Here is a 72,089-nt window from a genome sequence, read left to right as displayed (position 1 = left end):
CCTGGGAGAGGACTCCCAGATATTGCTGTTCAGGAGGTCCTCACAGAAATGTCCCAGGCTTTCATCATATATCTGTCCTTAACCTGTCTTTTCCTGGCAGTCGGCACACCCAGTGCCTCAGTTTTCCTGTTTTATCTCTGGCTGGTGGCTGGGATGAAAACTCCAAATCTTAAAGTGCTCTGCCAAAACTCAGACCTGTTCCCCTCTTCTGGTGGAAAGACTTGCAGTGAGGCCAGCACTGTTATGTCACAGAAAAGCACTCACAGAACACATACACAGAGGCTGAGGTCTATTGTGGCACACAGCAAAAAGCTGCAACCAGGTTATCTGCCCTCTGTGCGAGCCTCTGTTTCCTACTGTTGAACAGCTAGCTGCTCAATTGTTCAAAGTGGGCCTTTTTTGTCCTTGGAAAGGCAAATATCCTCTTCAAAATGTACTCCAGGAAGGAGAGTGATCTCTTCCAGTACAACCCAGGGGATCCCCACACCACAGAGTCTTTCACAAACCCTAAACACCACTGTCCCCCATCCCGGTTCTCCCCCTCTCTTTCTGACCACTCTGTTTGAAGAGGGTTCCCCTCCTTCTTTGGCACTGCAGCTTTTCTCTCTCCCAATTTGTGCCTCTGAACATCACATCTGTCTGTTCTCTTCCTCCAATTGTGCACATTATTTTCTTAATCCTTAGATAGATTTCCTAGTTCAAAATTATTTAAGATTGATCTATCTGTGTTTGAGGACCAAGGCAAGCTCAGGGTCTCCCTACTACTCTGCCATCTTTACTCCTCCACTGTATGATATTTATTTATTTATTTATTTATTTAGAGCAAACTTCAGTTGGGGAGGGGCAGAGAGAGAGGGAGGGATAGAATCTTAAGCAGGTCCCATGCTTAGCACAGAGCCCATAGCAGAGTTCAATTTCATGATGATGAGATCATGACATGAGCTGAAATCATGAGTGGGATGCTTAACTGAGCCAGTCAGGCACCCTTCCACTGTATGTTCTAAAATATTATCTGTAGGAATGGAGCTATTTTCACCCAAGAATTATATTATATTTTCAACTAGTGTATTATCTATCTCATTTTTAAAATTATTTGGGGTTTTAGAAAAATAAAAGTCCCATAGATATTTTGAAAGAGTATTGACTAGAATAAATGTGAGTAGTACATTATACAAGAATGCTTTTTGTTTGTTTTTATTTGGTTTTAACACTTTTATTGTGAATTATAACATATATAAAGAAACTGTGTAAAATATTTGTATAGGTAACATTTTATTGCAAAGCAAATATCTTGTAACCTCACTCATGTCAAGAAATAAAGCACTTTCTTTGTGACAAACTTCTCTATGTCCCTTAGAGATAAACATGATTATAATTATTTGTGAAAACAAAAATAAATTCAAATGGATTAAAGACCTAACTGTGAGACCTGAAATCTGAAACCAATACTAGAGGAGAACACAGGCAATAACCTCTTTGATATTGGACATGTCCACTCACACCACTCATATTCAACATAGTATTGGTAGTCTTAGCCAACAAAAAGAAATTAAAAGTCATCAAAATTGGTAAGAAAAAAGTGAAATTTTAACTATTTGCAGGAGACATGATACTGCATATAGAAAGCCTGAAAGACTTTACCATAAAATGGCTAGAACTGACTAACAAATACAGTAATGTCACAAGATACAAAATCAATATACAGAACATTGTTGCATTTCTATACACAAATAATGAAGCAGCAGAAAGAAAAATTAAGGAATCAATTCCATTTATAACTGGACCAAAAATAATAAGATACCTAGGAATAAAAATAGCCATACAGGTGAAAAAACTGTACTCTGAAAACTTTCAAACACTGATGAAAAAAATGGAAGATGATGAAAAGAAATGGAAAAACATTCAATGCTCATGGATTGGAAAAACAAATATTATTAAAGTGTCTATACTACCCAAAGCAATATATGCTCTTAATGCAATCCTTATCAAAATAACACCAGCATTTTCAAACAATCCTAAAATTTGTATGGAACAACAAATACACTGAATAGCCAAAGGTATCTTGAAAAAGAAAAGCAAAGCTGGAAGCATCAAAATTCCAGAATTCAAGCTATATTACAAAACTGTAGTGATCAAAACAGTATGGTATTGGCACAAAAATAAACACATGGATCAATAGAACAAGATAGAAAACCCAGAAATAATATCCAATGGTAAAAAGTATCTTCAACAAATGGTATTGGGAAAACTGGACACCGATGTACAAAAGAAAGAAACTGGGCAACTTTCTTACACCATACAACAGAATAAATTCAAAATGGATTGACTATTTTTTTTAACTGGCATTGTTTATTTTTTTATTATTTCTAAGCTTTTGTTATATATTCTAAGTACTTATCCATTGTTAGTTATATGCACTTTGAATATCTACTACCACTCTGGCTTACATTTTAATGCTTCTTTGATGTTCTTTAATTAATGTTTTTGATTTTTAATATATTTTGTTTTATTTAATTTTCCTTTGTTGCTATAAAGATATTCTATGACATTGTTTTTTTTTTTAAAAGCTCTGCTGTTTTTCCTTACAAACATAGGTATTTTATTTACTTAGAATTGTTATTTGGGCATGGTGTATGTTGAGTATTTATTTTTCCACATGTATATTGTTCTAGCACCACTTGTTTAATAAACATAAATGATAAATAAATAGGTAAAAATATCTTATCATATCTTTGCACCAGTGCAACTTCTGTCCATAAATCAAGTGTCATTCCATCAGCGTATGAAACAAACTGTCTGGATGTTATAATCTGCTCTATTAATCTATTGGGTCCAATACTGAACTCACCATTTTAATTATCTCAACTTTATAATAGTCTTGTTTACAAGTGTATATAGTCTTGATATCTGAAAAATTTTATTTGTCCTACCATATTTTTTCAACATTATCCAGACTATTATTTTCCTTTGAATTTCCAAAATTTTTTGTTGCTATTAGTAGAATCTTTTTTATTCTGAGAAAGAACCCCAAAAACATATTTTTTTTTCTAACCACACATCAGGAGGGGGATGGGGAGGGGTACAACCATCCAGCCCCAACCCCAGTCCATGTGGTTTTGGCCACAATAGAGGGTGTGGGTTGATGGCTCCCAAAACAAAAATTGTGTGTATGTATAGGAAGAAGGGCACAAAGCAGTAGGGAGAGGTGGGGGAAAGGGAGAGATGAGGTCAGTAATGGGACCCCATACATGGGAGAAGTTTCAAAACATTATTTCTTTTTTTAATTTCAATTTTTTTCTAAATTCTAATAGTTAACATACATGGTAAAATTGGTTTCTGATATAGAATTTATTGACCCACCCCTTACATATAACACCTAGCTACAGTCATATCGTCAAGTGCCCTCCTTAATACCCATCACCCATGTAGCCCATTAAGCACCCATTCCCATCCATCAACTCTTAGGTTTTTCTTTATACTTAATAGTCTCTTATGGTTTGCTTCCTCCACCCTCTTTTTTGTATTTTGTCCCTTCACCTATATTCATTTGTTTTGTTTCTTAAATTTTAAACATGAGTGAAATAATATGGTATTTTTCTTTCTCTGAATCATTTTGCCTAGTATAATACACTTTATTTAGCTCCATCAACTTAAAAAAAGTGATATATATATATATATATATAAATTCATATATATATATATATATATATTAAAGAGAGGGGGCACAAGTGAATGAGGGGTAGAGAGAGAGGAGAGTGATGTTGAGAAGCAGGACTCACTGAAACAGAGCTCATGCTCACCTGAAGCAGGCCTTGAGCTCACCCAATGCAGGGCTTGAGCTCACTCAATGCAGGGCTGAACTCATGAACCATGAGATAATGATCTAAGCCGAAGTCAGATGCTTACCAGACTGAGCCACCCAGATGCCCCAATATATCACATTTATTTATCCATTTATCAATCGATGCACAACATTTGGGAACTTTCCATAATTTGGCTATTGGCTATTTGGCTAATGCTCCTATAAACGTTGGGGTGTCTGTATCTCTTAACACCATTTTTTTTTGTATCTTTGGGTAAAGTCCTAATAGTGCAATTGCTGGGTTATAGGGTAGTTCTATCTTTACCTTTTTGTGAAACCTCCATCCTGTTTTCCAGAGTGGCTGCACCAGTTTGCATTCCGACATGCAGTGTAACCAGGTTCCTCTTTCTCTGCCTCCTCGTCAACATTTGCAGTTTCCTGCCAGGTTAATGTTAGCCATTCTGACAGGTGTGAGGTGATATCTCACTGTAGTTTTGATTTGCATTTCCCTGATGTTGAGTGATATTGAGTATATTTTCATGTGTCTGTTAGCCATCTGTATGACTTCCTTGGAAAAATGTCTGTTCATATCTTCTGCCCATTTCTTCACTGGATTATTTGTTTTTGGGGTGTTGAGTTTGATCAGTTCTTTATGGATTTTGGATACTAACCATTTATCACATATATCATTTACAAATATCTTCTCCAATACTATAGGTTGTCTTTTGGTTTCATTGATTGTTTCCTTCACTGTGCAGAAAATATTTATCTTTATGGAGTCCCAATAGTTCAATTTTGATTTGGTTCCCTTGCATTCTGGAGACATTTCTAGTAATAAGTTGCAGCAGCCAAGGTCAAAGAGATGGTTTCTGGTGTTTTCCTCTAAGATTTGATGGTTTCCTTTATCACATTTAAGATTTTCATCCATTTAGAATGTATTTTTTTGTATGGTGTAAGAAAGTGGTCCAGTTCTATTATTCTACATGTCGCTGTTCGGTTTTCCCAGCACCATTTGTTGAAGAAACTGTATTTTTTTCCATTAGCTATTCTTTCCTGCTTTGCTGAAGATTAGTTGACCATATAGTTGTGGGTCCATTTATGGGTTTTCTATTTTGTTCCATTCATCTATGTGCCTGTTATTTTGCCAGTACCATACTGTTTTTATCTCTCCACCTTTGTAATATAACTGGAAGTCCAGAATTGTGATGCCTCCAGCTTTGCTTTTCTTTTTCAAGTTTCCTTTGTCTATTAAGGGTATTTGTTGTTCCATACAAATTTTAGGATTGTTTGTTCTAGCCCTGTAAAAAATACTGGTGGTACTTTGATAGGGATTGTATTAAATGTGTGGATTGCTTTGGGTAGTATAGATATTTTTAAAATATTTATTCTATCAATCCATGAGTATTAAATATTTTTCTTATTCTTTGTGTCACCTTCAAATACTTTCATAAGTATTCTATAGTTTTCAGAATACATATCTTTTACCTCTTTAGTTCTGTTTATTCCTAGTTATCTTATGAATTTTGATACAATTCTAAATGGGATTAATTCTTCGATTTCTCTTTCCACTGCTTCATTATTTGTATATAGAAATTCAACAGATTTCTGTACATTGATTTTATATACTGAAACTTTGCTGAATTCTTATATTAGTTTTAGTAATTTTTGGTGCAGTCTTTCAGGTTTTATACATAGAATTTCATGTTTTCTATGAATAGTGTAAGTTTCACTTCTTCCTTGCTGATTTAGATGCTTTTTTATTATTTTTTTGTTGTTTGATTGCTGAGGCTAGAGCTTCCAGTACTATATTAAATAAAAATGGTAAGAATCAATGTCCCTTTGTTGTTATCGACTGTAGAAGAAAATCTCTGTTATTCTCCATTGAGGATGATATCAGCTGTGGGTCTTTTGCACGTGGCCATTATGATGTTGAAGTATGCTCCTCCTATTCCTACTTTGTTAAGGGTTTTTACCAAGAATGGATGTTGTATTTTGTCAAATGCTTTTTCTGCATTTATTTACAGGATCATGTTTGTTATTCTTTTTTTTTTAATGTTGTATATCACCTTGATTTGTGAATATTGAACCAGCCCTGCAACACAGGAATAAATCTCAATTGCTCATGGTGAATACATTCTTTTAATGTACTGTTGGGTTCGATTTATTAGTACCTTGTTGATAATTTTTTTCATCAATGTTCATGAATGATGTTGGTCTTTAATTCTCCTTTTTAGTGGGGTCGTTTGTCTTAGCATCAACCTAATGCTGACCTCATAGAATGAGCTTAGAAACGTTTATTCCATTTTTATTTTTGGAACAGTTTGGAATGAATAGGTATTAACTCTTCTTTAAATGTCTGGTAAAACTCCCCTGTGAAACCCTATGGTGCTGGACTTGTATTTGTTGAGAGATTTTTGATTACTGATTCAATTTTTTGCTGGTTATGTGTCGGTTCCAGTTTTCTATTTATTCCTGTTTCAGTTTTGGTAGTTTGTATGTTTCTAAGAATTTATCCATTTATTCCAGATTGCCCAGTTTGTTGGCATATAATTTTGAATAATATTCTCTTATAATTGTTTTTATTTCTGTGGTGTAGGTCGTGATCATTCCTCTCCCATTAATGATTTTATTTACTCATCTCTCTCTCTCTCTCTCTCTCTCTCTCGAAAGATCTGTCTAGGGGTTTATCAATTTTGTTAATTTTTCAAAGAACCAGCTCTCAGTTTCATTGGTCTATTCTACTGTTTTTCTTTTTGTTTCTATATCATTTATTTCTGCTCTAACCTTTGTAATTTCCCTTCTGCTGGTTTGGGGCTTCATTTGCTGTTCCTGTTATAGTTACTTTGGTGTAAGGTTAGGTTTTGTATCTAAGACTTTTCTTGCTTCTTGAAGTAGTGTCGTATTGTTATATACTTCCCTCTTACGACTGCCCTTGCTGCATCCCAAACGTTTTGGACTCCCGTATTTTCATATTAATTTGCTTCCATGTATTTTTTTTTAATTTCTTCCTTAAGTTCTCGGTTGACTCATCCATTTTTTAGTATGATGTTCTTTAACTTCCATGTATTTGAGGGCTTTCCAAATTTTTCTTGTGGCTGACCTCACGTTTCATTAGCATTGTGGTATGAAAACTTACATGGCATGATCTCAATTTTTTATCCATTTTGAGGCCTGATATTTGGCACAATTTGTGATCTATTCTGCAGAATGTTCCATGTGCACTCTAAAAGAATGAATATTCTGCTGCTTTAAGATGAGGTGGTTTTATATGTCTGTTAAGTCCATCTGGTCACTGTGCCATTCAAAGCCATGGTTTCCCTATTGATTTTCTTCTTAGATGATCTGTCCTTTGATGTAAGTGGGGTTTTAAAAACCCCTACTATTACTGTATTATTATAAATAAGTTTTTTATGTTTGTGATTAATTGACATATATATTTGTGTGTTCTCAAGTTGGTGGGCATAAATATTTACAATTATTGGATTTTTTGTTGTTGCTGGATAGATCCCTTAATAATGATACAGTGCCCTTCTTCATCTCTTGTTACAGTTTTGGTTTCATGTTTATTTATTTCTGAAGAAAAAGAGAGAGAGAGAGAGAGACAGAGAGAGAGAGAGAGAGCTCACGAACAAGGGAGGGACAGAGATATAGGGAGACACAGGATCCGAAGCAGGCTCCAGTCTCCAAGCTGTCAACACAGAACCTGATGCGGGGCTCAAACTCACGAACCATGAGATCATGACCCGAGCTGAAGTCAGACACGCAACTGACTGAGCCACCCAGGCACCCCTACAGTTTTGGTTTAAAATCCAGTTTGTCTTATATAAGTATGGCTACTCTAGCTTTCTTTTGCTATGAATTAGCATATTAAAATTTTCCCCATCCCCTCACCTTCAATCTGCAGGTGTCTTTAGGTCTCAAATGAGTCTCTTATAGGCAGTATATAGATGGATTTTGTTTTTTTTTTTCTTTCAACCATTTTGATAACCCATGTCTTTTAATTGGAACATTTAGTCCATTTTTATTCAGAGTGATTATTGATAGATATGAATTTACTGTCATTGGAATACCTGTAAATTTAGTGTTTCTGGAGATGTTTCATATTCCTTTCCAATCTTTGTTGCTTTTGGTTTTTCTTTCCCAAAGTCTCTATTAATATTTCTTGCAAGGTTGGTTTAGTGTTCACGAAATCCTTTAGTGTTGTCTGGGAAACTCTTTATCTATCGTTCTATACTGGATAGAGTAATCTTGGCTGCATATTTTTCCCATTCAGCATGTTGAATATATCATGTAACTCCCTTCTGGCCTGCCTAGTCTATAGAAAGATCTGGTGTGGAACTTATTTGTTTCCCCTTGTAAGTTAAAGACTCCACCCCCCCCCCCCCCTGCTTCTCCCATGATTGTTTCTTTGTCTGTGTTTTTTTGCAAATTTTACTATGACATATCTTGGTGTTGGCCATATTTTGTTTATTTTGATGAGAGTTCTCCATGCATCCTTAATTTCCATTTCTGTTTCCTTTCCCAGATTAAGAAAATTTTCAGCCACAATTTATTCAAGTAAGCCTTCTGCCTTCTTTTCCATCTCTTCTTCTGGGACTCCTATGAGTAGAATGTTATTGCACTTTATGCAATAGCTCAGTTCCCTGAGTCTACATTCCTGATCCAATATTTTTCTTTCCCTCTTATTGACAGCTTCATTATTTTCATAATTTTCTTTTTATTATTATGTATATATTTCTCTGCTTCGTCCATCCTTGTGGTCATTAAAACAGTATTCTTTTCTTTCAATATATGAAGTTTATTGTCAAATTGATTCCCATACAACACCCAGTGCTCATCCCAAATGGTGCCCTCCTCAATACCCATCACCCCCCCCCCTCCATCCCACCCTCCATCAATCCTCAGTTTGTTCTCAGTTTTTAAGAGTCTCTTCTGCTTTGGCTCTCTCCCACTCTAACCTCCTTTTTCTTTTTTTCCTTCCCCTCACCTATGGGTTTCTGTTAAGTTTCTCAGGATCTGCATAAGAGTGAAAACATATGGTATCTGCCTTTCTCTGTATGGCTTATTTCACTTAGCATCACACTCTCCAGTTCCATCCATGTTGCTACAAAGGGCCATATTTCATTCCTTCTCATTGCCACGTAGTACTCCATTGTGTATATAAACCACAATTTCTTTATCCATTCATCAGTTGACGGACATTTAGGCTCTTTCCATAATTTGGCTATTGTTGAGAGTGCTGCTATAAACATTGGGGTACAAGTGCCCCTATGCATCAGTACTCCTGAATCCCTTGGGTAAATTCTTAGCAGTGCTATTGCTGGGTCAAGGGTAGGGCTATTTTTAATTTTCTGAGGAACCTCCACACACTGTTCCAGAGTGGCTACACCAATTTGCATTCCCACAAACAGTGCAAAAGGGTTCATATTTCTCCACATCCTCTCCAGCATCTATAGTCTCCTGATTTGTTCATTTTGGCCAGTGACTGGCGTGAGATGATATCTGAGTGTGGTTTTAATTTGTATTTCCCTGATGAGGAGCGACGTTGAGCATCTTTTCATGTGTCTGTTGGCCATCTGGATGTCTTCTTTAGAGAAGTGTCTATTCATGTTTTCTGCCCATTTCTTCACTGGGTTATTTGTTTTCCGGGTATGGAGTTTGGTGAGCTCTTTATGGATTTTTGATAATAGCCCTTTGTCCGATATGTCATTTGCAAATATCTTTTCCCATTCCATTGGTTGCCTTTTAGTTTTCTTGGTTGTTTCCTTTGCTGTGCAGAAACTTTTTATCTTCATAAGGTCCCAGTAATTCATTTTTGCTTTTAATTCCCTTGCCTTTGGGAATGTGTCGAATAAGAAATTGCTACGGCTGAGGTCAGAGAGGTATTTTCCTGTTTTCTCCTCTAAGGTTTTGATGGTTTCCTGTCTCCCATTCAGGTCCTTTATCCATTTTGAGTTTATTTTTGTGAATGGTGTGAGAAAGTGGTCTAGTTTCAACCTTCTGCATGTTGCTGTCCAGTTCTCCCAACACCATTTGTTAAAGAGACTGTCTTTTTTCCATTGGATGTTCTTTCCTGCTTTGTCAAAGATTAGTTGGTCATACGTTTGTGGGTCTAGTTCTGGGATTTCTATTCTATTCCATTGGTCTATGTGTCTGTTTTTGTGTCAATACCATGCTGTCTTGATGATGACAGCTTTGTAGTAGAGGCTAAAGTCTGGGATTGTGATGTCTCCTGCTTTGGTCTTCTTCTTCAAAATTCCTTTGGCTATTCAGGGCCTTTCGTGGTTCCATATGAATTTTAGGATTGCTTGTTCTAGTTTCGAGAAGAATGCTGGTGCAATTTTGATTGGGATTGCATTGAATATATAGATAGCTTTGGATAGTATTGACATTTTGACAATATTTATTCTTCCAATCCATGAGCAGGGAATGTCTTTCCATTTCTTTATATCTTCTTCAATTACCTTCATAAGCTTTCTATAGTTTTCAGCATACAGATCTTGTACATCTTTGGTTAGATTTATTCCTAGGTATTTTATGCTTTTTGGTGCAATTGTGAATGGGATCAGTTTCTTTATTTGTCTTTCTGTTGCTTCATTTTTAGTGTATAGGAATGCACCTGATTTCTGTACATTGATTTTGTATCCTGCAACTTTGCTAAATTCATGTATCAGTTCTAGCAGACTTTTGGTGGAGTCTATCGGATTTTCCATGTATAGTATCATGTCATCTGCAAAAAGTGAAAGCTTAACTTCATCTTTACCAATTTTGATGTCTCTTATTTCCTTCTGTTGTCTGATTGCTGATGCTACAACTTCCAACACTATGTTAAACAACAGCGGTGAGAGTGGACATCCCTGTCGTGTTCCTGACCTCATGGAAAAAGCTCTCAGTTTTTCCCCATTGAGGATGATGTTAGCTGTGGGCTTTTCATAAATGGCTTTGATGATCTTTAAGTATGTTCCTTCTATCCCGACTTTCTCGAGGGGTTTTATTAAGAAAAGATGCTGGATTTTTTCAAATGCCTTTTCTGCATGGATTGACAGGATCATATGGTTCTTATCTTTTCTTTGATTAATGTGATGTATCACATTGATTGATTTGCGAATGTTGAACCAGCCCTGCAGCCCAGGAATGAATCCCACTTGATCATGGTGAATAATTCTTTTTATATGCTGCTGAATTCGATTTGCTAGTATCTTATTGAGAATTTTTGCATCCATATTCATCAGGGATATTGGCCTGTAGTTCTCTGTCTTTACTGGGTCTCTGTCTAGTTTAGGAATCAAAGTAATACTGGCTTCATAGAATGAGTCTGGAAGTTTTCCTTCCCTTTCTATTTTTTGGAATCGCTTGAGAAGGATAGGTATTATCTCTGCTTTAAACGTCTGGTGGAACTCCCCTGGGAAGCCATCTGGTACTGGACTCTTATTTGTTGGGAGATTTTGGATGACTGATTCAATTTCTTCGCTGGTTATTTCTTCGCTTTCTCTTTCCTCCTGATTGAGTTTTGGAAGAGTGTGGGTGTTTAGGAATTTGTCCATTTCTTCCAGGTTGTCCAATTTGTTGGCATATAATTTTTCATAGTATTCCCTGATAATTGCTTATATCTCTGAGGGATTGGTTGCAATAATTCCATTTTCATTCATCATTGTATCTATTTGGGTCATCTCCCTTTTATTTTTGAGAAGCCTGGCTAGAGGTTTGTCAATTTTGTTCATTTTTTCAAAAAAACAACTCTTGGTTTCATTGATCTGCTGTACAGTTTTTTTAGATTCTATATTGTTTATTTCTGCTCTGTTCTTTATTATTTCTCTTCTTCTGCTGGGTTTAGGCTGCCTTTGCTGTTCTGCTTCTATTTCCTTTAGGTGTGCTGTTAGATTTTGTATTTGGGATTTTTCTTGTTTCTTGAGATAGGCCTGGATTGCAATGTACTTTCCTCTCAGGACTGCCATCACTGCATCCCAAAGCGGTTGGATTGTTGTATTTTCATTTTCGTTTGTTTCCATATATTTTTTAATTTCTTCTCTAGTTGCCTGGTTGACCCACTCATTCTTTAGTAGGGTGTTCGTTATCCTCCATGCTTTTGGAGGTTTTCTAGACTTTTTCCTGTGGTTGCTTTCAAGCTTCGTAGCATTGTGGTCTGAAAGTAAGCATGGTATAATTTCAATTCTTGTATAATTATGAAGGACTGTTTTGTGAAACAGTATATGATCTATCGTGGAGAATATTCCATGTGCACTCGAGAAGAAAGTATATTTTGTTGCTTTGGGATGCAGAGTTCTAAATATATCTGTCAAGTCCGTCTGATCCAATGTATCATTCAGGACCCTTGTTCTTTATTGACCGTGTGTCTAGATGATCTATCCATTTCTGTAAGTGGAGTGTTAAAGTCCCCTGCAATTACCACATTCTTATCAATAAGGTTGCTTATGTTTGTGAGTAATTGTTTTATATATTTGGGGGCTCCTGTATTCGGCGCATAGACATTTATATTTGTTAGCTCTTCCTGATGGATAGACCCTGTGATTATTATATAACGCCCTTCTTCATCTCTTGTTATAGCCTTTAATTCAAAGTCTAGTTTGTCCGATATATGTATGGCTACTCCAGCTTTCTTTTGGCTTCCAGTAACATGATAAACAGTTCTCCATCCCCTCATTCTCAATCTGAAGGTGTCATCAGGTTTAAATTGAGTCTCTTGTGGACAGCAAATAGATGGGTCTTGTCTTTTAATCCATTCTGATACCCTATGTCTTTGGGTTGGCGCATTTAGTCCATTTTCTTTCAGTGTTATTCTAGAAAGATATGGGTTTAGAGTCTTTGTGATGTCCGTAGGTTTCATGCTTGTAGCGATGTCTCTGGTACTTTGTTTCACAGGATCCCGCTTAGGATCTATTGTAGGGCTGGTTTAGTGGTGATGAATTCCTTCAGTTTTTGTTTGTTTCAGAAGACCTTTATCTCTCCTTTATTCTAAATGACAGACTTCCTGGGTAGAGGATTCTCGGCTGCATATTTTTTCTGTTCATCACATTGACAATTTCCTGCCATTCCTTTCTGGCCTGCCAAGTTTCAGTAGAGAGGTCGGTCACGAGTCTTATATGTCTCCCTTTATATGTTAGAGCACATTTATCTTTAGCTGCTTTCAGAATTTTCTCTTTATCCTTGTATTTTTCCAGTTTCACTATGATATGTCATGCAGAAGATCGATTCAAGTTCCGTCTGAAGGGAGTTCTCTGTGCCTTTTGGATTTCAATGCCTTTTTCCTTCTCCAGTTCAGGGAAGTTCTCAGCTATGACTTCTTCAAGTACACCTTCAGCACCTTTCCCTCTCTCTTCCTCCTCTGGAATACCAATTATGTGTAGATTATTTCTCTTTAGTGCATCTCTTAGTTCTCTAATTTTCCCCTCATACTCCTGGATTTTGTTTACCTCTCTTTTTCTCAGCTTCCTCTTTTTCCATAATTTTATCTTCTAGTTCACCTATTCTCTCTTCTGCCTCTTCAATCCGAGCCGTGGTTGTCTCCATTTTATTTTGCAGCTCACTGATAGCATTTTTTAGCTCCTCCTGGATGTTCCTTGTCCCTTGATCTCTGTAGCAATAGATTCTCTGCTGTCCTTTATACTGTTTTCAAGCCCAGCGATTAATTTTATGAGTATTATTCTAAATTCACTTTCTGTTATATTGTTTAAATCATTTTTGATCAGTTTGTTAGCTGTTGTTATTTCCTGGACGTTTTATTGAGGGGAATTCTTCCGTTTAGTCATTTTGGATGGTCCCTAGAGTGGTGAGGAACTGCGGGGCACTTCCCCTTTGCTCTCTTGAATAACATGCGTTGGTGGGCGGGGCCACAGTCAGACCTGATGTCTGCCCCTGGCCCACCGCTGGGGCCACAGTCAGACTGGTGTGTGCCTTCTCTTCCCCTCTCCTAGGGGCGAGATTCACTGTGGGGTGGTGTGTCCCGTACGGGCTACTTGCACAATGCCAGACTTGTGGTGCTGGGGATCTGGCATATTCCCTGGGGTGGATTGGCAAGGTGCACAGGCGCAAGAGGGGCAGGCTCAGCTCGCTTTTCCTTTGGAGATCTGCTTCAGGAGGGGCCCTTGGCACCAGGAGGGAGTCAGACCCGCCAGAGAGATGGATCAGCAGAAGCACAGTGTTGGGTGTTTGTGGGGTGCAAGCAAGTTGCCTGGCAGGAACTGGGTGCCTTTGGGATTTTGGCTGGGGGATGGGCAAGGGAGATGGCGCTGGTGAGCACCTTCGTTCCCCGTCAAGCTGAGCTCTGTCACCCGGGGCTCAACAACTCTCCCTCCCGTTGTCCTCCAGCCCTCCCGTTCTCTGAGCAGAGCTGTTAGCTTATAACCTTCCAGATGTCAAGTCCCACTGGCTGTCAGAACACACTAGGTCTAGCCCCTCTGCTTTGCAAGCCAGACTCGGTGGCTCTGCTTGGCTGGCGGGCCGCCCCTCTGCCCCGGCTCCCTCTTGCCAGTCCGTGTAGGGCGCACTGCCTCACAGCCCTTCTTACCCTCTTCCGTGGGCCTCTCGTCTGCGCTTGGCTCCAGAGACTCTGTTCTGCTAGGCTTCTGGCGGTTTTCTGGGTTATTTAGGCAGTTGTAGGTGGGATCTAAGTGATCAGCTGGACGCACTCTGAGCCCAGGATCCTCCTATGCCGCCATCTTCCCAGGATACATAAAGTATTCTTTATCTTGGCTATAATATTTTTTATTTTGGCTTCACTAGATTTAGGTCTTTTGGCTCTGTGGTAAGGGACTCCCTGGTGTCTTCTTTGCTTTGCTCAAACCTAGGTAGTAACCTTATCATCTTTTTAAATATATATCAGGCATTTTCCCTATATCAATTCTGACTAGATCTCCAGCCATGACTTCTTGTTCTTTCCTTTGGGATAAATTCATTTGTCTTAACTTTTTGTCTAGTTTTCTGTCTTCTCTGTTAGGAATGCCTTTTATGTTCCTGCTCTGAATGCAATGGCTATATTAAGACTATGTCATTTGCTATCCAGAGACTGGAACTTCAAGTTTTGTGTGTGTGTGTGTGTGTGTGTATTCTGTGTGCACTCTCCATTTGTGATTTCACTGCTCTTTCTCTCAGATCAGTCCTCTGCAGAGTTTCTCCTTGCCTACATTTGGAAGTGTTTGGACCTGGTCCAGAGTGTGGTGAATTTTAACTATATGTGCTTTGGTCTGCTTGGTAGAAAAGGCTATATCTCCTACAGTTGAAGTTTTACAGCATTCTCTGAGTTGGTGCTTCTGGTGGGTTAGTGCTGATCTTCTGGGGGAAGGGCCTAGTGTCTGGTTCTCAGGCTGAATTGTCCTAGTAAAGATGCATCTTCAGAGTACAGAGGGATATGCATTAGTGTAAGCTGCTCCTGTCTTCACTGTGGGCACTGTGTTGCTCACTGAAGTCTGTCCACACTGATGGGTGGCAGTGGGGGTGAGAGATGGCATCACCACATTCCCTTGTCCCTGGAGAGGGGAGTTCACACTGCCACCTTTTAGGAAGCCCTCACAGTAGAGTGAACAATCTCCCCTCTTATGTCTCAGGCTTCTGTCAGAATACAACCTTCACCCTGTCTGTGTCTGAGCTGTCTGCCTGGTGGTACAGTGCTCTTGTGTTTGATCTTAGGTGCATGGTTTGGTTTCAATATTCCAAATTTTAGAGACCTGTTGTGTGGTGGACTTGCACTGATCCTCTGGGGGACGGTCATGCCACGCTGTGGCTGATGACAGTTTGTCCCAGAAAAGCAGTTTCATGTCCATGCAGGAGCTCAGACTTTATAGTAAAGTGCAGCCAAATGCTGTCTTCCAGGTTAGTTGCCTTCAACAGGTGTCTCTTCTGGTATGTTAATTAACCATGCTGCTCAATGGTGCCCACTATCTCTATTTTCCTGTAACAGGCAGTGCCACCTCTACCAAATGCACTCCAAGAAGGGCAACTGTCTCTCCCAATGCGACATGGGATCTTCAGACCATGTTGTCCATTCCTGTGCCTCTTTCCTCTTTCCCTACAGAAGCACCATTATGCACATCAGGCACAATCTTGGCTATGGCATAGACTTCCAAAACTTCAGACTTTGTGCTCTGCTGCTCATAAAAAGTTGCAATAATTAGGCCCTCTCTTTTTCCCAGTCAATGTTTTTGGGGAAGACTTTTTTTTCTTGTGCAATACTCTGCATGCTGCTGTCACTCTGTCTCTATTTCTCTTTTTCCTCACTCCATGACCAAGGCTCCCTCCTCTCTGCAGCACCCACAATTCTCTTCTTCTCTGAATCAAATTTCTGAAGTTCCTACCTTCCACATTGTGGTTGTTTTTCTCCTTCTAGATATGCAGTTTGTTCTCTCAGTGCTCACATTGATTTACTGAGTGTTCGTAATGATTTGATATTTATCTGTGTTCAAGGTAGAAGATGAGCATAAGGTCCCCCTATTATCTGACCATCTTAACTCCTTGCATAACATTTCTTGTTGATCGTACCACTGTGTACACCTTCTTTGCCCATCAGCAGGACTAATGTCTTGTCAGTCGTGGTGACAGTGACTTTGAAAGTGGAAGATCCCTCCAGTGCTCTTGGTATGAACATCCATGGTAAATTCCCATTCCTGAAACAGTGAGTCCCAGATAACAGAACATTTCTGGCCTCCACGTTCCATCCCATTCACAAAAATACTTGGTTGGCCTTTGCCAACCAGGACACCAACCTTTGCTGGCATGATGTTGGCAAAGGTTTTTCTGGAGACTGCTGCCCAGATGGAGGGCATGTCCTTACAGCTCACAATGGCTATGTCCTGACAGGTCCCACCAACCATGAAGTTGTTGATATAAGTGCTCCACCTGGTCATGGCACTGCTACTGGGGCTACTCTCTGCACAGTGGTTAGGGGCATCACCACTGGGTTGGGGCCCTTGGGATGTTAGATAGGGTGATGTGGGGAGTTCAGGAGCACATGATGCCACCCAGACTGTGGCTCTGCTAGCTGTGCAGCAGCCCTTGTACCACCACTTCTTCCATACAAATTTTACAATCTGCTCATCAAATTCCACATGAGAAAAATTGTTGGGACTTGACTGTTATTACATTTAACTTATAAATTAATTTTATAGTTAATTTATTTAAATATTAAGTCACAAATATTAATTTGTGAACATTGTATACCTCTCATTTATATCTCTAAAAATTCACACTGAAGTGTTCTAATTTTTCTAATTTTCTGTTGGTTATTTTCTAGTTAGATATTTTTGAACCATATAAAATGGTAACCTTTTAAAGGTAAGCCTTCATATTTCTGTTTGCATATAAAGAGATAATAATTTCATATTAAACCTGTATCTAGTATAAATCAGAAATCTAGTTTTTATCCTAATTTGCTAATTTACAGAATTATTTGTATTTCCAATCTACAACATTTTATCTTCTGTATATAGTAGTAGTTTTTTTTATTTCTAGTCATTTTACTTTATATATATATATATATAAAATCATTTATCTATTTATTTATGCCTTACTGAACTTCTTAAAACAAATTGTACACTATTAGATAGAAATGGTTACAGCAGCATTATTGACTTCTTCTGAGAATGTTGATTTACAATTTAAAAAATAAAACAATTAGGAAATCTTTAGAAGAATTAATGTTAACCTGGAATGTAGTGAGTTATGGAATATTTAAGTTAATGAAACAGTTTACGTTTGAAATCATCAAGTCTATGACTTAATTCATTACTGATGGACTCTTTACTAACTCTGAAGTGTTTTTAATATTAACTTTATTTTTACTGTTTTGAATTAGCCTTTACTCAGTTATACTTGAATATGCTAAATTTGCTTAATTTTTTATAGCACTGAATCTTTTCATAAATGATTGACTTCTTTATATTTTCATAGAATACACTAATGTTGTTTACGTAGATATTCTGGAGATACACAGGTATATAGCCAGATAGGAACAACAGAAAACCCAAGTCTTCTTTTTTTTTTTTTTTTTTTTTAAATTTTTTTTCCAACGTTTATTTATTTTTGGGACAGAGAGAGACAGAGCATGAACGGGGGAGGGGCAGAGAGAGAGGGAGACACAGAATCGGAAACAGGCTCCAGGCTCTGAGCCATCAGCCCAGAGCCTGACGCGGGGCTCGAACTCACAGGACCGCGAAATCGTGACCTGGCTGAAGTCGGACGCTTAACCGACTGCGCCACCCAGGGGCCCCCCCAAGTCTTCTTTAGTCATGGAGTATGATTTAATGTATGGAGGAAGCTATATATATATATATATATATATATATATATGGCTTGGAAATTCCTTCAGGATGAAATTGTATTCACACATGCTTTTATGGTCTGGTCACCAATCTAATACTAACTAATACTGTAAGACAGGGGCAGGAAAAGAAAACCTTACTGTATAAGGATTTAATTTCTGGAAGCATGACACTGTTTTGAGAAGGGAATATAGATTTAAGAATTGATTTGAATAGTGGCACCTAGGTGGCTCAGTTGATTAAGCATCCTACTCTTGATTTCAGCTCAGGTCATGATCTCACAGTACATGAGACTGACTCCCATGTTGGGCTCTGCACTGAGAGTGTGGAGCCTACTTGGTATTCTTCCTCTGTCTCTGCCCCTTCCCCACCCATGCTTTCTCTCTCTTTCTCTCTTAAAATATATAAATAAACTTAAAAAATTGATTTGAGATTATATACAAATTATTATATAGTTACTCATCTCCCTATCAGAGCAATTTTATAGTGAAGCTTTCAAGCTTATACTTAATACTGAGAAAGTGAGGATTATTTGACATGTAACAATTATATAGATCTATATATTCATGTTTACTGGAATAGGCTTAATACTGGGAAAAATATACTTGCATTATTGGTCATTCCCACATTTTTGTGAATACTGTTTACCAATTAATAAGGGATGATCATCTTCCCATCCTCTACATGACACAAACCTTTTATTCATAAATAAAAGAAAGTATACCATAGTTTTAAATGGTTCAAGGAGTTAAAAGCACTATGACTAATTTATACTAGGCCACAACTTAAGAAAAATCTGAATTTAATTATACACTTTGTTTGTTGTTAAGCATTCTGTGAAATAAGAGAGAATGAATGACCCAGAGGACAAGATGACATATGCTTTCATGGCTAGTGGTAAAAAGTTATCCATTGTAATTAAAGTTTTTTTTAATATAAAGGGAAAATTAGAGATAATGCTTTTCAAAATTAAAGGGAAAAAAGATTTCCAATACTTTACATTTACTAAAGGAATTTTTCCTCTAACTAATAAAAATTTGAGAATAGAATATAGTTTAAAAATAGACATATAAAGATAAAGAAAAAGAAATATGAGGTACCGTTTTAATTAATTCCTAAACTTTCCTTTAGAAAGATAAAAACAATTGCCAAAGTAGTCAGCTTAATTTGAAACAAATATAACCATTTTTCTCAGTTCTTGTAATTCCTGTAAATAGATTAATAACATGCTTGTTTTGTTTATCTATCAATAGTTGCTCTGTTGGTTAAACAATTCAGTTTACAAGTGACTACAGATACATATTGAGGCTGACATCTACACTATACTCATTCCCAAGTATCTCTATGCTATGTTTTTTTGGGGGGGGGCAGATTATATAGAATATTATGTTTCCTTCCATAGTGGGTGAAAACACAAACTATGTCTTTCAATAATAGTCTTTCCTTAACACTTTTATTCTGTTCTAAATATACTTCATTTGGTAAAGCCTTTAAATTTTCATTTCTTTTCCTTTGCAGTTCTGAGTTAGTGAATGCTGAAGTTATATAAGGAAGTCGGAAAATATTGGTGATTATCTCTACTTTTATAACTTATTCAAGTATTTTAATTACTTTGACCGGACAACTGTGATAATCCTTCCTCTCTCCAAACACACAAAACCATATAAACAAACATACACCCACACCCATACACACACCCACATGCATGTGTGCACAAACATGCTTATTTGGCCCAAATGATCAAATAGATATTTGGTGTAATTTGGATGCTAACATAGAAGAAAATTTAAGATCAAGATAAACCTATGAATTCTAGGTTGGCAGATGATAATTTTATTTGAGTATCTCCCTTCTTTCTGGTTATTATCCTCTTTTTCTAACAATAGAAAAACAATAATCCAAAGAGAAATAAGATGTGTTTTCAATAACTCGATTAACAAATAAGTATTACATGCCTTCTATGATCTCGGATCTTTGATAGATGTAGCTGTATGAGAAAAGCAGATAGATAAGAGAAGGCCATATTTGAAGAAAAGTGAGTTTTTCTAGCATTCAGTTGTTAAACTTGCCAACATGATGCACTTTTTTTTTTCTTGGAGATTATGTTGTGGTATGACAGTGGGGTGTTCTTGTGGCCCAGATAGAATGATGAGGTATGGTAATTACTCCAGAGATCTTTAATGAGGGTTTCAAAGTGAAATTTTCAGTCTAATGGGGAACTGTACATATATGGGTTTTAGGATGGTAATCCCGTTGAAAAGGTATGAACGACTTTAAGGATACTAAAGCAAATTCTGAAAATAACTTTTTTCTTAAGTTTTAACAAGTTAAACCTTGATTAGCAATAATTGAGAGTGTTTGTTTTAACAGCCTGACCAGCATTGACTAATGTTTTCAGTATTATTAATTTGTTAAGTGAAAATGGTGTCTCATTAAATTTGCATTTATTAACTAGCTACCTTGAACATTGTCATATGTTTTCTATACAGTTGTTATTTGTTTCTTTTTCTTTTAAAGTTGTGTATACATTTCTCTCACAAACTACTTTTGCCCATGTGACCTTGTATTGATTTGTGGGATATTTTTTATACAAAAATAAAAATTGTAACCATTGATCTGGCATAACTGGTGTGAGTACTTCCCTGTTTCTAGTTGACTTTCAATTTTCATTTGCTAAGAGAAATATAAGAATAAAATATTGGGTCGCCTTGGTCCTTCAGTCAGTTAAGTGTCCAACTCTTGATTTCAGCTCAGGTCATGACCTTACACTTCATGGGTTTGAGCCCCACATCAAACTCCATGCTGACAGTGCAGAACCTCCTTGAGATTCTCTCTTGCACTCTCCCTGCTACCCCCCTGCTCACGCTTGTGCTTTTGCACTCTCTCTCTCTAAATAAACAAAAAAATTGAAAAAATAATAAAATATTAATCTAGACAAAGTCATAGAGATTTGATTTTTTATTTATTCTATTATGGCTTGGTTTTTTTAAAAAAAAAAATTAATGTTTATATTTGAGGGGGGGTGCAGAGGGAGAGGGAGACACAGAATCTGAAGCAGGTTCCAGGCTCTGAGCTATCATCATAGAGTCCCTCGTGGGGCTCCAAGTCATGAACCATGAGATCATGACCTGAGCTGAAGTCGAACACTTTACCGACTGAGCTACCCAGGATCCCCATCTCTTGATAATTCCTAAAGATCATCAGGTTTATCCATTATGAAATCATATATATTCATTAAATAAAATTTGGATTATCTAAAAAATAGAAAGGTAAAAAAAGTTACAAATTGTTCCAATTTTCAGCCTCACATGCACTATAAATATTTATTGAATGTATTTTCATTACTCTTTTGTTCTATGTGGAAAGGTTTTCATGTTGCTGTTGCTTAATTAGTAAAATGCAGTCTGCTTTATTCTATGATATAAATATCACTCTTCTTTGTCATGCTACATTCTATCAAGTTATGCAGTTCATTTGTTAAACAAACATATATTTACTATCATTACATACGAGTCACTTTTTTAGGCACTGAAATAGAGTTTAGAGGTAGTGGGATGAGAAAAACAATGGAAATAAACATAAAATATATCAGATATTTTTAAATTCTATGAAGAAAAATATTAGGAAGAATAAAGAGTTTTGGAAGAGAATGGGGCTTGCCATTATGTACACAGGAGTAGGAAAATACTTTCTTATTTGGTGATATTTTAGTTGAGATCTGAGTACATTTATAGAATAAACCATGAAAATATCTGAATAAAGAGAGTTCCAGGTGAAGGGACAGAGCAGGAGCAAATGAACTGACATAGTAATGTGCTTGATATTTCTGAGAATATTGAGGTGACAGTGTTGTGGGAGTGATGTAGAGAGGTGAAGAAGAGTAAGAGATTTAATTAGCAAGATAAGGCCTTGGTAAGGAGTTTGAACTTCACTGAGCGCAAGAGCTTTCACTGCTGAAATAATCTAGGTGAGAGATGATCATGGTTCAGAATGAGCTGTTGGCAACAAAAAGTGATAACAAATTATACGATTTTGAGGATATTTTCAAGATTTAGCCATCATTTTTTCCAGACAGACTGGATGCGGAGTGTGATAAAAAGAAAAGAGTTAAGAATAACTCCAAAGTTTTTGGCCTAAAACTGCAAGAAAGGAGCTGCCATTTACTGAGATGAAGAACATACAAGGAGGAACCGACAGAGGGTGACAACAGTAAGAGTTCAATTATTATAAAAGCTTTCTAATATTCTAAATAGTTTTTCTTCGTTAAAGATATTCTACATTTTAGTTATAAGCTATTTAGAAAATATATATAATGAAAAAGAAAAAAATCACCTATAATTTTATAACTGAAGAAAATTACTCAATGTTTTGTTGTAAGTGTATACACTTTATGCATACACATATACAAATATAAACACAGTATATACATGTATATGTTATGTATATATAATTTTTTCTTATTAAAATGGGATGCTTTTTATGGGCTGATCATTTCAGATACTTACATCTAGGATTTGTTTAGAATTTTTTCCTTTCCAGAAATTTGGAAAAAAAGAGCCACTTGTACAGTTTTCTAGCACTTTTATAGTTTGACTATTATCATTATTGTTTTCCTTTTTAACTTTATTTAATTTGTAACTTATTTCACTAAATTGTATTAATTAATAAGGTTTTTCATATTATTATTATTACTTATTCTAAGTAGCTAATCTTGGGAGATACTTTCTAGGCCAAAGTATGTAGACCAGGGTTTCTAGATCAGAGGTTGAAAAACTGTAACTTGCAGGCCAAATTTGTGCTGCCACAATTTTTTACATGGCCTGCATACTTAAAAGCTTTTAATACATGAACACATTTACAATCTATTTGATAACTGAAAGACACAACTTTGATGAACAGTAATTAAGCTACATGTAATCCCCCAAATTCTTTTCATTAGAATTATATTATGAAAAAATATCTTTGTATCATTGTCATCATTATATTTTGAATTTTGTCAATTTTAAAATATGTGGAAATTTGTCTTTTTTTCTTTTTGTATAAGTATCTATATAATATCCTTGATGTTACTTCTTGTCTCCCAAAGGCTAAAATAATTACTATCTGGCCTTTAGAGAAAAAGTTTGCTGACTCCTATTCTAGATATTTGTAAGCATGCATAAAAATTACCTGGAGGCTATGAGAAAAATGTAAATTTTTGTTGTACACCCCACCTTCACCACTGTTACGCCAGTTTTGATTCAGTAAGCCAAGGGTAAGTCCTAGGAATCTCAGTTTTAACAAACACTCCAGGTAGTTCTGATACACTCTAGACCAAATTTTCAAAAACACAAGATGCAGGCCCACCTGGGTGACTCGGTTAAGCGTCCAACTTCAGGTCAGGTCATGATTTGACAATTCGTGGGTTTGAGCCCCACGTCGGGCCCTGTGCTGACAGCTCAGAGCCTGGAGCCTGCTTCAGATTCTGTGTCTCCCTTTCTCTGCCCCTCCCTTGCTCACTCTCTGTGTCTATCTCTGTCTTTCTGTCTCAAAACTAAATAAAATTTTTAAAAAATTTTAAAAAAACACAGCATGCCAACTTGCACTGAGGAAATTTCAGTAGTGTCTTTGAGCTACATTTGTGCTAGTATTTCACCATCAGCATGGTGGTAAATATAAATTCATTGTACATATCTTATTGGAATGAATTGCCACAGGATACACCTGCCTATAATTATTAACACCTGTCAAGAATTGTGCAGTCACCTTTCCTTGGAACATAACACTGCTAGGGATCAAAGCATGGTTTTTGGTCTAGAAATTTTGTAACTCTTAATTTGAACCCATATGATAACGATAGACGCATCATTATTCGTAAATTCCATACATCTATTCTTATCTCTTTTTATCCCCCCTTTATTATTGTTTATGTATATATGTGTGTTTATATATATGCACATATCCATCCATCTATCCATAATCTATCCATCCATCCAATTTCCCTATAAACACAAGATCTTAATTATGCTAGAATTAGTACTAACTCCTGCCCCAACTGCCATACAAACCTTGAATTTTTGATAGGAATGATCTACTATTTGTTTCATAGTAAATTTAACAATCTACCAATGCACCTTGGAAAGAGCAAATGTTGTGACATCAGTGTAAACAACAAGACATAAGGAGCTTTAAAAAATAAAAACACTATATATAGTACATTCCAATCATTGTTATTAGAAGTTAGAAATTATTGCTGGAATACCTTAATAAAAATTCTGGAAAGTCCTGAAGATTTTAGGTAGTATATGCAACAGGAAGAAAAGAAGAAATAATTTATCCTCTGAGACAACTTTAATCATTAAATCTGGAGTCTTCTTAATGAAGTTTACACAGGTGCCTCAAGTTCATATTTCTAAGAACCAAACCTTGCCTTTTTTCTCTACCTTCCCAACATTTTCATTGCTTTTTGGTTTATACTAATGGTGCTCCAGAGAAAAGTGGCTTCCCTCTCTGAGTAGTTGTGAAAGATTTCCATGATTTTTTCCCCTTTTGTATCCAATCCTCACTTATACATATTTTTGTAAAAGCTCTCTCTCTCTCTGGAGACAAAATATTAATTATTATTTTTCTATTTCTTGTTTTTCAAAATATGTGTATTCAATTTATCTGAAATTATTATCTGTGATGAATTCCTAAGAGTGACTAAAATTATTTAAGATAGTATTCTTATTTATTTAATGAACTTTAATCTTGTTTTTATGGACAAATTCCATATTATTTCAAGTACTTAATAACATTTTCAACTTTTACCTGACAAGTGGTCTTTGCACATTTAGCAAGATAAACAGTTCTGGCAGACAGTGTTCTAAAAATGTATGATCCCATGGGACACATGGCTGGCTTAGTCAGTTTAGTGTGTGACTGTTTATCTCAGGGTTGTGAGTTTGAGCCACACGTTGGGAAAAAATTAAAATCTAAAAAAATAAAAATAAAAAAAAATTATGATCCCAGATGAATTAAAACACAACTCCCATAGTCATAAATTCTTGGCCCCAAATTAGAGAAAAAAAATTCAAACCTGCAATTACTTGTATGAGTAACCCACCTTGAATGATTTCTGTGATGAAACTTGCTGCTGAGGAAAAGTTGTAACATTGTTTCCAGTTTACCTATCACCTTATAAATAGGATATTTGAGGAGACATATTTGTTTTTGATCATGAAAATATATTACATATATACATCTCCCACAAACTAAAAATAAAAAGTGCAAATGACCCAGTGGTCTAAGAAAATTATTCTGCCTAAGTAAAACTTTTTTTTTTTTTTGGATACTAAAGGGGGAGACATACTTAGTTTATACTTGTTTTTCAATCTTCACAGTTTGTTTTACTTTTATCAAAATATAATAGAAGTTTTAGAAAACTGTATCTTCTCATAAATTTTTATTCTTTGCCTGAAAGAGTTTACATTATTGTGGTATGTCTCCATAAAACAACTAAGGGCTACATATAGTTTCATTTTCATTTCCTAAGTTGACACTTCAGAAAAGTTGGGCAGTGTCTCTTAGCATTATTTTTTGTTATGCTTGGCATATGGCTTTCACATCTCAAAATTTGTACCACATTAGCAATATATACTTCTCTTTGTATTACCCAGTCTTCGGTACTCAGATGCTCTAGAACATGTGTACAGCATGAAAGCACAATTCTAAACAGAGCCCATAGTTTTTGTTGGTTTAATTAACAAATTAACATCATTTTTATATGGTACATTTTCTTTAAAAATAATATCTTCAGCTAGATACATTCATCTATATATAAACAGTTTACATATCTTACTCTCTACTGTGGCTTAACATGCAAGTCCTGAAATTTAATCTTGACAAAATGGTACAATATCTCTCTCACACACACACACACACATGCACACACACACACACACACACACACCTCTACTAGAAATGTTTTAGATAATTTTTAGACAAACTACATAAACTAAAAATGCCTTATAAAAGCTTCTGTGTTCAGCAAAAGATGGAGTTGAGATTAGGTGATGGAGGTGAGTATAGACAAGTAGAGTAGTACCGATGATTTTCTTTTTAGGAAATTCACTTACAAATGAAAGTTTCCTAAGGTTTACTATTACTGTAGTAGTCAAATAAGTATTAAGAATAACCATACAAACTAAATGAAAACTATTCATCATGCTTCAACTTAAAGTAGATATCAAGCCAGGCAGACATTTACTGCCCTTATTTTTAAATATTTATAACATTTAAATATTTTCTTTATTTATCTATATCCCTTCTTTTAATTATTATTGAGTTAATTCATAAATCCCATATTTAAAACAAAATTATTTTTTATTGTTTATTTATTTTTGAGAGAGAGGGCAGGGGGATGGCAGAGGGAGAGAATCCAAAGCAGGCTCCAGTCTCTGAGCTGTCAGTGGAGAACCTGACATGGGGCTAGAACTCACTGACCACATGATCATGACCTGAGACGCTTAAGTTGGACGCTTAACCAACTGAGCCACCCAGGTGCCCCCAAAACAACTCTTTAATGAATAGGAAAACATATTCTTCATCTTAATTTGCATTACTTTGCCACTATTTCTGCCATAATGTAATGGGCCTCTCTTCATCACACACACACACAAAAATATGGTATTTACTCCTATAGGTAAGGAAATTAACATATAATAAATTTTTGTGCAATAAAATTAACTAGGGAAATTCTTTGGGTTCCCTAAAGCTTTGGAAAAAAAAAAGCTTGCAAATTCTTCTCTGTGTGTAGTTCTATTCAGGGATGTAGTCTGCCCAAAATCCTCAGGAAGGTGATTTTTTTTAATTAATTTTTTTCAATTTACATCCAAATTAGTTAGCATATAGTAGAACAATGATTTCAGGAGTAGATTCCTTAATGCCCCTTACCCATTTAGTCCATCCCACCCTCACAACTCCTCCAGTAACCCTCTGTTTCTTCCCCATATTAGCATTCTCATGTTTTGTCCCCCTCCCTGTTTTTAATATTATTTTTGTTTCCTTTCCCTTATGTTCATCTGTTCTGTGTCTTAAAGTCCTCATATGAGTGAAGTCATATGATATTTGTCTTTCTCTGACTAATTTCGCTTAGCATAATACCCTACGTGGATGGAACTGGAGGGTATTATGCTAAGTGAAAACAGAAAGGTGATTTAAAACACAGGAAACAATAGGTGTTGTTGAGGAGATGGAGAAAGGTGAACCCTCTAACACTGGTGGTGGGAATGCAAACAGTGCAGCCACTGTGGAAAACAGTATGGAGATTCCTCAAAAAGTTAAACCTAGAACTACCCTGCAATCCAGCAATTGCACTGCTGGATATTTATCTAAAATATACAAAATTACTGATCCAAAGTGACACATGCACCCTGATGTTTATAGCAGCATTATCAATAATAGCCAAATTATGGAAAGAGCCCAAATTCCCATTGACTGATAAATGGATAAAGAAGTCAAAGAAGTATATATATATATATATATATATATATATATATATATATATATATTAGAATATTATCCAGGCATAGAAATAAATGAAATCTTGCCATTTGCAATGAAGTGGATGGAGCTAGAGAGTATTATGCTAAACAAAATAAGTCAGAGAAAGAAAAATATCATATGATGTCAATCATGTGGATTTTAAGAAACAAAACAGATGAACATAAAGAGGGAAAGAGAGAGAGGTAAACTGTAAAACAGACTCTTAACTATAGAGAACAAACTGAGGGTTGCTGGAAGGGAGGTGGGAGGGGCGATGGGTTAAATGCATGATGGATGTTAAGGAGGGCACTTCTGAGGAGAACTGGATCACTAAATTCTACTGAAACTAATATTATGCTATATGTTAACTGATTGGAATTTAAATAAAAACTTGAAACAAAAAAAAATAAAGGAGTTGTTTGCACCCAAAGAAAATGAAAACACTAATTCCAAAAAATATATTCACCCTATGTTTATTTCAGCATTATTTACAATACCTAAGGTATGGAAGCAACCCAGGTGTCCATCAACAGATGAATGGATAAAGAAGATGTGGTATATATACACAATGCAATATTACTCAGCCATAAAAAGAAATGAGACCTTGCCATTTGCAACAACATACATGGATCTAGAGAGTATTATACTAAGTGAAATAAATCAGACAAAGACAAATACCATATGATTTCACTTACGTGTGAAATCTGAAAAACAAAGCAAATGAACAAACAAATACACAGACTCTTAAATACAGAGAACAAACTGGAAGTGGGTAAAATAGATGAATGGTATTAAAAGGTACAAACTTCCAGTTATGAAGTAAGTCCTAGGGATGAAAATACAACACAGGGAATGTAGTCGATAATATTGTAATAACATTGTTCAGTGACAGGTGGTGATTACACTTACCATGGTGAGCATATAGTAATGTATAGAATTGTTGAATCAATATGTTGTGCACCTGAAACTAATATAATTAGTATGTCAATTTTAATTTAATAAAAAAAGGAGTCATTTGCAATCCTGTGTAAATTTGCTTAAAATTACTTTTCAAATGCTCCTAAATATTGATTTAAAAAGTCTTTGATTTTCCAAAAGTATAATTTACCTTTTTAGAAATTTTAAATCAATCTCAAAAATTTGTAAAATTATTTATTCTACATTATAGAAGGCTTATTTTTTAATAGAAAAGATGCCAACACCTGGTGTTTCACTTACTAGTTTTAAAACAAAGAAACTAATTTACTCTGATAACTGAGACAGTCATGACATATAATATCATCACTCATCTCTTTTCTTGCAAGTCTCTCCAAAGAACTAAATATTTTCTTAATTAAATAAAATGCAAAGGCTTCAAACTTCTGTTGAGAAATTTAATGAGAACACTGGTCATTTTTGTGTGCCAAATGGGAGATGTTTTAAAACTGAATTTGACTTTTGACGGTGAAAGTACTTGGAGTTATTTTTTTTAAGTTTCATATAAATTATATCCTCAATATTTGTACATTGAGTTAGGCCTTTCTCAGATTTCCAATGGTAGCTAGATTATTTCTAACTACTGACCATGATCCCTTGAAGCCAAGTGGTTATATTAACTCTCTTGAATCTCAAAGAAAGCATTTGTTAGGTTATATTTCTTGGGAAGTAACACCATGAAGTATGTAAGAAACAATTAATTTCACATGCACAAGCACTAGTTTTTCAGGGATTCTTGTGATCACTTGATTTAATGTAGGAACAAGGCCTTGTGGAAATTGTCTTGGTCTTGAAGCAACATCCCATTAATTTATTTAAAAAATGTTTCTCTACAAATATATTTTCATTTAACTTATGTCAATTATTAGAAGCTTTGTCTAAGATAAACTCATCAATAAATTGTTGAACAATAATAAAAAAAGAAATCATGAGAAGTGTAAAAGTATCGATAACACCTCAACAGGATAAGCACTAGTCTATGTCACCAGTAACACCATATTAGAAGCGCCAATCTATGTAACTAATCAGCTCTCAATTATTTCTTTATGGGATGAAATTTGATAAAAAATGGCTTATTCTGTAATAACTCATTTCTCCTGTGAAATACTGAGGAGACAATTGAAAAACAAACAAATTGAGGGATAATTCAACAAGCAACCATGGAATGCTAACTATATTCCAGGTATTAATGTAGATGCTGGGAACACATATATCATCTATATTCAGTAATTTACGGATGCATTTTAAACTATTTCCTTAAATCAAGCCATTTATTTATAGGTAGGATGGCATTCACACCATTCCTAAATATTCCCTTAAACACATAGTATTCTTACATTTTCCCCTGTACTGAAAATATCACTTAACATGTAACATTTTGTTTGTCCCCTTAATCATAGATACAACCAGAAAGGCAACAGTATATGAAGAAGTTTTTTGTACAGAATAGTCTCAACAGAATAACTTTTAATATGATGGTTTACAATCACAAAGCAATGTTTTTAATTTTCTTCTCCTGGGCACATTTGAAGTTTGTACAGTGACTGTTTTGAAAAGCTGAAAAAGGCTGGGGGAAACAAACAAAACTTGTATTAAATAGTCCATTCTTAAGTTTACCATGACAATTGACAGTATAGTTTTACTAATTTACTAATTATCTTGTGCTAGGAAATGAACAATATCCTACTTTTAATGTTTTTTTTTCACAAATTTAAGCTGTTCAGTTGTTTTGCTCCCCCTTGAAAACCTTAATTATAAGTCTATTAAATGTAGTTAAAAATGAAAAGTACAAGATTGAAAAATTACCCAGGTGTTTGTGTTCAAATAGAGATTATCTTTCCTTTATAATTTTTCCTTTCTTTTTACCAACTGAATTTACAGAGGTTTGTTTTGTTTTGTTTTGTTTTGTTTTTTACTGCTTTGCAGTGTCCTAACGTATAATTTATCTGTACTTGGGCATATTTTAATTATTCCTTTATTTGTAATGGCTAACTTTTTAAAAATAATAATTATTTAAATACTTAAATAATTTCCTCAAATGTATTAAATGCTTTTATACTTGAAGATTTTTACCTTCTAGAAATCTTGCATGATTTATACTGATTCAAAGCATTTGTAAAGGTTCTGGTTAACACTAACACTTCAAGTTTATAAATTCAAATAAAAACTGGTAATTGGTAAAAAGGAATAGAGAGTGCATATAGTAAGTAATTACCAATGTAGATATTTTAAATTTATTTCAGGTTGCACTGTTTTCATATATTTTAATGGTCACAATTATGTAAAGCAGTGGGCTCATAAAATATGAAAATTATATCCCATTAGTTTTTAGTTTTACTTTTGTCAATTTAAGTAAAGAATATATCTTGAATGTTTTCCAGAATGTTGATACATATATCAATATAATGTGCATTCTAATTTTTAGCAGACCTAAGCTTTTACATGGTATAGATACTTTTCCTCAAGTTCATATAACTCATACTGTTTTAAGCAAGGGAGTTCATCACAAGGTTGTTTACAAATGTAGAAAACACTGGAAAACATGTAAGTATTATTCAATGCGTTACTTAGATAAGCTATAGTACATGCACGCAATTGAATACTATGCAGTCACTAAAATGATGATACAGATTGATATTTTTTTAGCTTAAAATTTAAAGAAACACAAAATAGTACATATAGTATTTTTTTGTTGATTGTAAAAGAGTGTGTTTACATAGGAGAAAAGTATATGTATGCAATGAAATCATTAATAGTGGTTATCTCTGAAATGTGGGAATTTAATTCCTTATAATTAATTCTTTATAAATGTCTGCATTGTGTACATTTTTTAAACAATGAGCATGTATTATGTATATGATCAATAAAAACAGTGATTTCCATTTGAAAATATTTGATAATGAATATACATGTAATTTGTAGATAAACAATTACACAGAGAAAGTTCTTTCTCTTTGTTTTATGGGAAAATAGTTAACAAGTGTTAACAAAATTATATATCTATGTTGTATTATGCATGTAACCTAAAATTTGTAGTTAACATAATAAAAGCCAATTAAGAATAGAGACAACACATTTTTTATGGTTGGATATATGATGTGAATAAACCCTATTTTTAAAAAGGATTTTTTAAAATTTTACATAAATTAAGTAATTATTTCTCTACTTCCAAAATGATTTGAACACTCACATATTAAATGAAAGGCAATCTAAAGAAAACATAAAAGTAAGTGTAATATGGATGGAAGGTAGATGGGTGGAGAAAAGAGGAGACTACAAGTAAAATACTGAAAATCTGCAATCTAGAAATTACAGGATAAATAATGTAACTGCAATATAGAACAGGACATCTTGTCACAACTTCGAAGCAGCCAGACATAAAGAGAACCATACTGGATTAATAGCTCTCATATAACAGATGGAGGCTTTGATACATCTGTGAATATTATCACATGGATGTATTCAAAAATTTACAAGAGATAACGACAAGTTTAATAAAAGATGTCCTTCAAAGAAATTTTTCAACATCATTATATGGATTATTTACCCTTTTTATTGACACTTTATAGATGCTGAAGTAAAAATTTTAAAATTTTCTATAGGTAAAGGCAATTCAGTGCAGTTATTTACCTTTTTTGTTAACTTAACATGACCCATGTGTACTACTAAGGAGTTTTAAAAAATGAGTGGCAAGAATGCTGCTTAGACTGTACTCATATATCAACTCTCTCAGAAAAGATTTTTAAGATAAAATTCATCATTTTAATAATGCTTAAAGTGTTAATTTTCTAATATACTAATTGAGAAAACACTAATAGGTTTATTTCTGGGCATGAAGTTGAATACAACTCCCAATACTTAGTCAAAGCCACTGTCAACTCTCTGATATGCCCACAATACATTAAAAAGGGGAAAAATGTATAACGAAATAAAGAAAACTCAGATCTTTTGAAAATAATATCCATTTTAAATAATAAAGTAAAATTATGCACAAATGTTCATCGGATCACATACATTTTCCCCTGCTTTACTGATTTCTCAAAAAGCAAGTTAGAACTTTTCTGTGTGATAGATTCAGAAATAATGGCCATTTTGAGAATATTTTCATAGAAGAAATTACATTTAGCAGTATAATTGCAATAAGGAAGTAAATATACTCAAGTACCTCACCTTGACTGGTTTAGGTAAATAATAATAATAATGAAAACAATATGTGGAGGGACAAAGTTTATTCTATATATCCCTAAGGATATTTTATCAAAAAATGGTACAAAATGACAGTTTTACAATTAGAAATTATATTCTTCACTAAAATGAACAAGGTTTTCTAGTTTTACTTATTTTTTCAAAAGAAAGTATTTACTTCAAAAAGAAAGAAAGAAAGAAAGAAAGAAAGAAAGAAAAAGAAAGAAAGAAAAGAAAAGAAAAGAAAAGAAAAGACAAGACAAGAAAAGGAAAGAAAAGGAAAGGAAAGGAAAGGAAAGGAAAGGAAAGGAAAGGAAAGGAAAGAAAGCCTGGCATAAAATAACCTCATCACAAAGTAGCCCAAACTAAGTAGGCACCAGCTAAAGGCTGCACCAAATTGAGCATTCTTATTCTCACCACCTGCGCCTGGCCTGGCCCAGGGTGACATGCAGGGGCTTGGAGCCCACCGTGCGACCATTCATCTCATCCACTGCTTTGGTAGCATCTTCAAAAGAGGAGAAGCAGACAACACCAAACCCTTTGCCTTGCCCTACTTCCACCATCACTTTGGCCCGGCTAATTGATCCAAAGGAAGAAAATTCTTCCTTCAGTTTTTCATCATCGATGGTCTCATCCAGGTTCTTAATATAGATAGGCACCCCCGGAGGCCGACTTTTTTCTTTTAATCTCAGCCGTTCAAATCTTCGTCTTAACTCAGCCAATCGTTCAATTTTCTTCTGTGCTCGCCCTACGTACAGAACTTTCCCATTGATGGACTTTCCATGCAGGTCTAACACAGCCTTTTGGGCAGCCTCGTGCGTCTCATACCTCACAAATCCAAAGCCCTTAGATTTCCCACTAGCATCTCTTATTACCTTAACACTCTCAGTTGGCCCATATCCACTAAAGATTTCCTTCAGTTTTTCATCATCCATGTCATCTCCGAAATTTTTAACAAAAACATTAGTGAAAGTTGCTCTATCCTTGGTTCTGACTTCAGCTGCCCTCTCTTCTGGGAATTTGAATCTACCAACATACACCTGGCGGTTGTTGAGCCGCACCCCATTCATATGCCAGATGGCTCTATTGGCAGCGGCCAGGCTGTCAAAGTGCACATAGGCATAACCCTTAGAGCCATTGTCATCACATACGACTTTGCAGGAGAGAATGTTCCCAAAAGCAGAAAATAAATAAAAAAGGGCCCTATTATCTATGGATTTGTCCAGGTTTTTGATGAATATATTTCCAACTCCAGACTTTCTTAAGCGGTCATCTGGCTGAGACCACATGAGGCGGAAAGGTTTGCCATTAATCAAATCAAAATTCATGGTATTCAGGGCCCACTCAGCATCTGCAGGAAAGCGGAAGTTAACATAGCCATAGCCCAGGGGGCTGCGGGTCACAGGGTCACGGCAGATTCGGGTGAAGCGCAGAGGGCCAGCAGGCCTGAACTTTTTATATAACATGTCCTCAGTAACATCTGGGTCCAAGTCACCCACGTACAGGGCAGCCTTGAGGTACTTCTTTTTCTTGCCAGCAGGATTAGGCTCTCCACTCCCCATCTTTCTAAGCACAGGAAGGAGGCTTTCGCGGGAGAGAAAAAAAGGCTGATTTCTCTAAGCTATGGGCCAAGCAGCTGTTCACAAAAAGAAGAAAGCCAAGGCGAAGGAAGCTAAAAGCAGTTTCAGAATCACTGTTGAGGCTGAGAAAATGAAGTTCAGAAACAGCTGGTCAGCGGACTCAGAACAAACACATCAGACAACAATGCATCCCAATAACGAATCTGTTCTACCTAAAGAACTTATAATTTCCACCCATTAAGATTTAAAATCTGTTTTAAAAGCCAGTAGTAAGAAAGAAATTCTCTGTTCCTCATTTAATTGTAAGAAATCATCAAGCAGCTGGCTGGGCCCCCCACATCTCGCATTGGCTTACAGAGGCCTCGAGACCCGTTTTCAGCATAAATATAGGCCTCGAGCTCCTACTGGCTTAAAATTCTCTTAACCTGGACAGGGGCCAAACGTGTATTCCTCCGCCGGCTGCCTGGCCGGTCTCAGGCGGGCTAGCAGCTAAGGCCGCTAAACACACTCAGCGTCAGTGAAAGGGCAGACTAAACACTTGGTGCGCTGGGGCCGGAAGGCAGGCTGCAGAAGGCGGATCAGACAGAGAGACAGACAGACAGACACACACGCTGGGGACGGAAGACCGCCCAGATACCCCAGATGCCCACCGGGTACGGACCGAGTGACGCGCGGTAATTTCGGCAGTCTGAGACTCGCGGCAGGTCCGGAGGGACTGACTGGCGGACGCGCACTGGGTCAGCTTCAGCGGGAGGCGGTTCCGGACAGATGTGGGGCGGAGTCAGAAGAGAAGGGTAGATGCGAGGCGGGCGGGCAGAGCTGGGACAGATGGACACGGATTGCTTTCCGCAGGACAGAGCACCCCAAGGACGAAAACCATTTAGCTGTGGTAGGGCGGGCGGGGCGTGAGGAAACCCGGAACCTTGCTAAGTAACTTCCCGCTTGCTCTGTGCCAAGATAAAATTAATTTAATTTAATTTAATTTAATTTAATTTAATTTAATTTAATTTAATTTAATTTAAATGTTTTTTAGATTTTTCTTTATTTTTAAAATTTTGTGTTTTTATTTATTATCTTTAAGTATTAATTTTAGGCTGCTAATCCCAAAATTAAAGCAGGAGGTGATCACCTAGGCAGAAAGAGCTCTCATACTTTTTTTTAATAATAAAAAAAAAATTCCCTATATCATTTCTGCTTAGGAAATTAGATATAGGGTTGCATATTTTCTAAATTAATTGGAAAGTCAGAATTGACAGCTGTACTGGATTCACATTACAGTGCTAAATGATCATATGGTCAAATAAAACACAGGGCCATGTTGCATTTAGCCTTTATCCATTAAACCCCAACATGATGATCACATAATCCCCAAGTAGTAAGCAGAATTCTTGACACTGCTCCACTAGTACTAATATCTTAATGACTGGAGAGTTGTAAAATGGCATTTTATGATACCTAGTGCTACAAAACTTTGAAGATGTGCTGTCTCCACAATCAAAAATTACAAAATATTAATAAAAGAGATAAAAGCTACAGAATCAATGCAAAATATATGATTAATGTCCACAGATGAAATAAACATGTAAAGATATAGGCATATTATGCATTAATTACTAATTATTTTATTTTATTAAAGTTTTTATTTAAATTCCAATTAACATACAGTGTAATATTAGTTTCAGGTATACAATATAGTGTTTCAACACTTCCATACAACACCTGGGGCTCATCACAAGTGCACTACTAAATCCCTATCACCTACTTAACCCACCCCTCACCTACCTTCCCTTTAGCAACCGTCAGTTTGTTTTCTATAGTTAAGAGTCTGTTTCTTGGTTTGCTTCCCTCTCTCTTTTTTCCCCTTTGCTCATTTGTTTTGTTTCTTAAATTCAACATATGACTGAAATTATATGGTATTTGTTTTTCTTGAACTGATTTATTTTGCTTAACATAATACTCTCTAGCTCAATGTCTTTGCAAATGGCAAGATTTCATTATTTTTTATTGCTAATACCCCATTGTGTTTATATATATATATATATATATATATATATATATATATATATACATATACACTCTCTTATTTATCCATTCATCAGTTGATGGACATAGGATATTTTCATAATTTGGTTGTTGTAGATAATGCTTCTATAAACATTGGGTGCACATATCCCTTTGAATTAGTATATTTATATTCTTTAGGCAAATAGCTAGTAGTGCAGTTGCTGAATCATAGGATACTACTATTTTTAACTTTTTTTTTAACCAGGAAATGGTGCCGCTCATTATTTTTCCTCCAAGATTTTATTTAAATTCAAGTTAGTTAACATATAGTGTAGTATTTAGAATTCAGTGATTCATCACTTACATATAACACCAAGTGCTAATGCCAACAAGTTCCCTCCTTAATTCCCATCACCCATTTAGCACATTCCCCCACCCACCTCCCCTTCAGCAACCTTCAGTTTGTTTCCTATAGGTAAGAGTCTCTTATGGTTTTCCTCCCTGTTTTTATCTTAATTTATTTTTCCTTCCCTTCCCCCATGTTCATCTGTTTTGTTTCTTAAATCCCACAGTTCAATGAAATAATATGGGATCTGTCTTTCTCTGACTTACTTTGCTTAGCATAATACACTCTAGCTCCATCCTTATCATTGCAAATGACAAGATGTCATTCTTTTTTTGATGGTTGAGTAATATTCCCTTGTGCATATACCACCTCTTATTTATCCATTCATCAGTAAATGGGCATGTGCACTCTTTCCATATTTTTGCTATTGTGGATAATGCTGCTATAAACATTGGTGTCCATGTGCCCCTTTGAATCAGTATTTTTGTATCTTTTGGATTAATAACTAGTAGTATAATTGCTGGGCCATAGGGTGGTTTTATTTTTAACTTTTTGAGGAAACTCAAAAATGTTTTCCACAGTGGCTGTACCAGCTTGCATTCCCATCAACAGTGTAAGAGGATTCCCCTTTATCCACATTTTCACCAACACCTGTTGTTTCCTGTGTTGTTTATTTTAGCCATTCTGGCAGTTGTGAGGTGATAACTCATTGCAATTTTGATTTGTATTTCCCTGATGATGAGTGATGCTGAACATCTTAAGTGTGTGTTTGCCATCTGTATTTCTTTTTTGGAAAAATTTCTATTCATGTCTTCTGCCCATTTTTAATTGGGTTATTCATTTTTTGGGTGTTAAGTTGTATAAATTCTTTATGTATTTTGGATGCTAACCATTTATCAGATATGTCATTTGCAAATATCTTCTTCCATTCCATTAGTTGTCCCTTAGTTTTGTTGATTGTTTTCTTCACTATGCAGAAGCTTTTTTATCTTGATGATGTTCCAATTATTTATTTTTGCTTTTGTTTCCCTTGTCTAAGGAGACAAATCTAAAAAGAAGTTATTATAGTTGATGACAAAGAGGTTACTGCCTATATTCTCCTCTAGGATTTTTATGGTTTCAGGTCTCATGTTTAGGTCTTTAATCCATTTAGGATTTATTTTTGTGTATGGTGTAAGAAAGTGGTCCAGCTCCATTCTTTTACATGTTGCTGTCCAGTTTTCCCAACACCATTTGTTAAAGATACTGTTATTTTTCCCCCTTTGGATATATTTTTTTGCTTTGTCAAAAATTAATTTGCTATATAGTTGTGCATTCATTTCTGGGCTATCTATCTGTTCTATTAATCTATGTGTCTTTTTTTTTCTTTTTTTGCCAATACCATACAGTTTTGATCACTACAGCTTTGTAATACAACTTGAAGTTCGGAATTTGATGCCTCAAGCTTTGCTTTTCTTTTTCAAGATTACTTTGGCTATTCAGGGCCTTTTGTGGTTTCATATAAATTTTGGGATTGCTTGTTCTACTTGTGTGAAAATGCTGTTAATATTTTGATAGGAATTATATTCAATGTGTTGGTTGCTTTGAGTAGTATAGACATTTTTTAAAGTTTAATTATTTTTGAGAGAGAGAGAGAGAGAGAGAGAGAGAGAGCGCACTAGGTGGGGAGGGGCAGAGAGAGAGGGAGAGGGTGACACAGAATCCAAAGCAAGCTCCAGGCTCCAAGCTGTCATCAGAAAGCCCGACGCAGGGCTTGAACTCACAAACTGTGAAACCATTACTTGAGCCAAAGTCAGATACTCAACAGACTGAGCCACCCAAGTGCCCCAAGGGTTGTATAGACATCTTAACATTTGTTGTTTAAATCCGTGAGCATGTAATGTCTTTAATTACTAATTTCAACATGAGTGTTCAATTTTAAACTATGGCAGGAAACAACGTTGTAAGATTAAACTCAACTCAGGTTTCTCACTCTATCTCTCCTTAGAGTTTGTGAGAAACTGTTTTGGAGAGGAATGTTGCTCTCTCTTTGGAAAATCCCAACATCTATAACACACAGCTCCTTATCCTACCTCTTCCACAACCTGTCCCCTCAAAAAGAAAATCTAGGGGCACCTGGGTGTCTCAGTTGGTTTAGAGTCTGACTTTGGCTCAGGTCATGATCACACGGTTCATGGGTTTGAGCCCTGCCTCGGACTCTGTGCTGACAGCTCAGAGCCTGGAGCTTGCTTTGGATTCTGTGTCTCCCTCTCTCTCTGCCTCTCTCCTGTTCGTGCTCTCTCAAAAATAAACGTTAAAAAAATAAAAAAAAAGGAAAAAGAAAATCCAAACAAAACTTATATCAGTACTATTATGCTGGAAAAAATCCTAGCAACAAGAAAGGATGCAAGAGAAGGACATCACCCCAAAGGGTGTTGTCTCAAGAAGAAATTCCTGTGATAACAGGCCAAATTCATGTGCTGCTTCATTTTTTTTTTAATCTTCCATTTTCTCTTAGACTGTGTAGTTCACTAAAGACAATTTACCCTCATTATATACTCAAATATTTAGTTATTTTCTTTATTGAGCTCTTGTGCCTACTTTTTAGGATTCTTAAACAGGATATGAAGACTATGAGAGAAAAGGCAAATACAAACAAAAATATATAGAAATAGACTAATAAAATATAGTATTGTAATATAACCACAGTGACCAATATGTAGAAACACTTGAGAACACCTGCTTAGTTTATTGTATTTTGAACAAAACGTTTATACCTTTTCTTATAAGTTTAGTTAACAATGGGCTAGAATTTTGTACTGTTTTTATTTTTCTAATTTAAAAATACTACTTTACTGGGACACCTGAGTGGCTCAGTTGGTTAAGTGTCTGACTTCGGTTCAGGTAATGATCTCACAGTTCATGAGTTTGAACCCTGTGTTCAGCTCTGTGCTGACAGCTCAGAGCCTGGAGCCTGATTCAGATTCTGTGTGTGCCTCTCTCTCTGCCCCTCCGCCACTCTCTCTCTCTCTCTCTCACCCTCTCTTTCTCTCTCAAAAATAAATAAACATTAATTTTTTTAATATTACTTTACTGAAAATATATATTAAAATAACACAAATCCAAGAGGATAATTCCCACAATATCATCACTGAATCAAATCAATATTTTATTTTTTATGTAACCATCTGTATGTTTTCCATATTTCAATTCATTTCTACATATTTTCTCCAAGATTATAGATATAATAGGATTGTTAAAAAAAAGTATTCTCAAAATAAATTCATTTCTACACTTATTTGCTATCTTGGTGTCATTGTAGTATAAACATTCTAAACTATAGTGAACTTTTGATTGGATCAAAATCAAAACTTGATGACTGCTTTGAAATAAGTGAATTTTATTAGAGTTCCCTCTGCTAAGCAGAAGTTTATGGAAAGAAAGAAAACATTTTTGCCTATAATTTGTTAATCATTTTAATATATTTTTTTATTTTTTTAACATTTATTTATTTTTGAGAGAGAGAGAGAGAGAGAGAGAGTGCAAGCAGGGGAAGGGCAGAGAGAGGGAGGGAGACACAGAATCCGAAGCAGGCTTCAGGCTCTGAGCTGTCAGCACAGAGCCCAACACGGAGCTTGAACTCAGGAGCTGTGAGATCATGACCTGAGCCAAAGTCAGATGCTTAACCAACTGAGCCACCCAGGTGCCCCATAATCAATTTAAAACTTAAATTGAGAACAGACTATGGAATAAAAATCAGATGCAGAACACTTCTCTGTAATTATTATTATATATTAAATGCAAGTTTTAGTCTATGTAAATATGATTCATATATTAAATCCATTAAAAATCCCTGTCCAGATTCCTATGGCAATTGGTTGAGGCACATCTGAATCTTTCTGAATTTGAGAAATGTTTTGCATGAGGAATCAAAGATAACTGACATTCTAAGTGGATCCCACCACATGTTGTTATTTACAGTTAATAGCAATGTGTCACCATGAGTGGAAGAAGAGAGTTGGGAATTTAGTTTTCATCTTTGTTTAAAGAGGCACTTGATCATGTGTTTCCAATTAAAAGTATCAGCAGTGCAAATTGCTAAGACTCACATTGAGGCTAAATTTGCTGCTTTTTTGGATGAGGTCTGGGATGACTGAACAAAATATTATAAAGTGAAAGCTTTACTTCCTAGTACTTGGCTCATATTTTTTTTTTAGAGAGAGGAAAATGCAAGAAAATTTGACATTCAAAATGTCGTATAAACAGGCATTTCTATAGTAGGTTTTGGAACCAGTAGCAATTATTTTTTTTTTCTGTTTCCAAAAATTTTATCCTCAACCATGAGTACCTATGCTCCATATGATACTCCTGAAACACTTTGATAAGATTGATTATCAAAGAATGATTAAGTTGTGTTCATTACAATGTGCTTACTAAAGTGAGAAAGTGGCCCAAACTGGAAGAGTTTCAAAAGAGTTTACAATGAACAAAATTAATGCTAAGTTGTTAAAAACTCAGAATATCTTATTCTTCAATACTTATCCAAAATTTCAGTATTTTTAAATTATAGAACAGTATTTTAGATATTTATGCAAGGCAATAGCTATAATTCATACATTTATAACCTTAGGGAATTTGTTGGAAATTGAGACAAATATGTTAGTTTAATATATATATATATATATATATATATATATATATATATATATATATTTGTATCATGAACTAAATCTCCATTGAATACAAAAGTCATGTCTTTTTGATTCTAGCCATTTTGAAAAGTGTAAGGCAATATCTCATTGTCATTTTGATTTGCATTTTCCTGATGATTAGTGAAGTTGAGCATCTTTTCACGTGCCTGTTGGCCATCTGATGTCTTCTTTGGAAAAATGTCTATTCAGGTCTTCTTCCCATTTTTAATGGTATTATTTACACATATCTTTTGGTGTTGAGTAAGTTCTTAATATATTTTGGATCTTAACTCCTTATCCCATATATCATTTTCAAATATCTTTTCCTATTCAGTAGGTTACCTTTAATGTATTGATGACTTCCTTCGCTGTGCAAAAGCTTTTTGTTTTGGTGTTTATTTTTGCTTTTGTTTCCCTTGCCTGAGGAGACATATCTAGAAAAATGTTGCTAAGACCAATGTCAGAGAAATTACTGCATATATTTTCTTCTAGGAGTTTTATAGGTTTATGTGTCACATTTAAGTCTTTAATCCATTTGAGTTTATTTGTGTGATAGTTGTAAGCAAATGGTCCAATTTCATCCTTTTGCATGTAGCTATCCAGTTTTGCCAAAACCATTTATTGAAGAGACTATGTTTCCCCCATTATATATTCTTGCATGTGCCAAAGATTATTTGACAATATAAGCGTGGATTTATTTCTATTATATTATATTGATCTATATGTCTATTTTCGTACCAGAACCATACTGTTCAGATTACTATAACCCTGCCATATATCTTGAAGTCTGGGATTGAAATAACATGTGTTGGCAAAAATATGGAGGAAAAGGAACACTTGTGCACTGTTGGTGGGAATATAAATTGGTACAGCCATTGTGGGAAACAGTGTGGGGGTTCCTCAAAAAATTAAAAATGGAAATAGTGGGGCATTTGGGTGGCTCAGTCAGTTCAGTGTCTGACATTGGCTCAGGTCATGATCTCACGATTCGTGAGTTTGAGCCCCACATCGGGCCCTGCGCTGACAGCTCAGAGCCTGGAGCCTGCTTAGGATTCTGTGTCTCAGTCTCTCTCAGCCCCTCCCCTGCTCACACTTTGCCTCTCTCTCTCTCTCAAAAATAAATAAAACGTTAAAATATTTAAAATAATGGAAATAGGATATGGCCCAATAACTCCACTATCAGGTATTTACCAAGGAAAACAAAAACACAAATTCCAAATGATATATGCACCCTATGCTTATTGCAGCATTATTTACAATAGTCAAGATATGGAAGCAACCCACGTGTCCACCAATAGATGAATGGATAAAGAAGTTGTGGTATGTAAACACAAAGGACTATTAGTCATAAAAATGAATGAGATATTGCTATTTGAAATAATATGGATGGACATAGAAGATATAATGAAAAGTAAAATCAGATGGAGAGAGACAAATACCATATGATTTCACTTATATATGCAATCTAAAAAAACAAGCTAACACTCTAAAATATAGAGAACAAACAGAAAGTTGTTTAAAGGGAGGTGAGTGGGATTTATGGGTGAAATAGATAAGGGGGATTAAGAAATACAAACTTGCAGTTATAAAATAAATGTCATGGAGGTGAAAAGCACACCATAGGGAATATAGTCAATACTATTTTAATAATAGTGTTTGGTGGCAGATGATGACTACAGTTATTGTGGTGATCACTGAGTAATGTATAGAATTATTGAATGAATATGCTATACACCTGAAACTAATATAACATTGTATGTTAATTATACTTCAATAAAAATAATAAAAATTCAATTAGTAAAACAAAACACTGCTGCAAAAAATGTCATGCATTCTAATGTGAAGAAATCTGAATATTAATAAACATAATACAACCTAATGTAACAACTTTATATATGTTTGGGTTTTATTAGGTGTCTCCTTAGGGTGCTCTTTCAGTTAGATCCTCTAAGTTTAAAATAAATGTATAGAATACTACTGGGGAATTTATGCAATTGCTATGTAGTCACAGTGTAACCCTTCTAAAATTTTATATAGCATATATGATGTAGAATCAATGTATTTTCTGTTATGATGCATTAAAATAGGATAGGAGTATCACCCAATTGGCAAATAGTCTCAAATCTCTTCTTACTAGGGCCTGTTTAGTGAACATATGTCTCATATAGCAGGGAAGCCTGGGTGGCCCAGTTGGTTGAGCATCTGATTTCAGCTTGGGTCATGATCTCATGGTTTGTGGGTTCGAGACCCACTTCCAACTCTTTGCGGACAGATCAGACCCGGGAGCCTGTTTCGAGTTCTGTGTCTCCCTCTCTCTATCTGCCCCTTCCCTGTTTGTGCTCTGTCTCTCAAAAATTAATAAATGTTAAAAAAATATTTAAAAATATGTCTCATATGGGAAAATACACACACACACACACAAGTCACATACTCTATTTAAAAACCTTGAGCCACACCCTATACCACATACTCTGATTAAAAACCTTGAGCTATAGTCATTTTAATTGACTTAGAATGAGAAATCAATAACTTTTTTTTAAAAAATGTAAAGTTTATGCTATATTTTTATTTTTGAAATTGTGGTTAAAGGGGCACCTGGGTGGCTCAGTTGGTTAAGCGGCCGACTTCGGCTCAGGTCATGATTTTGCGGTCCGTGAGTTTGAGCCCTGTGTCGGGCTCTGTGCTGACAGCTCAGAGCCTGGAGCCTATTTCAGATTCTGTGTCTCCCTCTCTCTGACCCTGCCCATTCATGCTCTGTCTCTCTCTGTCTCAAAAATAAATAAACGTTAAAAAAATTAAAAAAAAAGAAATTGTGGTTAAATACACATAGAATTTACCATTTTAATGATTTTAAGTGTACAACTGTATTCACATTTTTGTGCAACCAGCATCACTATATATCTCCAGAATTATTTTCTTCTTGCCTAACTGAAACTCTATCCATTAATGTATTATTTAAATGACACTTAACATATATTAAGCCATTTCTTTATTGGGCATTAAAGTTTTAAATTATTTTGTTATCATGACACACAATGCTTTAATAAACATCCTTGTTCACATACAATACATTCACATAGTAATATATTATTGCTCCTATTTCTATTAGCTAGATTTTCAGAAGTAGAAAATGCACAAATAAATGGTATATGTATTATTATTTGGTTATATATACTGTCATGAAATACATGTCCATGAAATACAGCCAGACCAACACTAAATCGTCCTACACACCTAGGACTTATTGGAAGATTAACACAACAATCTGCACAACCTGAACCACAGAATTCAGCAGGTATGTGGTGCGGACAGGTGAACGTGGGAGAGAGAAGCTGGCAGTCTGCATGGAGCCGCCTTTAAAGGTGGAGAGAGTACGCAGACTGGGGTGGGGGAGAATACAGAAAAAACACCCCTCCCCAAAAGCAGCTGGAAAGAAAGTGGGAAATTGGAAACACCGCAGGGACTAAACTAAAAAGGGACAAAGGAGAAAGGAAAGGGTTTAAATTCCAGTAAGACTGTAAACAAAGGGAGCACAAAGTCTGCAACTCCACAGCTCGATACCTGGTGGTGCTCTGGTGGGAAGGACGAATCCCCAGGAACAGAGAGAGGTCCAGGAGGTTCTCAGGCCACACAAGGAAAAAGTGGTTCCACTGCTGGAAGAGCATTTGGTAGAGACTGTTGAAGCCACCTGGTCCCAGCAGACCCCAGAAAATGGCCATATTCGATGGTGCTGGCACAAGGTCCTTAAGGGGGAAGCCTGGTGCCAGATGTGTGTTGTGATTTTCAATAATCCTCGAAAAGCTGCTGCTACACTATCTCCTGAACTTTTTCTGGGGGCGGGCTGGCACCTGGCCTCAGTCTCAGAGCACCAGCAGGAGCAAGGTCCAGCAGGCTTTCCTGGGTGCAGCAAGCATTCGGCCATTGCTTGGTGAGACCCTCCCACAGAAGCACTGAACAGGTCAAAGCTGCAATCCTTCAGAAGGATGGGGCAGGAGAAAACAGTTGCATCTGAGACAAAACTCAGTAGAGAGGTTCTGCATGGGGCTTGGTCACGGACAGTAAAGAAGTGGGGAGTGGACGAAAGTTGAAGACAGAGGACAGGTGCGTGATTGCTGATCAGGAAGAACAGTTCCCATACTAGAGACCTGGGAGCTGGGTGACATCATTTACACTGCTCCTGTGAATGTGTGTATGCACATAGGAGCACTACAACAATCCACCCCAGTAAGCTAGCAGCGCCATCTAGTGCAGAATGAAGCTGTTACACTGAGCCCCACCCAACTGGGCCAACCTGGCTCTTCAAGAACACAAGTCTCACTTCCTACTTAGTTTATGGACTATAAAGCACTACATAGTCTGACTTCTAGGGGAAAACAAAGAAATTTCAGTCCTATTTCATTCTGTTAGCAAATCCATCTATTCAATTTTCTTCTTTTTTTTCTTTTTTCTTTTTTCTCTTTTCCATTATTCTTTTTCTTGAATAAAAAAAGAGAAAAAATTATTTTTATTTTCAACTTTTATTAAAAATACTTTCTTTAATTTTGATTATGATATTATTTTACATTTGTGTAATTTTTTTCACACTCTATCTTACTTCCATCATTCTATTTTACTCTACTTCAGTGTATTCAACTTTTCAAATTTTGAAACGATTTCCTTGTTTTCTTTTTTGTTTCTTTTCTTTTTCTTGAATGCAGAAAGTGAAAAACTTTCTAGTAAAAATATATTTCTTTAATTTTTTCAACATATTTTTTAGTTTTATGTAATTTTTTTCGAATTCTATTTTACTTTGATCATTTTATTTTAGTCTACTACAGTGTATTCATTTTTTTCAAATTTTCAATTTCTTTTTTTCTATTTTTTCTATTTTGTAATTTCTTTTCTTTTTCTTGAATACAGAAAGAGAAAAAAATTCATTTTTATTTTTAATTTTTATTAAATTATTTTTCTTTAATTTTTTCCTACTGTATCCTTTACTTTTGTGTAATTTTTTTCAAATTCTATTTTAATCCCATCATCTCATTTTAGTCTACTTCAGTGTATTCGTTTTTTCATATTCTCAAAGATTTCCTTCCCCCCAATTTTTTTTTCTCTAATCTGTCAAACCACTTTCAACACCCAGACCAAACACACACTTAGGATCTAGCATCGTTTATTAGATTGTGTGTGTGTGTGTTTAACTTTTTAATTTTAATATTTTTTAATTTTAATTTTTCTACCTCATTAACTCCTTTTCTCCCTTCAAAATGCTAAAATGAAGGAAATCACCCAAAAAGAAAGAGCACGAAGAAAGGACAGCCAGGGGTTTAACCAACACAGATACAAGCAAGATGTCTGAACCAGAATTTAGAATCACGATAATAAGAATACTAGCTGGAGTCAAAAATAGATTAGAATCCCTTTCTGCAGAGCTAAAACAAGTAAAAATTAGTCAGAATGAAATTAAAAATGCTATAACTGAGCTGCAATCACAGATGGATGTAGCAGCCGCAAGGATGGATGAGGAAGAACAGAGAATCAGTGATGTAGAGGACAAACTTATAGAGAATAAAGAAGCAGAAAAAAAGAGGGATACTAAGGCAAAAGAGCATGACTTAAAAATTAGAGAAATAAGTGACTCACTAAAAAGGAACAACATCAGAATCATAGGGCTCTCAAAAGAGGAAGAGAGAGAAATAGAGGTAGAAGGGTAATGTGAGCCAATCATTGCAGAAAACTTGCATAAACTGGGCAAAGACACAGACATCAAAATCCAGGAAGCAGAGAGGACCACCATTAGATTCAACAAAAACCGAACATCAACAAGGCATATCATAGTCAAATTCACAAAATACTCAAGCAAGGAGAGCATCATGAAAGCAGCAAGGTAAAAAAAAGTCCCTAACCTACAAGGGAAGACAGATCAGGTTTGCAGCAGACCTATCCACAGAAACTTGGCAGGCCAGAAAGGAGTGGCAGGATACATTCAATGTGCTAAATCAGAAACAAATGCAGCCAAAATTCTTTATCTAGCAATGTTGTCATTAAAAGTTTCCTAGACAAACAAAATTTGAAGAAGTTTGTGACCACTAAACCAGCCCTGCAAGAAATTTTAAGGGTGACTCTCTGAGGGGAGAAGAGATGAATACACAAACACACACACAGACACACACACACACACACATATATATATATATATATATATATATATATATATATATATCAAAAGCAACAAAGATTACTAAGGACCAGAGAACACCACCAGAAACTCCAACTCTACAAGCATCATGATGGCAATAAATTCATATCTTTCAGTACTCACTCTAAATGTCAATGGACTCAATGCTCCAATCAAAAGACATAGGGTAACAGAATTAATAAGAAAACAAGATCCATCTATATGTTGTTTACAAGAGACCCACTTTAGACCTAAAGACACCTTCAGATGGAAAATAAGGGGATGGACAACCATCTATCATGCTAATGGTCAACAAAAGAAAGCCAGAGTAGCCATACTTATATCAGACGATCTAGACTTTAAAATAAAGGCTGTGTCAAGAGATGGAGAAAGGCATTATCTCCTAATCAAGGGGACTATCCACCAAGAAGACCTAACAATTGTAAACATTTATGCACCAAATGTGGAGACACCGATTATATATAAATCAATTAACCACAAACATAAACTCATCGATAGTAATACCATAATAGTAGGAGACTTCAACACCCCACAAAAAACAATGGACAGATCATCTAATCACAAAATAAACAAGGAAACAACGGATTTGAATGACACACTGGACCAGATGGAGTCAACAGATAAATTAAGAACATTTCATCCTAAAACAGCAGAATATACATTCTTCTTCAGTGCACATGGAACATTCTCCAGAATAGAACACATACTGGGACACAAATCAGCCCACAGCAAGTACAAAAAGATAGAGATCATACCATGCATATATTCAGACCACAACACTATGAAACTCGAAATCAAACACAAGAAACAATTTGGAAAGGTAACAAATACTTGGAGACTGAAGAACATCCTACTAAAGAATGAATGGGCTAACCAAGCAGTTAAAGAGGAAATTTAAAACTATCTGAAATTAAAATGATAACACCACAACCCAAAACCTCTGGGACACAGCAAAGGCTGTCATAAGAGGAAAGTATATAGCAATCCTGGCCTTCCTAAAGAAGGAAGACAGATCTCAAATACACAACCTAACCTTATGCCTTAAGGAGCTGGAAAAAGAACAGCAAATAAAACCAAAAACCAGCAGAAGACAGGAAATAATAGATATTAGAGCAGAAATCAATGCTATCAAAACAAAACAAAACAAAACAAAACAAAACAAAACAAACAAAAAAAAAAAACCAGTAGAACAGATCAATGAAACCAGAAGCTGGTTCTTTGAAAGAATTAACAAAATTGATAAACCACTAGCCAGTTTGATCAAAAAGAAAAAGGAAAAGACCCAAATAAATAAAATCAAGAATGAAAGAGGAGAGATCACAACCAATGCAACAGAAATAAAAACAATAATAAGAGAATATTGTGAGCAATTATATGCCAATAAAATGCACAATCTGGAAGAAATGGACAAATTCCAAGAAACATATACACTACCAAAACTGAAATAGGAAGAAATAGAAAATTGGAACAGACCCATAACCAGTAAGGAAATCGAATTAGTAATCAAAAGTCAGCCAAAAAACAAGAGTCCAGGGCCATATGGCTTTCCAGGGGAATTCTACCAAATATTTTAAGAAAGAGTTAAGACCTATTCTCTTGAAGTTTTTCCAAAAAATAGAAATGGAAGGAAAACTTCCAAACTCTTTCTATGAAGCCAACATTACCTTGATTCCAAAACCAGACAGAGACACCACTAAAAAGGAGGACTATAGACCAATTTCCCTGATGAACATGGATGAAAAATCCTCAACAAGATATTAGCCAACCGGATCCAACAATACATTAAAAAAATTATTCACCACGACCAAGTGGGATTTATACCTGGGATGCAGGGCTGATTCAATAGCCACAAAACAATTAATGTGACTCATCACACGAATAAAAGAAAAGACAAGAAACATATGATCCTCTCGATAGATGCAGAGAAAGCATTTGACAAAATACAGCATCCTTTCTTGATAAAAACCCTCAAGAAAGTAGGGATAGAAGGATCATACCTCGAGATGATAAAAGCCATATATGAACAACCCAATGCTAATATCATCCTCACTGGGGAAAAACTGAGAGCTTTCCTCCTAAGGTCAGGAACAAGACAGGGATGTCCACTCTCGCCACTGTTATTCAACATACTATTGCAAGTCTTAGCCTGTGCAATCAGACAACACAAAGGAATAAATGCATCCAAATTGGCCATAAGGAAGTCAAAGTTTCACTCTTCACAGATGACATGGTAATCTATGGAAAACCGAAAAGATGCCACCAAAAATAACTGCTAGAACTGATTCATGAATTCAGAAAAGTTGCAGGATATAAAATAAATGCACAGAAATCGGTAGCATTCCTAGACACTAACAGTGAAGCAACAGAAAGAGAAATCAAGGAATCCCATTTACAGTTGTACCAAAAACCATAAAATACCTAGGAATAAATCTAACCAAAGAGATGAAAAACCTATACACTGAAAACTATAGAAATCTTATGAAAGAAATTGAAGAAGACACACACAAAAAAAGGAAAAAGATTCCATGCTCCTGGATAGGAAGAACAAATATTGTTAAAATGTCGATACTACCCAAGGCAATATACATATTCAATACAATCCCTATCAAAATAACACCAGCATTCTTCACAGAGCTAGAACAAATAATCCTAAAATGTGTATGGAACCAGAAAAGACCTTGAAGAGCCAAAGCAATATTAAAAAAGAAAACCAAAGCAGGAGGTATCACAATCCCAGACTTCATGCTATACGACAAAGTTGTAGTCATCAAGGCTGTATGGTACTGGCACAAGAACAGACACTCAGATCAATGGAACAGACTAGAGAACCCAGAAATGGACCCACAAACGTATGTCCAACTATTCTTTGACAAAGCAGGAATGAATACCCAATGGAATAAAGACAGTCTCTTCAGCACTAGGTGCTTGGAAAACTGGACAGCGACATGCAGAAGAATGAACCTGGACCACTTTCTTACACCATCCCCCAAAATAAACTCAAAATGGCTGAAAGACCTAAATGTAGGACAGGAAGCCATCAAAATCCTTGAGGACAAAGCAGGCAAAAACCTCTTTGATCTTTGCTGCAGCAACTTCTTACTCAAAATATCTCCAGAGGCAAGGGAAACAAAAGGAAAAATGAACTACTGGGACCTCATCAAAATAAAAAGCTTCTGCACAGTGAAGGAAACAGCAAAACTAACAGCAACCGACAGAATGGAGAAGATATTTGCAAATAACCTATCAGATAAAGGGTTAGTTTCCAAAATCTATAAAGAACTTATCAAACTCAACACCCAAAAATACCAAATAATCCAGTGAAGAAATGGGCAAAAGACATGAATAGACATTTCTCCAAAGAAGACATCCAGATGGCCAACTGACACATGAAAAAATGCTCCACATCACTCATCATCAGGGAAATACAAATCAAAACCACAATGAGATACCACCTTACACCTGTTAGAATGCCTAACATTAACAACTCAGGCAACAACAGATGTTGGTATGGATATGGAGAAAGAGGATCTCTTTTGCCTTGGTGGGAATTCAAGCTGGTGTAGCCACTCAGGAAAACAGTATGGAGGTTCCTTAAAAAACTAAAAATAGAACTACCCTACGACCCAGCAATTGCACTACTAGGCATTTATCCAAGGGATACAGGTGTGCTGTTTCAAAGGGGCACATGCACCCCCATGTTTATAGCATCACTATCAACAATAGCCAAAGTATGGAAAGAGCCCAAGTGCCCATCGATGGATGAATGGATAAAGAAAATGTGGTATATAGATACAATGGAGTATTACTCGGCAATCCAAAAGAATGAAATCTTGCCATGTACATCTACATGGATGGAACTGGAGGGTCTTATCCTAAGTGAAATTAGTCAAAGACAAAAGTCATATGACTTCACTCATATGAGGACTTGAAGAGACAAAACAGATGAACATAAGGGAAGGGAAACAAAAATAATATAAAAACAGGGAGGGGGACAAAACAGAAGAGACTCATAAATATGGAGAACAAACTGAGGGTTATGGGAGTGATTGTGGGAGGGGGGATGGGCCAAAAGGGTAAGGGGAACTAAAGAATCTACTCCTGAAATCATTGTTGCACTATATGCTAATTTGGATGTAAATTTAAAAAAAAATAAAAAAATGAAACAAGTTAAAAATAAACAAATAAATAAAATACTCTGCTTGTGACTCTATTCCCTCTTACTTTTTTTCATAACATATTTAAGGTTTAATACAAAATTTAGGCTGCTGATACATTCTTTTTGTTTCTTTATTTCAAGTATAACTAACACACAATGATATACTAATGTCAGGTGTACAATATAATGATTAAGCAATTTGTCACATATCAGTGCTTATCAAGGTATCAAGATAAGTGTACTCTTGGAGCACCTGAGTGGCTCAGTCAGTTAAGAATCAGACTGTTGGTTTTGGCTCAGATCATGATCTCGTGGTTCGTGGAGGCTGCTTGGAATTCTTTCTCACTCTCTCCCTCTCTCTCTGACTTCCCCCCCACCCGCCTCAAAATAAATAAATCAGCTTTAAAAATGAAAATATAAGTATATTCTTAATCCCCTCTATTTTATCCATTGCTCCAACCACTTCCCCTTTGGTAACCACCAGTTTGTTCACTGTTTTTAAAGATTCTGTTTCCTTATTTATATTTTTTCTTTGTTCATTTGTTTTGCTTCATTAATTCTGATGAGAGAATGTGGGACAAACTGAGGGCCAAGTATAGGCTAATAGCACCCTCCTCTAGGTGGAATATGTGTGATATTCCTTGGACATTCCTGGCTAACCAAGAATAAAGGAAAGGTTTAAAGTGCTTTGCATGGTGATGCAGGAAACTAAGGCAAATGAAAAATTAAATTATCTTACTGCCTATAGCCCACTGACAAGTTCTTGAAACCAGCAGGGTGACCTCCCTCTAGGAGCTCAGCTGCCTCAGATGATGACACTTTGCTAGGGGCAAAAGCAAATCTTAGCTTAACATTATCCCAACCTAGAGGTCCTGTAAATCTACTTCCGTTATCTCAACTGCCCGAAGATATATGCTGCAATCATACTCCAAGCTTATGGCCCCCGATATACATCTGGAGGGTTTCATGACTGAGGTTTTACTAAACAGTAATAAATGGCATTTCCCTAGCAACAGCAAGCCCCTCAGGGTCTTGGAAACCTTGCTTCCAAAGTTCCGTACAGACTTACTCTATCCCTGACCCCCTCCCAACCTGAGGATATATAATGAGTTACCTGTCACAACCCCAGGGCAGCTCTTCTGCCCACAGGTCCTGTCCCCATGCTTTCATAAAATCACCTTTGTGGACCAAAGATGTCTTCAAAAACTGTTTCTTGGTTTTTGGCTCCAGACCACCCCACCATCACCCAAAACATCATCAAATTCCACATACGAGTGAAATTATATGGTATTTGTCTTTCTCTGAATGACTTATTTCACTTAGCATTATACATTCTAGGTCCATTCATGTTGCAAATGGCAAGACCTCATTCTTTTTATGACTGAGTGATATTCCAAAAATATATTTTATCTCTTTATCATCTATCTATCATATATTTTATCTTCTTTATCCATTCATCTATTCATGGTCACTTGGGTTGTTTCCATAGTTTGGCTAATGTAAATAATGCTGCAGTAAAAATAAGGTGCATATATCTTTCAGAATTAGTGTTTTTGTTTTATTTTGGTAAATATCCAATAGTGGAATAAATGGATCATATGGTCATTTTGTTTTTAATTACTTAAGGAACTTCCAACTATTTTCCACAGTGGATGCACCAATTTACATTCCCACCAACAGCACATAAGAGTTCCTTTTTCTTCACATCCTTTCCAATACTTGTTATTTCTTGTGTTTTTTTTTTTTTTATTTCAGTCGTTCTGTCAGGTATAAAATGTTATATCATTGTAGTTTGAATTTACATTTTCTTTATGATTAATGATGTTGAGCATTTTTTCATATGTCTATTGACCATCAGTATGTCTTTGGAAAAATGTCTATTCAGACCCTTTGCCCATTTTTCATTGGATTATTATTTTTTGTGTGAGTAGTATAATTTCTTTATATGTTTTAGATATCAATCCCTTATGAGATATATCATTTCCAAATATCTCCTCCCATTCCATAGGTTGCATTTATTGATGCTAGTTTCATTCACTGTGCAAAAGCTTTTGATTTTGGTGTAGTCCCAATAGTTTATTTTTGCATTTGCTTCCCTTGACAGAAAAGACATCTCTAAAGAAAATGTTTCTACATTTGATGCCACAGAAAGCACTGCCTATATTTTTCTGTATGAATTTTATGGTTTCAAGTCTCATATTTAGTTATTTAATCCATTTTGAATTTATTTTTTGTGTGTTGTAAGATTGTGGTGCAGTTTCATTATTTTGCATTAGTTGTCCAGCTTTCCCAACACCATTTGGTAGAGAGACTGTCTTTTCCCCATTGTATATTTTTACCTCCTTTGTCCTGCATTAATTGGTCATAAAAACATGGGTTTATTTCTGTATTCTCCATTCTCTTCCACTGATCTATATGCCTATTTTTGTTCTAGTACCATACTGTTTTGATTATTACACATTTGCAATACATCTTCAAATCTGGGACTGTGATACCTCCTGCTTTGCTCTTCTTTTTCAAGATTGCCTTAGGTATTCAGAGTATTTTTTGGTTCCATACAAATTTTAGTATGATTCTAGTTCTGTATAAAACATTGGTATTTTGATACGGAATGAATTAAATGCGTGAAGTACTTTGGGTAGTATAGGTATTTTAACAATATTGGTTCTTCAAATCCATGAGCATCGAATATCTTTCCATTATTTCATCTTCAATTTCTTTCATCAGTATTTTATAATTTTTAAAGTACAGATCTTTTACCTCCTTGCTTAAGTTATTCTCAGGTATCTTATTGTTTGGGAGAAATTGTAAATGGGGTTGCTTTCTTAATTTCTATTTCTGTTACTTCATTATTAGTGTATAGAAATGGGACATATTTCTGCACATCAATTTTGTATCCTCCAACTTTCCTGGATTCATTTATCATTCCCCATAGGTTTTTTGTGGACTCTTTTAAGGTTTTCTATATAAATATCATGTCATCTGCAAATAGTGACAGTTTAACTTCTTTTTTTATTTTTTTAACAATTTTTCTTTTATTTCTTGTTTTTTCTTTCTGATTGCTGTTGCTAAGACTTCCAGTACTATATTTAATAAAAATGGTGAGAGTGGACATACCTGTCTCATTCCTGATCTTAGAGGACAATCTCTCAATGTTTCATCATAATGTTTGTTGTGGAGTTTTCTTATATGGCCTTTACTATGTTGATATAAGTTTACCTAAATTGTCTTTGCTGAGAGTTTTTATAATGAATGGAATTTTCACTTTGTCTAATGCTTTTTCTGCATCTATTAAAATGATCATGTGGTTTTTATCCTTTTTCTAGTTTTATGATATAGCATGTTTAGTGATTTGCAAATATTGAACCACACTTTCATCCCTGGAATAAATCCAACTTGATGGTGGTAAATGATTTTTTCTTTTATGTATTGTTGACACAGTTTGTTAATATTTTGTTGAAGATTTTTGAATGCATGTTCATCAAAGATATTGGCCTATAGTTTTCTTTTTTCCTTTCCTCTTTCTTTCTTTCTTTCTTTCTTTCTTTCTTCCTGTCTCTTTATCTGGTTTTGGTATAAGGGTAATGCTGGTCTGGTACATTAAATTTGGAAGCTTTCTTGTGTTTTCTTTTTCTGAATTGTTTACAAATAACATATATTAACTCATCTTTAAATGTGTGGTATATTTCACCTAAGAGGAGGTATGGCACTGTAGTTTTGTTTGTTGGAGTTTTTTTTTTTTTTTTTATTACTGATTCAATTTAATTGCTAGTAATTGGTCTGTTCAAATTTTCTATTTCTTCCGGATTCAGTTTTTGAAGGTTATGTTTCAAGAAATGTATTCATTTCTTCTAGGTTGTCCAATTTATTGTCATATAATTTTTAATAATGCTCTCTTATAATCGTTTGTATTTCTGTGATGTTGGCTGTTGTTGTTTTCTCCTCCTTAATTTCTGATTTCATTTATTTGAGTTCTCTCTTTCATGAGTCTGGCTAAAGTTTGATCAATTTTGTTAATCTTTTCAAAGATCCAGCTTCTGGTTTAATTGATCTGTTCTAATTTTTCAGTTTCTATTTTATTTATTTCTTCTTTATCTGTATCATTTTCTTCCTTCTACTGGGTTTAGGCTTTTTTTTTTTCTCCTAACTTCTTTAGGTGTACGATTGGCTGTTTATCTGAGATTTTCCTTCCTTATTTATGTAAGTCTGTATTGCTCTAATCTTCCCTCTTAAAACCGTTTTTGCCATATCCCAAAGATTTTGAACCATTGTGTTTTAATTTTAATTTGTTTCCATGTATATTTAATTGTTTTAAAATTAATTATATAGTAGCATGTTATTTAGTGCCCATGTATTTGTGTCCTTTCCAGATGTGTTCTGTTCATACTGTTGTGCTTGGGAAAGATGCATGATTTGACTTCAATATTTTTAATTTATTGAGGCTTATTTTGTGGCCTAACATGTGATCTATTTTAGAGAATGTTCCATATGTACTTGAAATTAATGTGTATTATGTTTGTTTCAGGTGAAACATTCTTAATATATCTGTTAGGTCCAACTGGTCCAATGTGTTATTCAAAGGCATTGTTTTCTTGTTGATTTCCCATCTGGATGATCTATCCATTGATGTAAGTGTGGTGTTAAACTCCCTTACTATTATTACTGTAAATTACTTCCTTTATATATGTTAATAGTTTCTTTCTTTATTTAGGTGCTTCCATGCTGGGTGCATAAATATTTTAAAATTTTTATAACCTCTTATTGGATATTTCCCTTTACCATTATGTAGTGGTAGTTTTTTTGGTCTCTCGTTGTAGTCTATTTTAAAGTCCGTTTTGTCTGATATTCATTTTTCGTGACATTTGATATATGATGGTATGAAGATACATTTTAAAATCTATGTGTGGTTCATTCTTTTACTTATATAAAATGAGTTTATTGAGAATCCCTTATATATCAGGCACTTTGGTTGGCAATGTGGATAGATTGTTGAACAAGACATAGTCTCTGCTATGCATAATATTTCTCACATTCTAAGAGGAGAATATCATAGACAAATGAAGAATAAGGGAAAGAAATTAATTCAAATTTGTGACAATATCCATATAGGAAACAAACTGGGTATTGTAATAGCAGTTAGTAGTGGGGATAGAACCACCTATTTTAAAATAATACAGACATTAATAAACATTTTCAAATGGCACATATTTTACAAATTTATGAAATATTTAAATGAAATTTATGTTGACAGATATAATAAAAAATTATTACCCTGATATCTATAAGTCCGAGAAAATAAGTCATTTTGACTTCCCAGAATAGCAGCTGAGTGAGAAAGGATATGGTCATACTGAAAGCAATATATGTTCAAAATGTATTATATTAGTATAATATAAATGCCTGTTTACAATCTAATTTATTCCATTCTTCATCTCTGATTCTTTTTAAATTATTTTTTCTATAGTAAGTGTCTTACTGATGTGTTCTATTCTTCCCTCAAGCCCGGTGTGTATATTAACGAAAACGGCTTTAAATTCTCCATAAGGTATGTTACTTATATATGTTTCACTTTGATCTTTGGCCATGGCCTTGTCTTGTTCTTTCATTTGTGATAAATTCCTCTATCTTGGCATTTTGTCTAAGTCTCTGCCTTCTCTGTGTTAGAAAATCCAGTTATGTCTCTTGCTCCTTAAGGTAATGGCCTTATGAAGAAAAGATCATAGACTGGCCAGGGCCTGGTACTTCAGAGAGTGTCTCTGGTGGTGTGCTGCATGCTCTCTGCTGTTGTATTTTGGCTGTACTGTCCTTCAAGCTAGTCTTTTGCAGAGGCTCTCCTTGCCTGCTGTGGGCAGTGTTTAGTCTCTGGCCAATGTGGTAAGTTTTAACTAGGTGTGCTGTGGTCTGCTTGTGAATTGAGACCTAACACTGACTCCACCAGAACTGAGGCCCTCTCTTACTGGGAGTCATGGTGTGGGCAGGGGTTTCTGCTGGTCTTGTGGGGTTGGGGCCCACTGTGGTGGGACTGAAGTAAGCTTTACTGAGAATGACAGTCCCACCAGAGCACAGCGTGGTAGCACTTTTTGTATGCAAGTTAGGCAGACAGTATGGGCTATGCACTGTTTCTTGCTGGTGGCTTTGTGTTTATGCACAGGGGCAAGTGAGGGAAATGGTGCCACACAGCTCCTTTGTTCCGGAGAGTCATCTCCATGAAATCCGTCACTCAAGGATGTGCTCCAAGAAGAGCAAATAATCTTCCCTCTGTGTGTCCCAGGTGTTCTTCAGATTGTTGTTTCCAGACAGTCTGCCCCTGGGTTGTTTTCCTGTCTTCTCTTCAGGAGCATCAAAGTGACTGACATGCTCTATATTAGCCAAGCCAGCTGTCCTTTAACACTTTAGGCTTTGGGGCACCTGGGTAGCTTGTTGGTTAAGCATTAGACTTCGGCTCAGGTCATGATCTCACAGATCATGAGTTTGAGCCCAGTGTCAGGCTGTGTGCTGATAGCTTAGAGCCTGGAGCCTGATTCGGATTCTGTGTCTCCCTCTCTCTCTGCCCCTCTCCTGCTCATCCTCTTTCTTTTGCTCTCAAAAATAAATAAATAAACATTAAACACATCTCTAGACTTTAATTCCCACTGGTGACAAGAACTCATAAAATTCATCCCCTTTCCTTTTCTAAGCCAATGGCCTTTAGAAAATGTCCTCCATGTGCCCATGTGCATGCCCCTGTGTGGTCCTTTCACTCTTGCCCTTCTCTGAAATCATGGCTCACTCTTCTCTGCAGCAGCTGTGATTCATGTTCTCTCTCTCCCCTAAATATTTTTTCCACACTTCCTACCTTCTTTGATGTGGCCTCTTCTCTCCCTTTAGTTGTGAAGTTTGTTCTGTCAGTCCTCAGGTCAATTTCTGGAGTATTTCGGATGATTTGATAGTTATCTTGTTGTGTCTATGGGAGGAGACAAGCCCACTGTCCTCTTACTTTACTACCATCTTCCTCTCTCTAGCTATATTTTTATAGAAACCATAATTTCTAGTTCTTGCTACAGTACTTTTAGGAAGCAAGAAGTCTAACCTTCTCTTTTGACCCAAAAGAAAATTTTGTGCCTGATAGATATAATGCAAAGAACAAAGGCCATTATAAAACCTGAATATATATTTAACATGAAGAAATATTTTCAACTCAGAGTATTTTAACATCTAAATATTTTTATCTTAGTATTTTAATTCATCCTTTTTATTGTTAGGAGCAATTGGCATACAACTCTGAAATTGTAAATGAAAATATGCAGTGTACAACATATATTTCTTTTAACATTATGTTATACCTTTACACCAGGAGACTTTAGGTCTAGAAATGGGTGATTATTTGAAAAATAAACTGAAATACTAATTTCAATAAAGTGTGAGTTCCATTTCTGAGGACTGATAGAAGAAGGAAGACAAACCAACAACATAGTCACAACTTCTCTTAATCTGAGGGACATATATTCTTTGAATTGAAGGTACAAAGAAAAAATAGTTATTATTTTTTTCTTTCTATAAAGAAAACATGCACCCATTTCTCTTTTTAATAATTAGTTGTGGGTGAATTAATATTAATGAAAACACTTGTATAACATTGTTTAATTAAATAGTTTTATTTTTATTTTATCAACTTCTGTAATGGACCACAACATCGAATTGTATTCAAAAGTAGGCTTTTAGAAAACAAATATTGTGTGTATTTAAGGAAAGTATAAGGTAAAGAAACTTGATTTTAGTGGATAACTATATACTATCATACCATCACAACTGAAATAAAGGACTTTCTGAAGACCCATCTTCATTGTTCTTCTGACACTTAAAGGCATGACAAAACATTATTTTTCACAATTTATTGAAACTTGCTTGTTGCCTTGGCAATTTATCATGGTACAAGATAGTAGCTAGTTACCTTTATGTGGCTTTCTGAAAAATTAGTAAGCTATTTTTAGAGTAGTTTTATACTCACAGGAAAAAAAATTAGTGGAAAATGTAGAGTACCTACATACACTTTAGCTTCACCATCAATATCCTGCAGCAGTGTGATATATTTTTAACAATTGATGAGCCAACATTGACACATCAGTATCCACCAAAGTCCATGGTTTATATTGGGGTTCACCATTGATGGTGTAATTATGGGTTTGGCAAATGTATAATATTATGTGTCTACTATTACACTATCATACAATAGAGTCTCACTGTCCCAAAACTTCTCTGTGATTTGCCTATTTATCCCTTCCTTTTCCCTATACCCTAACAATTACTCATCTTTTTAATGTCTCCATATGTTTTGCCTTTTCCAGAATGTAATATAAACAAAATCATACAGTATGTAACCTTTTCAGATAGTCTTCCTTTACTTCCTACACTTAAGATTCTCCCATGTTTCTTCATGTCCTGCATTTCTTTTTTTTAATATGAAATTTATTGTCCAATTGGTTTCCATACAACACCCAGTGCTCATCCCAACAGGTGTCCTCCTCAATGTACATCACCCACTTTCCCCTCCATCCCACCCCCCATCAACCCTCAGTTTATTCTCAGGTCCTGCATTTCTTTTATAGCTTTGACAATAATATTATATTGTCTAGATGTACCACTTTATTTATCAACATATCTACTGAGAAACATCTTGGTTATTCCAAGTTTTGTCAATTAAGAGTAAAGCTGCTATAAAGATCAGTGATCAAGTTTTAGTGTGGAAATATATTTTCATTTCATTTGGGTATATACCAAGGAGCACAATTGCTGGAGTCTATGCTAAGAATGTGTTTCTGTTTGTAAAAACACTGTTTTACAAAGTGGATTTAACATTTTTCATCCCCATGAGCAATGAGTGAGAGTTCCTGTTGCTACACATACTTGTCAGCATTTGATATTGTCCATGTTTTAAATGTTTGCCATTCTAATAAATGTATATTGGTATCTCACTGTTACTTTTCAATTCCCTAATGGCATATTATGTTGATCACCTTTTTAAAAATATTTGTTAGTATTTTTTAAGTTTTTTATTTAAATTCCAGTTAGTAAAAATGCAGTGTAATATTAGTTTCAGGTGTACAATATAGTGATTCAACACTTCAATACAACACCAGGTGCTCGTCACAAGTGCACTCCTTAATCCCTATCACCTATTTAACCATCCTCACACCCACCTTCCTTGTGGTAACCATCAGTTTGTTCTCTGTAGTGAAGAGTATGTTTCTTGGCTTGCCTCTATCTCTATTTTTCTTCCTTTGCTCATTTGTTTTGTTTCTTAAATTCCATATATGAATTAAATTTTATGGCATTATTCTTTCTCTGACTGACTTATTTCACTTAGCAATAATACTTTCAATTTTCTATCTGCATTTAATCTTTGGTGAAGTGTCTGTTCAGAACTTTTCTCCATTTTTTTTTCTTTTTTTAAGTTTTATTTTAGCATGCAAGGTATGCTTAATATGACTTCTGTCCTCTTAAAAAACTTTTAAGTGTAAAGTATATTATTATTAACTATAGGTATAAGATTATACAGCAGATACCTAGAGCTTATTCATCTTACTTGACTGACACTTTATGCCTATTGATAAGTAACACCCCATCCCCTCCCAGCCCCCAGAAACCATTATTCCACTCTTTAATTCTAGAAGACATTTAATTCTTTTTGATTCCTATATTTAATTCTATTCTATTTTTAGATAAAAAAGTGGAATCATGCAATATTTACTTTTGTTTAATGAGTTTATTTCACTTAGCATAATGTCCTCAAGTTTCATTAGTGTTGTCACATATTGCGAATTTTCTCTTTTTGAAAGCTGAATATTTCTCCATTATATGCATATATTTTAGTTTTCTATTCATCTGTTGATAGACTAGGTTTTTATACATCTTGGGTATTATGAATAATACAACAATGAACATGGGAGTGCTAATATTTAATATGGGATAAAATACATGCAAAACATATTTCTGATGAGAGGCTAAACACCAAAATATATAAGAAACTCCCATAATTCAATAGTAAAAGCAAAACAAAACTAATAACCTGATTTTAAGATATGAAAAGGACTTGAATAGATATTTGTCCAAAAAAAACATACAAATGGTCAGCAGGTATATGAAAAAATTCTACACATCACAAGTTATTAGAGAAATGCAAATCAAAACCATAATGAGATATCAGCTCAACACTTGTCAGAATGGCTATCATCAAAAGAACAAAACACAAATGTTAGTGAAAATGTGGAGAAATTAGAACCCTTGCACATTGTTGATGGAAATGCAAAATGGAAAACAATATAGTGGTTCCTCAAAAAATTAAAAATAGAACTACTATATGACCCACTAAACCCATTTCTAGGTATATATTCAAAACAATTTAAATCTTTTCCCCATTTTTAAAAGTTTATTTATTTATTTATTTGTTTATTTATTTATTTATTTATTTTTGAGAGAGAGACAGACAGAGACAGAGACAGAGGCAGAGACAGAGACAGACACCATGTGAGCATGGGAGGGGCAGAGAGAGTGAGAGAGAATCCCAAGCATGCTCATGCTGTCATCACAAAGCCCGATGCAGGGCTCAAACTCACAAACTGTGAGATCATGGCCTAAGCTGAAACCAAGAGTTGGATGCTTACCTGACTGAGCCACCCGGGTACCCCAGTCTATTCCCCATTTTTAACTGGGCTATTCATTTTTAAAATTATTTGTGTATTTGGGTTAATATTACTTAATAAGATATATCTTTTGCAAATATTTCTTTCCAATTGGTGACTTACCTTTTCATTCTCTTCACAGTGTATTTGGAGAAAAAAACTTTTTTTTTTTAAGTGTTCTAACTGAATCTGATTTTTTTTTCTTAAAAGAGTTACATCATTGTCATTGCCAACCCTAAGGCTATTTAGATATTCTCTTATGTTATATCTTGGAGTATTATACAGTTGTTTTATGTATTCATGTCTATGACCCATTGTGAGTTAATTTTTGTGAAGGGTGTAAGGTCTGTTTCTAGATTTATTATTATTTTTGCATGGGTATATCCAATTGCTCCAATACGATTTGTTTAAAAAAAATCCTTTCTTTATTAAATCCTTTCTTTATTTTGTCAAAATCAGTTGACTATATCTTTGTGGACCTTTGAGCTCTTATTCTGTTCCATTGATCAATTTGTCTATTCTTTTTCCAATATGACTCTGTCTTGATAACTACCACTTTAATGTAAGTCTTGAAGTTGGGGTAGTGTCAGTCCTCTTATTTTCTCATCTCCTTCAATATTATGCTGTCAATATTGGGTATTTTGCCTCACTATGTAAACTTCAGATTCCATTTTTTTTTTATAGCCATAAAATAACTTCTTGGAATTTTTACTTGAATTGTGTTAAATCTCTATACTAATTTGGGGAGAACTGACAGCTTACAATACTGAGTCTTCCCATCCATGAACATGAAATATCCCTTAATTTATTTAGTTCTTTAATTACTTTCATCAGGGTTTTGTAAAATTCCTCATATCATATATGTCTTGCACGTAGTGTGTGAAATTTATACCTAAGCATTTTATTTGTTTACTTATAATGTAAATGACACTGTGTTTTTTATCATGAATTATTTTTTTTATTTGCTTTAACTCTTTATTTAAATTATAGGTAGGTAACATACAGTGTAATATTGGTTTCAGGAGTAGAACTTAGTGTTTCATCCCTAACATATAACACCCAGGGCTCATCACAAGTGCTGTCCTTAATAGCCATCACCCATTTAGCCAATCCCTCAATCAACTCCCCTCCAGAAACCCTCAGTGTGTTCTCTATCATTGAGTCTCTTATGTTTTGCTTCACTCTTTTTATTTCCTCCTTCCCCTATGTTGATCTGTTTTGTTTCTCAAATTCCACATATGAGTAAAATCACATGATATTTGTATTTCTGTGACTGAATTATTTTGCTTAGCATAATACACTCTAGCTCCATCCATATGATTGCAAATGCCAAGATTTCATCATATTTGATGGCTGAGTAATATTCCATTGTATTTATATACTACATTTTCTTTATACATCTATCAGTTGATGAAAATTTGGGCTCTCTTCATTATTTGGCTGTAGCTGATAATACTGCTATAAACATTGGGGTGCATGTGCCCCTTTGTGGGGAAATACATTCTACTTACATAAATCGGTTAGAAAAAAGCTTAGGGTAGAAAGCCACCACCATGGGGAGAAAGTGTCTGAGGTTAACTACCAGGATATTGTAATGGGATCATGAGTAACTTGTTATATCACCCGCAGGAAATTACTTTCCATCTGATGCCAATATACTATTGAGCTTTGATCATAAACTCCACTTGCCTCCCAGACCCCTTGCTTCTTACACAAGTTAGTGATTACTCTCTTATTGTTTTCTCCATATTCACGTGGGTAAGTCTTGTTTTCTTCACATTCACCATGTGGGTAATATCACGTGAGCTCAATAAATATGGAGATGAAACCCCTGTTAGAACCTCTTGTCTCCTCCCAGACATTAGCCTCTCTCATATTCCATTCTGCATTTGCTCTCTTGCTAGACATGAAAAAACTCCAGACTCATAGTCTGTAACAGATGGTGACCCCAACATGACAGAAGGCAATGTGAAGCTAACATGATAAGAACCGTATGTGAATAGAAGAAAACCCAACATAATAGAAGGTGATTTGACTAGAAGGCAATGTGATAGAAGGCAATGTGATAGCAGAAGACATGATTAGAAGAAAAGCTAATGTGACTAAGAAGTCAATGTGACAGAAGGGGAGGTGACTAGGAGCTGATGTAGCTACAAAGGTGACATGCTAGAAAGTGACATGGCTAGAGGCCAATGTGACTAGAAGCTTATGTAGCTAAGAAGCCAACATAACTCAAGGACTGCAGAACTCTGCAGAACAACTAGAACTCTAAAAAAAAAAAAAAAAAAAAAAAAAAAAAAAAAGAAAAGTGCACTTGACTACAATCTCTCCTTATGAGGTAAGAGAAAAGCAAAACTATATTAGGATTCCCTGCCACGGAACTTTTGAGAGAATCATTATGGGAGACTTCTTATCCCCAGAACAGAAACAATATATTTGTATAGCACTCCTTAAATTATTAATGATTATCCAGCAACATTGCCCTTGGTTTCCTGAGCAAGGAACCTTTAAACCCTTGACCTAGACATTTGGGAACGAATAGGTAAAACTCTAAAGGCACACTATACAGAAGGCCCCAATGTTCCACCTGAGTTTATTCTCACATGGTCTATTGTCCCTATAGCCATTCTCCCCTTGAGGGCAGATGCTGTTTATGAAGATATAGACCCACACAAAGTAAATAAAAATTTTTCCAAGGAATTTAAGCCTCCTTACTGTCAGCCAAGCCCTTCAGCACCCCTACATCCACAGAATGTTGACTCCCTCCTTTGTCATTGGGAAAAATCTAACCTTTTAAAGGAACAAAAGATTCCCTATAACTATATTCTTACCCCAATGCTACAACCTACTTAGAATGCCTTTACGGTGTTTACAGACCCCTCGGAGAAAACTCACAAGACTTCTTGCCTTTGGAAAACTGGGAAACTTTATCTCATAGTTTTCATGGGTAATTGTTAAGATCGATTTCAAAGGCTTTAGTAACTTAAAAAGTTTTGCTCGCATGATAAATTGGGATTGAATTTGTTGGACATATAGGCCTTTTCTAAATAAGATTGGATTCTAAAGCATTGATTACTAAACAAGGCTTATCTCATTTTGTCTTCTTATTGCAGAGAAACTAAGGGTATTTGGGTCTAATGGTAAGCATGCTTTGTGCTTTATAACTTTATGAGGTTTTTACTTGTTTGTTTTGTTTTGTTTTTACAAATTTCCAAAGATTTAAATCGTAAATGAAGTCTTTTTGACCAATTAGGCTTCTTTGGTATGTTAAGTTAGTTACTCTGGAAGCACTGTCAAACAAATATTAAGCCTTAGGTTATAGCTCAGTAGATGCTATAACTATCCTAGAGATTATATGCAATTCCTAGTTTTAATGTGTTTTTGGTATAATGTCATCACTTGATATTCTGATTATTGAAGTGTTTTGTGCTACAGAAATAACTGAATTTCCTCATCAATTGCATTAGATATTTTAATCATGTTCATTTCTGAGTCTTTTTGTCAAAGTTTTGTGACTCTTGGACTGTTATAACTACCAGTAAACAGATGATCCTTTCTACTCAAGGAGGCTCTGTTTCCCCTGAACTCTGTCTTTCCCTTTTGTAACTACCCCATACCTACCTCAACTGAGCAATGTTAACCCATAGGTAGGGACATCTCTACACCCCTATTCAGCAGGAAGAAGTTACAGAAGATAAGACCATCCACCCTCATCAATATTAAAGATTATAAGGGCTAAAATTGTTCAAGAGGGAATGATGTGGGAAATAAAGCCAGAAGGGAATGGCAGATAAAATTAAATTTCCTTATAATCCACAAGGCCAAGCAATTGTAGAACTAAGCACATAATAAACTTAAAAATATGTTTAAAAATGTGGGGATGACCCATGGTTGTCTACATTAAAGCCTCAACTTCTCCTTGAGCATGCTATGATCACTCTTAAATTTTTGAATCTTGACCCTCAAGGACTAATCACAGCTGAGCTACATTCTTCTAAACTAGATAAACCCTCTCATCTTCTCGTGCTGGTTAAAACTTCTCACCTGGGTTTGAGGATATGTTTGTGTTCTTTCAGATTCCCAACCTCTCTGGATTCCCTCTCATTTGGTGAAGCTGTGTCATGGCATGATGGACACCCCCTGAGTATGTTTCAATCAACCAGGACTTCCAGAGAATGACTCTGAATGAGCGACCACCACTCTCATTTTTTTTTCCAAGATGGAAGAAGCCTTTTCATTGGCTCCTCATCCTGTAGCCACTCCATAAACGCAAGTCCTTGACCCTGATATAATATGGGGAAGCCTTAAACACCTGTATAACCAGGCTGGCGATTAAATATGCCCCTGATGTATATCTGATGACCCTGATCTCTGCCACTGTTATTTATTACACAGGCAAAGGTGATCCATAGGCTTCTTAATCATGGGGGTCCTAGCTACAGTAAGCACTATAGCCCCTGCTACCATTGCTGAAATTAGTCTTCACCACACTGTCAAACTGCACATGTACTCATTCAATTCATTGTCAAATCCTCCATTCTAAGCTTCCCTGTGATAGAAAATTTAGATGTAACATTACACCAACAGCTATAATACTCCAAAGATCTAAGACACGAATGGGCTGACTCATGGTCTTTTTGGAAAGACGTTAACCCTCTATTGGATAATGCCCATATCAAATTTTGGATAACTCTGGGAAATGGAATACTTTTACAGTGTCTCTTTTTATACCTTTGCAGAATCCCCCTCCAAACCACCCGACAGCAAAAGAAGGATCAGAAGCTCATCATGATGGTCCTTGCATGTAAACTTAAGATGACAAAAAAAAAAAAAAAGGAGAACTGTGGGGAAATAGGCTGTACTTGCTAAATGGGTTAGAAAAAAGCTTAAGGTGGAAAGCCATCACCACGAGGTGAAAGTGCCCGAGGTTAGCTAGAGGGATAGTGTGATGGGATCACGAGTAATTTGTTATATAACCTGCAGTAAATTACTTTCCATCTGACTCCAATATACTATTGTACTTTTATCACAAAGTCCACTTGCCTCCCAGACCTTTTGCTTCTTACACAAGCTAATGATTACTGTATGATTGTTTTCTCTAAATTCATGTGTGTAAGATCTTGTTTTCTTCATGTTCACCATGTGGGTAATATCTTGTGAGCTCAATAAATATGGAGATAAACCCCTGTTCAGAGCTCTTGTCTCTTCCCAGGCATTAGCCTCTCTCATATTCAATTCTGCATCCGCTCTCTTGGTGGACAAGAGAGAACTCCAGATTCATAGTCTCTGACACCCCTTTGCATCAGTGTTTTTGTATCCTTTACGTAAATACCTAGTAATTCAATAGTGACTCATAGGGTAGTTCTATTTTTAACGTTTTGAAGAAACTCCCTACTGTTTTCCAGAAAGTGTGCACTAGTCTGAGTTCCCAGCAACAGTGCAAGAGGGTTCCCTTTTCTCCACATCCTTGCCAACATCTTTTGTTTCCTGTGTTGTTAATTTTAGCCATTCTGCCAGGTGTGAGGAGATATCTCATTGTAGTTTGGTTCAGATTTCCCTGATAATGAGTGATGTGGAGAATCTATTCATTTGTTTATTAGCCATTTGGAGATCTTCTTTGGAAAAGTGTCTATTCATGTATTCTATGCATTTCTTAATGGATTATTTGTTTTTTGGATGCTGAGTTTGATAAGTTCTTTATAGATTTTGCATACTATCAGTTATGTCATTTGCAAATATCTTCTACCATTCTGTAGGTTGCCATTCAGTTTTGTTCTTTCCTTTGTTGTGCATAAGTTTTTAATATTTTGAATGTTTATTTATTTTTGAGTGACAGAGAGAGAGCATGAGCAGGGAAGGGGCAGAGAGAGGGGGAGACACAGAAACCAAAGTAGGCTCCAGGCTCTGTGATATCAGCACAGAATCCGACTTGGGGCTCAAACCCACAAACCATGAAATCATGACTTGAGTCAAAGTCCAGCACTTAACTGACTGAGCCACCCAGACACCCTGCTGTGCAGAAGCTTTTTATCTCCATGAAGTCCCAATAGTTCGTCTTTGCTTTTGTTTCCCTTGCCTTGGGAGACATGTCTAGTAAATGTGACTGCTGATGTCAAAGTGGTTGCTGTCTATGTTCTTCTGTAGGCTTTATAAGTTCCTGTCTCACACTTTGGTCTTTCATTCATTTTGAATTTATTTTTGTGTATAAGATGTTAGTCCAGTTTCATTCTTCTGCATGTTACTATCGAGTTTCTCCAACACCATTTATTGAACAGACTGTCCTTTTCACATTGGATATTCTTTCCCGCTTTGTTGAAGATTAGGTGACCATATTTTTGTGGGTCCATTTCTGGGTTTTATATTCAGTTCCATTGATTTATGAGTCTGTTTTGTGCCAATACCATACTTTTATGATCACTACACCTTTGTAATATAGCAGGAAATCCATAATTGTGATGCATCCAGCTTTGATTTCCTTTTTCAAATTTGCTTTGGCTATTCAGGGTCTATTTTAGTTCCATACAAATTTTAGAATTGTTTATTCTAGCTCTGTGAAAATTGCTGGTGGGATTTTGATAGGGATTGCATTAGATGTGTAGATTGCTTTGGGTTGTATATACATTTTAACAATGTTTTTTTTTTTTTTCTTTCAGGGGCGCCTGGGTGGCTCAGTCAGTTGAGTGTCCGACTTTGGCTTGGGTCATGATCTTGCAGTCTGTGAGTTCGAGCCCTGCATCAGGCACTGTGCTGACAGCTCAGAGCCTGGAGCCTGCTTTGGATTCTGTGTCTCCCTCTGTCTCTGCCCCTCTCCCACTCATGCTCTGTCTCTCTCTCTGTCAAAAATAAACATTAAAAATTAAAAAAAAAACAATGTTTTTTCTTCCAATCCATGTGCATGGAATATTTTTCCATTACTTTGTTTCATCTACAAGTTTTCGTTAATGTATTTTAGTTCTCAGAGTACAGATATTTTACCTCCTTGGTTAGATTTATTTCTAGGAATCTAATGGATATTGGTATAATTGTAAATGAGATTGAATCCTTGATTTTTTATTTCTGCAGCTTATTAGTGCATAGAAATACAACTGATTTCTGTATATTAATTTTGTATCCTGCAACTTTGCTGAATTCATGTATCATATCTACCAATATTTTGGTGTCCTCCAGGTTTGGTGCATAAAATATCATACTGTCTGCAAATAGGGAAAGTTTGACTTATTCCTTGCTGATTTGATGTCTTTTATTTATTTTTGCTTCCTGATCAATGAGGCTAGGAATATTAGTAGTATGTTAAATAACAATGGTGATAGTAGTCATCCTTGTCTTGTTCCTGACCATAGGGGAAAGGCTCTCAGTTTTTCCTCATTGAGGATGGTATTAGATGTGTGTCTTTTGTATATGGCCTTTATTATGCTGAGGTACCTTCAGTCTATATTTAGTTGAGGGTATAATAAAGAATGAAGACTGTGTTGTTTTTTTTTAATGTTTTTTTTTTCCTGAATCTATGGACAGGATCACATGGTTCTTATTCTTTATTTTATTAGTGTGGTGTTTCACATCGATTAATTTGTGAATATTGAACCAGCCTTGCAACCCAGGAATAAATCCCACTTTATCGTGGTGAATAATTATTTTAATTTACACTTGGATTAGATTTGATAGCATCTTGTTGAGAATATTTACATCCATTTTAATCAGGGATATTGGCATATAATACTCATTTTAAATGAGATCTTTGTCTGTTTTTGAATTAAAGATAATGCTGGCCTTATAGAATAAGTTTGTTAATTTTATTTCCATTTCTGTTTTTCAATTTTTTAATGTTTATTTATTTTTGAGAGAGAGAGTCAGAGTGTGAGAGGCAGAGGGGCAGAGAGAGAGGGAGACATATAATCTGAAGCAGGCTCCAGGCTCCAAGCCATTAGCACAGAACCCAATGCGGGGCTCGAACTCACGAACCATGAGATCATGACCCGAGCTGAAGTTGGACGCTCAACCAACTGAACCACCCAGGCGCCCCACCATTTCTATTTTTTTGACAAGTTTGAAAAGAATAGGTATTAACTCTTCTTTAAATGTTTGGTAGAATTTCCCTATGAAGCCACCTAACCCTAGAATTTTGTTTGTTGGGATATTTTTGATTATTGATTCAATTTCTTTGCTGGATATGGGTCTGTTCAAGTTTTCTATTTCTTCCTGTTTCAGTAATACAAATAAAAATATGTAGACTGAGCCACTCAAGCATCCCATCCCTCTCTGTTTTTATCTTTCTTCCATTCCCTTCCCCTATGTTTATCTGTTTTTTTTTTCTTAAATTCCACATATGAGTGAAAACATGTGAGATTTGTCTTTCTTTGAGTTCTCTTAGTATAATACACTCTAGTTCCATCCATATTGTTGTAAATGGCAAGATTTCATTCTTTGTCATCACTGCATAATATTCCATTCTATGTATATATACCACATCTTCCTTATCCATTTATCAGTAAATGGACATTTGGGTTCTTTCCATAATTTGGCTATTGTTGATAGTGTTGCTATAAACATTGGGGTGCATGTGCCCTTAAAATCAGAATTTTTTGTATTTTTAGAGTAAATACATAGTAGTGCAATTACTGAGCTGTAAGGTAGCTCTATTTTTAATTTTTGAGGAACCTCCATACAGTTTTCAAGAGTGGCTGCACTAGTTTTCATTTGATCAACAGTGCAAAAGTGTCCCCCTTTCTCTGTGTCTTTACCAACATCCAATGTTTTCTGAGTTGTTCATTTTAGCCATTCTGACAGGTGTGCTGTGTGACGTGGTATTTCATTGTGGTTTTGATTTATACTTCCCTGATGATAAGTGATGTTGAGATTCTTTTCATGTGTCTGTTGGCCGTCTGTATGTCTTCTTTAGGTAAGTATCCATTCATGGCTTATTCCCATTTCTTCACTGGATTATTTGTTTTTGGGGTGTTTAGTTTGATAAATTCTTTTTTATTTTGGATACTAACCCTTTATCAGATATGTCACTTGCAAATACTTCTCCCATTCTCTTGGTTTCCTTTTAGTTTTCTTGCTTGTTTCTTTCACTGTACAGAATCTCTTCATCTTGATGAGGTCCCAATCATTCACTTTTGCTTTTTATTTCTCTTGCTTTTTATTTCTCTTGCTTTTTATTTCTCTTGCTTTTGGAGACATGTATAGCAAGAAATTGATTTGGCTGAGGTCAAAGACATTGATGGCATTTTTCTCCTGTTTTGTTGGTTTTCTGTCTCACATTTAGGCCTTTCATCCATTTTGAATTTATTTTTGTGTATGGTGTAAGAAAGTGGTCCAAGTTCATTCTCCTGCATGTTGCTGTCCAGTTTTCCTGGCACTATTTGCTGAAGAGAATTTTTTTTTCCATTGAATACTCTTTTCTGTTTTGTTGAAGATGAGTTGGCCATTCATTTTGTGTACATTTCTGGGTTCAGTATATCATTTATTTGTGCTCTAATTTTTATTATTTCTCTTCTATTAGCTTTAAGCTTTATTTGCTCTTCCTTTTCTAGCTCCTTTAGGGATATGATTACACTGTGTATTTGCTTTTGATGTAGACTTGTATTGCTATATACTTCCATAGTATGACCACTTTTGCTGCAATCCAAAGGTTCTGGACTGTTTTGTCTTCATTTTCATTTGCTTCCTTGTATTTTGTTAAAATTCCTCTTTAATTCCATGGTTTACTCATTCATTCATTTTTTTTTTGATTGCTCGGTTTTTGTTATGTTTTAATTTTT

At 35.4% G+C, this 72,089-nt stretch overlaps 1 protein-coding gene, 1 long non-coding RNA gene and 1 pseudogene across 3 annotated transcripts; 1 reads left to right on the top strand and 2 right to left on the bottom strand.

Annotated features, from left to right (window-relative positions):
• Window positions 1-16,259: 16,259 nt before the first annotated feature.
• Window positions 16,260-16,659, bottom strand: LOC123594394 (annotated as a pseudogene).
• A 12,054-nt stretch (window positions 16,660-28,713) lies between these two features.
• Window positions 28,714-35,218, bottom strand: PABPC5 (poly(A) binding protein cytoplasmic 5). Its single transcript, XM_045471456.1, has 2 exons — window positions 34,978-35,218; window positions 28,714-34,438 (listed from the first exon to the last, which is right to left on the bottom strand). Exon 2 carries the CDS (start codon window positions 34,296-34,298, stop codon window positions 33,150-33,152), a length of 1,149 nt encoding a protein of 382 aa, XP_045327412.1. The 5' UTR covers window positions 34,299-34,438; window positions 34,978-35,218; the 3' UTR covers window positions 28,714-33,149.
• A 20,981-nt stretch (window positions 35,219-56,199) lies between these two features.
• On the top strand, window positions 56,200-67,163 carry LOC123594584. Of its 2 annotated transcripts, XR_006710788.1 has the most exons (4): window positions 56,200-56,298; window positions 57,135-57,215; window positions 66,405-66,472; window positions 67,068-67,163. It is a non-coding gene; the product is annotated as an uncharacterized LOC123594584 (long non-coding RNA). The 2 variants fall into 2 exon arrangements; XR_006710789.1 differs by having other exon boundaries at window positions 66,405-67,163.
• The last annotated feature ends 4,926 nt before the right edge of the window (window positions 67,164-72,089 follow it).

The sequence above is a fragment of the Leopardus geoffroyi genome, chromosome X (assembly GCF_018350155.1).
Source record: "Leopardus geoffroyi isolate Oge1 chromosome X, O.geoffroyi_Oge1_pat1.0, whole genome shotgun sequence".
Taxonomy (NCBI): domain Eukaryota; kingdom Metazoa; phylum Chordata; class Mammalia; order Carnivora; family Felidae; genus Leopardus; species Leopardus geoffroyi.
The sequence above is the reverse complement of the archived record's forward strand: the minus strand, read 5'-3'. Positions and strand labels throughout refer to the sequence as shown.

Bases quoted from the DNA above. Each gene is read 5' to 3' on its own strand.
- PABPC5 (XM_045471456.1), bottom strand. From the start codon at position 34,298: ATGGGGAGTGGAGAGCCTAATCCTGCTGGCAAGAAAAAGAAGTACCTC.